At 34.3% G+C, this 60443-nt stretch overlaps 4 protein-coding genes and 1 pseudogene across 4 annotated transcripts; 3 read left to right on the forward strand and 2 right to left on the reverse strand.

The window, feature by feature from the left end:
- Positions 1-3135: 3135 nt before the first annotated feature.
- Positions 3136-8860, forward strand: LOC128546398 (uncharacterized). The gene is made up of 3 exons (XM_053516881.1): positions 3136-3696; positions 6612-6917; positions 8811-8860. Exons 1-3 carry the CDS (start codon positions 3633-3635, stop codon positions 8858-8860), a joined length of 420 nt encoding a protein of 139 aa, XP_053372856.1. The 5' UTR covers positions 3136-3632.
- A 628-nt stretch (positions 8861-9488) lies between these two features.
- LOC128559885 (uncharacterized) lies at positions 9489-19836 on the forward strand. Its single transcript, XM_053552802.1, has 9 exons — positions 9489-9766; positions 12958-13284; positions 14774-15064; positions 15823-16025; positions 16474-16588; positions 16831-16965; positions 18420-18551; positions 19176-19380; positions 19705-19836. The coding sequence occupies exons 1-9, from the start codon at positions 9514-9516 to the stop codon at positions 19742-19744; spliced, it is 1701 nt and encodes a 566-aa protein (XP_053408777.1). The 5' UTR covers positions 9489-9513; the 3' UTR covers positions 19745-19836.
- Positions 19837-30938: 11102 nt separating this feature from the next.
- LOC123561870 (uncharacterized) lies at positions 30939-43932 on the forward strand. The gene is made up of 9 exons (XM_053552801.1): positions 30939-31162; positions 31914-32095; positions 32413-32509; positions 33657-33840; positions 34658-34783; positions 35864-35991; positions 36543-37347; positions 38431-38587; positions 39504-43932. The coding sequence occupies exons 1-9, from the start codon at positions 30971-30973 to the stop codon at positions 39652-39654; spliced, it is 2022 nt and encodes a 673-aa protein (XP_053408776.1). The 5' UTR covers positions 30939-30970; the 3' UTR covers positions 39655-43932.
- Positions 43933-44259: 327 nt separating this feature from the next.
- On the reverse strand, positions 44260-49456 carry LOC123560393 (uncharacterized). The gene is made up of 4 exons (XM_045352587.2): positions 48846-49456; positions 47510-47620; positions 46865-46946; positions 44260-46380 (listed from the first exon to the last, which is right to left on the reverse strand). The coding sequence occupies exons 1-4, from the start codon at positions 48895-48897 to the stop codon at positions 44988-44990; spliced, it is 1638 nt and encodes a 545-aa protein (XP_045208522.2). The 5' UTR covers positions 48898-49456; the 3' UTR covers positions 44260-44987.
- A 2139-nt stretch (positions 49457-51595) lies between these two features.
- LOC123560804 (procathepsin L-like) lies at positions 51596-60210 on the reverse strand (annotated as a pseudogene).
- Between the last annotated feature and the right edge of the window lie 233 nt (positions 60211-60443).

Genomic DNA, 60443 nt, shown 5'->3' on the forward strand with positions numbered 1-60443 from the left:
GTAATGAAAATGAAATGAATAGATTGTACAAACTATTTTGCAATATCGTTTTGGTTCAATGTACATGTAGTCACACACATCCCTTCTCCATACAACCCGTCCTGAGACACTGATACATCTGCTTATTTGTTTTCTGCCACATCTGAACTCAGCTAAATGCCTCAGTGACATTTGTAACTCGGCTAAATGCCTCTGTGACCTATGTAACTCGGCTAAATGCCTCAGTGACATGTGAAACTCGGCCAAATGCCTCAGTGATATATATAACTCAGCTAAATGCCTCAGTGACATGTGTAACTCGGCTGAATGCCTCAGTGACATGTATAACCCAGCTAAATGCCTCAGTGACAGGTGTAACTCAGCTAAATGCCTCAGTGACATGTGTAACTTGGCTAAATGTCTCAGTGACATGTGTTACTCAGCTAAATGCCTCAGTGACATGTGTAACTCATCTAAATGCCTCCAGTGACATGTGTAACTCGGCTAATTGCCTCCAGTAACATGTGTAACTCAACACGGCTAAATGCCTCCAGTGACATATGTAACTCGGCTAAATGCCTCCAGTGACATAGGCCATTCGCCTAAATACCTCAGTGACATGTGCAACTCGGCTAAATGCCTCCAGTGACATGTGTAACTCGACTAAATGTCTCCAGTGACATATGCCATTCGGCTAAATACCTCAGTGACATGTGCAACTCGGCTTAATGCCTCAGTGACATGTGTAACTCAGCTAAATGCCTCAGTGACATGTATAACTCAGCTATATGCCTCAGTGACATGTGCAACTCAGCTAAATGCCTCAGTGACATGTGTAACTCGGCTAAATACCTCCAGTGATATGTGTTACTCAGCTAAATGCCTCAGTGACATGTGCAACTGGGCTAAATGCCTCAGTGACATGTGTAACTCAGCTAAATGCCTCGGTGACATGTATAACTCAGCTATATGCCTCAGTGACATGTGCAACTCAGCTAAATGCCTCAGTGACATGTGTAACTCGGCTAAATGCTTCCAGTGACATGTGTATCTCAGCTAAATGCCTCAGTGACATGTGCAACTCGGCTTAATGCCCCAGTGACATGTGTAGCTCAGCTAAATGTCTCCAGTGACATGTGTAACTCAGCTAAATTCCTCCAGTGACATGTGTTACTCAGCTAAATGCCTCAGTGACATGTGTAACTCGGCTAAATGCCTCAGTGACATGTGTAACTCAGCTAAATACCTCCAGTGACATGTATAACTCAGCTAAATGCCTCCAGTGACATATATAACTCAGCTAAATGCCTCAGTGACATGTGTAACTCAGCCAAAGGCCTCAGTGACATATTTACCTGAGTTAAATGTCTCCGTGACATGTATAACACAGCTATATGCCTCAGTGACATGTGTAACTTAGCTAAATTCCTCCAGTGACATGTGTAACTCAGCTAAATGCCTCAGTGACATGTGCAACACAGCTAAATGCCACCAGTGACATGTGTTACTCAACTAAATGCCTCCAGTGACATGTATAACTCAGCTAAATGCCTCTAGTAGCATGTGTAACTCAGCTAAATGCCTCCCGTGACATGTTTAACTCAGCTAAATGCCTCAGTGACATGTGTAACTCAGCTAAATGCCTCAGTGACATGTGTAACTCAGCTAAATACCTCCACTGACATGTGTAACTCAGCTAAATGCCTCCAGTGACATGTATAACTCTGCTAAATGCCTCAGTGAATTGTGTAACTCAGCTAAATTCCTGAGTGACATGTGTACCTCAGCTAAATGCCTCAGTGACATATGTACCTCAGCTAAATGCCTCAGTGACATGTGTAACGCAGCTAAATGCCTCAGTGACATGTGTACCTCAGCTAAATGCCCCAGTGACATGTGTAATTTTATGGATTTATAATCATACTTAAATTAATATCGTATTATTTATCCATGATCTAATGATAGCTAAAAATAAGATGTTTATATATATACATTATATATATAATAGCTCTCATCTAGCTTTGACCAAAGTGGCCTAAACCTTTTTCTGTTTTTTGTTGTTGTTTTTTTTTTTTGCTGCATTTAAATACTGATTTTGATATGCAGGCCGTTTAGAATGGCAAATAATTTCTATAACGTTAATATGTCAAGACCGTAGCGATAAACTGGATATGAGATCAATAACGAAAAATAAATTATTATTATTTTAAATGTTAGTAAATTATATTAAGGTTGAAATATTTTATTAGTTTTTAATCACTTTATGCTTCATTTGTTAAATATTATTTTTGTTTGAAGTCAAACTTAAGTTTTCGCGACTACAGAAACCGATTATCCGATTATATCCGATTAATCGGTTTGAAGAGCTAACCGACTTTCCCATCAGTCACTATATACGGACGAGGGAAGAATCTTAAATATAATTTATCCAAATACCAGATATTTAAATTCAAGCAGTTTAATCAATCTAACCTGATATAAAAGAATTTCATCATGTACTAGCATGATATAAAACAATTCAATCCGCTACAAAACCTTCTACAATATTTGAGCCGCGCATGAGAAAACCAACGTGCGTTTGCGAACAGCATGGATCCAGACCAGCCTGCGCATCCGTGCAGTCTGGTCAGGATCCATGCTGTTCGCTTTCAAAGCCTATTGCAATTAGAGACACTGTTACCGAACAGCATGGATCCTGACCAGACTGCGCTGATGCTCAGGCTTTTCTGGATCCATGCTGGTCGCAAAGCCACTATGTTGGTTTTCTCATGACGCGGCTCATTTATAGAAAGTATCTTATGTCGAATACTACTTATCTTAGTTTCCTGTTGAACTACTAGTCATTCTGTTCGAAACATAGGTATGAAGTTAAAATGCTTTGAAATACTGATTTTAGGTCTGGCAGTAAATTTTATACTTCTTGCTGGAGATTTCTTAAGCAGCCGGTGAACAGCGGAAAGAGCGAGCTATATCCAGATTTCTGAAACAATTAGTTTCTATTGTCGATAGGAAACTACAATTACAAACTTGTCTCAATACCACTCGACATCACACAAAGTCATACACATTCATTGTAAGTTGGTAATCTGACTAACATCGACTGTCTTCCTAGACAGAGTCAACTGTTTACATTTTCATTCGTATATATATATCAAAGTATGCGAGGGACTCTTAATACGGTCTCTTTTTCATGTTTAATTTATTTGTAACAGAAGGATGTACAAATATTAACACGGCTCCGCACGACATTTAATATTTTCTACCAAATATATTGTGTTCATATTTGTGCAAGAAACGCTAAAATGAGTGTGCAGGATGAAAGAGTGGGATGTATGCAACTAGGAATATCAATTAAAAACGATTAGCAGTGATTGAAGTTTAAGTCATGTAGTGTACTTAATTATTTGCCAAAATTTCGATGAATCAACATCCTTAACCAAATGACTTGCTTCCGCTTCGGACAGATACTTTCAACAATACGATAACGTTCCGTGATTATTGTTGTTGAAATGAACATATATACATGTTTTGTGAGTGATGTTAACACTTAGCATTTATATTTAACATCATGGTGTACGTTTATACTGGATTAACATTTACACTTTTAATAAAATTATAGCTGGGATATTAACACTTTTCATTTATTTAACATCATGGTGTACGTTTATATTGGATTAACATTTATGCTTTTACTTCAATTAGAGCTAGGATATACTGGTAAGTAGACAGTAAATATGAGACATTAAGGCTACATTCCGGTGCACTTTCTAAGCTTCCGTACAAAACTGTTTGTATAGCAGTTACATCTTACGTAAAATTTTGCAACATCTTAATATGTTGAATCATTTATACTTCACTAATTTTAAAAAGTGATCAATTTCAAGCACTGTGCAAGAAACTTTAAACGGAAAACCTAAGTGAGTTCTGCATAATATCTGCTAGTCTTTTTAAGCTGTTAGTAACTCATAGTAATTCTAATCATACCATAAATTACCCCTCCCAATACCCCATCTTATCAAAGATCTGATTGATGATATACTCAGCAATAACTTCCATATTCTGCAAGTAATTTTTCTAACTATGCAATTTAATAATTTTGAAAAAGAAATCTTGAGTGATTAACAAAGTATACGGAAAAAGTCGTTGTGGGTACTGTACATATTTAAGAATTAAATGATGTATTGGCTAGAAGCTACGGCTTCAAGCCTATATATTGTTTTCGGTTATTTTGCCTCGTCTACAAACAAGAAGCCGGGAAGCAGAATATATTCAAGCGGCAGTTTGTAAGGAGTCTACCGATTCGTCACACCTACATACTTCGGTCCAACGGGTGTTTGCGTTTTATGACAGTCTATTATTTATTCGAGGGTGTTTCACGAAAATGATATAAATCAATTACATATATTAAGGTTTTATTGAAAAGGCTGGCTTTACAAATTTCAGTTATTTTAGTTTCTAATGTAAAGAATTTATGAACATATATATCTGCCATATTAAGCACACTACGCGGCCAAATCCAGAAGTGTTTAAAGGGGGTATCTGGTTTTAGACAGCTTCTGTGCATGTTTTATCCGCTTAGTCAAGTTTGCGAAAAATTTGTTTTGATCGCTAGCTGCTATACTTGCAGTCTTTGATATAGTTCCTGGACCCAAACCGAATTGGGACCTTTGCAATCCCGATTCTTTTGATTAGTTGCAAGAAGTCCCAATGTGATTTATACCCGTATCAATGCACAAAAATAGCATTTGATACTAAAATTTACATTTTACAGTCGCTTGCCACAAAAATAACTGGTTTGCTTTCAATGAAGATCAGAAAATCAAAATAAGTGTCAGAATATCGATCTCTTCAAGATCTAAATAGAACGCCCATGTTCGATTCCTAATGTTTCACGTTTCACTTTTACCGTCAGATAAAATAGATTTAGCTATAATCCAGTGATCTTTTTGAAACTTTGGTCTCCAATTTTGAAAACAATTTTGAACGACGGAGTGTCATGCGGAAGAAACAGGGCCCTAGGTCTAAAGTCAAGGTCACACTTAGAGGTCAAATGTCAAATTCAAGAATGACTTTTCCGGAGCATATCTTCTTCATACATGGAGGGATTTTGATGTAACTTGGCCAAATTATTCACCATCATGAGACGGAGTGTCATGTGCGAGAACCAGGTCTCTAGGTCTAAGGTCAAGGTCACACTTAGAGGTCAAATAATACAAGAATGAAAATTTTGTCCGGAGCATTTCTTATTCATACATGGAGGGATTTTGATATAACTTGGCACAAATGTTCACCATCATGAGACGGAGTGTCATGCGCAGGTCCCTTCTTTAGAATTACTTCCCATTGTTATTACTATAAATAGCTTATATTGTAACTTTTTCATTACTAGTGGTAGGGGAAATAGAGACCACTTTTCTGTAGTACAACATGCATGTTACATCCAATTTTGAGGTGTATTTTGACCTATCTCTACCTGGTAAGGATTTTTTTTAGATTAACTTCATTTAGTTGTTACTATAAACTTATATTGTAACTTTTTATAATTGACCGTAGGGAAAAAACAAGACCGTTTTTCTGTTGTACAACATAGGTGTTACTTTCAAATTTTAGGTGTATTTTAAGGTATCTCTACCTGGTAAGGAGTTTTCTTTTGCGGATTAGAAAAACAAAAGAATTAAAATAATTACTACACAACCACAGAATTAAAATTCCATTTGCAAATACATGTGCTAGTGTAAAGAAATTTGCTATGACGGGAGTATATTGTGACATTTCATGTGAATGACGTCGCTTGCGGAAAGGGCCGCCCTTGTTATTATTACACCAATGTTGTTTTTTTCACCTACAGATACAATTTGACAACAATTTGATAAACGCAGGTACCAATAGAAACTATACATTGAGGTATGAAATTGTACCTGTAGGTTTGAAATTAGCAATGCAGGCACAGTTTCATACCTGCAGGTATAAACTGATACCACTACGTATATATAAGTTAATGCCTGCAGAATATTTATGCAGTTATAAATTATACCTGCATGTATACAAATTATACCTGCACGTTCATTTCAGATCTGTACCAGCAGGTATAGTTTTATTCATCTAATTACAAACGTATATCTGTAGTTACAATTTTATACCTGCAGGTACCTGTACCTTTCTGATTTATGCCTGCAGCTATATCCATGTACCTGTAGGGCTATTGCATAAAATATTATTAACTTTTGACCCAAACTGTAGGACATACAATTTTGCCAAGCCCGTCAGTTTACCTGTCATTCATTTGGTCAGTCACTTTACCGCAATATCGCCAAATATACGTTAATACGTTAGATTTGCCTTTCATTTTTACTAGATATTCATTCTTATGCCGCGCAAAGAGAAGAACTGCGCATCCTTATAAAATTAATGGTCAAAAGCGTTTTTTTTTCTTAACAATTCAACTACAAGATCTTCATATCAACTTTATCTTTAAGATTTATTTAATCTTGCTTCAGTGTAAAAATGTTAGAAACATTGATATGAAGTGTTTTAAGTAAAAGTAGATGTATATAAGGTGAACTTGTACTTGTAGATACACTTAAAGTACTCGTTTAAAATTGTTATAGTCAAATTCATTATTCATCTTTCAGCTACATGTGGTTCGCTTGAATTTGAGCAAGATACAGTGACAGAGGGAGGAGCTGCAAAGCTCATTTACAAAACGCTTAATATAAATGCACCCCGGAAGTGGTATAGGTGGAATACAGATTGGACTCTCCTTTATGAAGATGGCAAATCTAACAGCAATACAAAATATGCTGAAGAAGCACAAGGAGAAACTTTCATTTTATCAATGAAGGGAGTAGTTCAAGCAGATTCTGGGACATATACTGTTTACTGTGGTAAACATCATAGCGATGAAACAATGCTTACTGTTACGCCATCACCTACAGGAGGTATGATCAAATTAATATATTCTGCAATGCATCAATATTTTTCTCGCACGTGATTCATCTTAGGGTTTTCTTACTGTAAAATAAAAGTGAAGGGAAATATAGCTATAACGCTACCGTATAAAAATGCATGGAATTTGTGACCTCATATTGGCGTCTTTATTTTTGTAATATTACCACGTTGGACAAAATTATATGGATTTTGACACCGGGATTAGACAATTCGCTCGTAATTTGTCGATATATTTTAAATCTGAGAACACTTGTGGCGTTCTGTTCACAAAAGGAGACCAGTTCCATATGAATGATTCATTACCCTACCCGTGGCAGCTGTATTTGACGACCATTAATGAAGTATGAACCCTACATCGCCTTCTTTCTGAGAGCGGGGCATGTTAGTATGGGTAAGACTACGGCGGTCTTAAAAATATTTGGATACGGTTATCAGCAAGGCTAGATAAGGTTATCAGCATCTAATTTCTGTACATTAAGCCTATTTTTAAACTCCTTTTCGAAGCAGTATAAATTGTCTGTTGAAGTTCAAGTAAACAAATATACTTAACTTTAATATAAATCAGTGAAGTCCACAAAACACTGATGTTATTCTACGGAAACAGTTTATCAAATGATAAATAAAATACATATTAGATCTACACGCATTAGTTAAGAATTCCTTGATCTTTATTTCGTACTAAGGTATTTTAGGTTTCCCGTTGTACGCTAAAAATTTGCCCTGACCCTTAATTTTTATTTATTAATTTTTTTTTAGCAATATTTTATTATTCTTAGCCACATACAGACTAAAACATCCAAACAATATGTAATCCTATTTTTCGGGGCCACACATGCTTACATATTTCTCACCTGTAATAACTAGTAAAATGCATTACAAAATAAAAAGGAAATGAGACAATGTCTTGCAGTCAGACCATTGACTGATTCCGAGTTATGATTTCCAAGCTTTCCAGATTGGAGAACCCATCTGTGTCAATGTGTAAAAAGTGCTAAAATATGAAACCTTGAGCCCTTAAGCTGCAATATCTACATGTACACTTGTACTGTTTTACAGAAGGGGAGAATTGGTAGGGTTTCTTCGTCAACTGCAAAAAAAGTTTGCAGTATATTAAAGTCACAAAATGAAGCTCGAACAATTCCACTGTAAATTTCGTAATTCTGTTATACATTCTTTTATCAAAAATTTGAGCCATGTCATGGGAAAACCAACATAATTCCTTTGCCACCAGTATTGATCCAGTATAAATTGAGCCTACGTCAATTTAATCATTTAGACCCTATATGAGTGTTACATAAGCTTTAGGTTCTTCTCATAATATGCGTTAATTTACTGGTCACGGCAAACATTCCTACTAAAAATGATATGATCGATAGGTAGTTTCCTCAAGGTAAAACAGGGTATATTAGTAGTTCAATGGCCCATACCCTATGCATTCTAATCTGATCTTGAACATAATATTACTTCACCAAGATATTACGGTAACCAATATCTATCTGTGCAAGAAATAATACTATTACGTGTCCTGCCGTGTAAGTTCATTGTAATTGCAAAAGTTTATCAGTTTCAACGTAAACCTGACAAGATCGTAGGTCACAAATGCATTACTTATTGAATAATGTATTTCAATTCATTTTTATCAGTTTGGCATTTCACAGCGTCAAGTTTGAGACGGGCATTCATAAATGCCCTGCTAGGTTTTATAATTGCATGCATTTTGGAGAATTAAATTTCTTTTTTGCTTTCCTAGTAAGTATTTCAAAATACCAACTTTACAGACAAACAAAGTGAGAAATTACTGGTACAATATACCACTATGTTGAACCTTGCCTTAAAAGTAAGTAATTCAATAAGAAAATGAGGTAGTTGTTTTTATTTTTCAGCACGTTTGATCATGGACTGGTTTACTGGGGCCTTTTTATTTGATAGCTGACCTGGAGGGCGTGTTAATATAGCTATATAGAGTCCTGCAACCATTAATCTGATCAAAAATGCACTTGAACATTATATGAGCCGTGCCATGGGGAAACCAACATAGTGGCTTTGCGACCAGCATGGATCCAGACCAGCCTGCGCATCCGCGCAGTCTGGTCAGGATCCATGCTGTTCGCTTTCAAAGCCTATTGCTATTAGAGAAACTGTTAGCGAACAGCATGGACCCTGACCAGACTGCGCGGATGCGCAGGCTGGTCTGGATCTATGCTGGTCGCAAAGCCACTATGTTGGTTTTCCCATGGCGCGGCTCATATAAAGTGAATCGCTGACGTAGTCTTTTTAACATTTGCTTTCGTACTTCTATCGGTTCAAAAGCACCTGGAGTGCTTATGTTGTATTGTTACTTGTCTTGCCGACTCAAAATAAAATTAAAAAAAAAAATAATTAGTAAATTTTAAGTTATTAACAAACATAAGACATATACATTATAATTAAAGGCATTATGACCCTTTAAGTATTCAAAGAATTATGATAATTTTTGGATTGTAAGCTTTTTCATTTATATTTTCTAGTATAAACTGTCTAGAAAAAAGATTCAAATATTTCGATTAACTTTTAGAAAGTCAGACAAACTGTGGCAGTCTTACAGTGATGAAAAATAATTTGACAGAGGGACGAATGGCTACATTACAGTTTAGTATACGCCCAGGCAGACCGATAAAATGGGAAAAGAAAATCAACTCGACATTCCAGCAGTTGTTCAAAGGCAAAGATTATGAATTTACGAAGGATGATGAGAAAACAATACACAACCTGGTAATTCATCTAAGTGAATACAGTGACAGCGGAGAATATAGAGTGGATTGTGATAGCGCAGTGTCAAATTCGGTACATCTATATATTGGTAAATAAATACATTTTTTAATTACAGTTCGTTTTTGTAAACATCATTTTTGTAAACATTTAAGACTGAGTTTTGTAACCTTAACTCAGGGTTCCATATTTTAGTGTGTCTTGTATAAGAAAAACGTGAACTCAAGCTAAAACGAAACATAATCAAAAAGTAGAAAGGTCATTTTGAAAGAAGAGAAATTTTGGGTTGAAAACGTGTAAACACGTATGACCTAGTAATCGAACTGTAATTGTAAATTTAAGGGCGACCCTATGTTGTTTTTGGCATGGTTGAATATATGTTTTTTTTAATAATATAAGTATCGACACTGTCGCTGGCTACTGGGGACCTCTCCCTGGTACATGTATTATTGAAAGTTTGACAATAAGACATAGCTTCTTTGGAACCAACTTGTAACTAATTTAAAAGAATATATTAGTTCGCCAAATACACAATATAGACTGCGGTTTTGTCACAACTTACTAAATACAACTTCCTAATAAAGACCACTACTGTAACTCCTGTTTATAATGGCCACTTTTTCTCTTCCCGTTTTGTTTTGGGTTTAACTCCGTTTTTCAACAGTGTTCAGTTATGTAACGGCGGGCAGTTAACCTAACCAGTGTTCCTTGATTCAGGACCAGTACAAACCTGTTCCCCACAAGTCATTGCCAACTGTCCCAAAAAATCAGAAGTGGAGGACGAAATAGTTCACACATGTCTTTTTATCAAATCGTCACGGAGAACATACGCCCGCCCGGTCCCTTAAAATACAATAGTGTAAGTTTACCTAAATTGTCTCAGAGAGACCGTATAATATACTTTAAAATCCATGAATTAAAATCATTCTTTTCTGACAGAGACAAAGATGTATAAGATTGTAAGTACCCTTCCAAGGTAACTGTTACATATTTCTTAGTCGCCTTTTTGTTTATCCATTTAAGAAATTCAGTTATTCCTGACCATTTCGTTTGATACTGTTGGACAGGTTGATTTATAAGATTTTAGAAAGGTCTTTTTTTAATTAAAAAATTAGAAAAAGTGGAAACTCCACATACATAAGTAGCTAATTTTCATGTCTATAAACATATGTTACTTAATAGTAAACTTTATTATTTAATGATTTAGAGTTATTCCTCGTTGTATTTAACTGTAACATAGTCCTAAAATCAACTGCCTGGCGTGTAATGTTGCAGTTTCTGTTTTAATAAATGGATATGAGTTATTATATTTGAACAACTTAACGTCTCATTATGTATCACTGGGACATTTTGAAATGTAAATTTGCAAATCACCTCTTATGAAAATGAAATAAGTTTGATATTTCAGTTGCATACCTGTAGAAATGTTTTCTGTCAACATTAAATCTGTACTGAAAGTACTCTACTAGATAGTTATGTAAAGATTTGTTTAGTTGTTTCAGATCATCTGAGCAGAAAGTTATAGTGATCCCTCACCGTCCCTCGTCCGTCACACCTACGTCCACTTTTCTCTTCCAACAACATCTCCGCTTAGGCCTTGATGGAAGTTGATTAAAGTTGGCAGAAATATTCCTTGCACAGTTGTATAAAAGACTTGGTAAAAAATATTTCCATGTAGAAATTTGGCTGTCGTGGAAAGTGAAAGCAAACTCTTCAAAAATAGTCTTATCTGAAACTATCGACCAGATATTCCTTGGGCCTCTACCAAAATTATTATTATTGCAAATTATTTCAATTTGTCAAAAAAAAAATAACAAAGACAAAACATGGCAGCTTGGGGCTTGCTCATTTTGTCTTTGAAGTAGGAACTTGCAATGATATTGTCAGAAACTGATGGCCTGATATCGATTTAAATTCATATATTGTTTCTTGACCTCTGCCAGGGTTGTACAAAGTATTCTGATCCGTCAGAATACAGGACCACCAGAAGGCATGTTCACATTTCCCTATATGTATTTTGTGGAAACATAAAAGAAGAATCTTGTGATCGATCGATTTTAAAATAAGTGATAATACATGATTTTTACAAAGGATGTTCAAATTATTTCAATTTGCCAAAACACATGGCCACCAGAGAGTGTAGTTATTTTCCTTGTATGCATAAAGTATGCATAATGTGGAAACTTTGAAACATGTTCTTGTCAGAAACTGCTGATCCGAATTTTTAAAAAAAGTCACACAAATGTGTAAGTGGTGACCCTTACAAAGATTGCATAGATAATACCAATTAGTCAAAATCATGGCCACTAGAGGGCAGAGTTACTTTTCCCTGCTTAGTAGAAATTTAATAATTTGTCAGAAACTACTAGATTATAGCTTGATTTTAAAACAATTTCACTAAAATATTTCCTGGGAGACTAATTATTAAGAACACATTCCAAACTAAATACCAAGAAAATCAAAATAATTCCAATTTGTAATTGGCATGGCTGCCAAAGCTAAAGATATAAACCGCTTGTTGCATATCGAACTAATTTGAAAGAAATGTTCCATGAGTGGACGTCTGCTAAAATTGTTGAACAGTCGTAATTGATTAAAGAAACATGCATGTTACGGCATAGAATATGTGTGTTAGGGTTGGGGCGGTGGGGATGTAGTAATCTGTCGGCCAGTTTTTAAAGAGATTTGGCATATATGTTTCAGGGATGTCTCTCTGTCAAAATTGTTAAATTTTGAGATATCTTAGACCAGCATAGCCCTAGCGTAAGTTTAAATCGTTATAGCTTTTGAAATTTGAATGATGCATTAACAAAACTATTGAGAAAGGTATTTGAAGCAACAGAAATAACGGAAGTATTTTGGAATTTTAACTATAAACAACTCTATGAAGGAAAGTCTAGTTTCATTCAATTTGCAGGTATACATCAGCATGTTGCGTGTGAGTACCAAAAACATATTATCAGCTTTTCTTAATTGTAAAAATAGTTTGCGTTCTTTTTTATTATTTTGAAGGTGGTCTATTTGGAATGTCTATTTTTTCTTGTATATCCATGCCTACATTTCAGGACATGCTATCACTATTTGTATGATACAAAGTTCACTGAGCTTTCTTTGACATTTTGAAAATCTTTTGAAATATATTGTTTAAATGTGAGGTGACAGCTAGAAGAAGTTATCCTTAAATGTTACGCTTTGCGAATTTTACCCAAACTGCAGGTTGTAGGAACATCAATTGTTTTTTGATAATACAAAGAAAGCGGACAATTTTCCATTTTATTTCAGTTCCGACAGCCCCAACTGTTCCAGAATTTTCAGGGAAAGGGAGCATACCCGAGTGTAAAGAGTGTATACTAGCAGAGCTGAATGTACCGGTAAACGTAGAATGTTTTGTGAGGGGTGGAACAGAGCCAGTAGTACTAAGCATGTTTAAGGATGGGAATGTTATCTCAAATGTGAATAAATCCATTACTAAAAGTAGCGTAAATATCTACCATGCAAGGCACAATTTTTTACCTAGAAGACAGGACTTTGGTGTCGTTTTTACCTGCACTGTAAAGAATCCAGCGCTTAGGGTAGAGTTAGACAAGTCTGCACCATTATACATAAGAGGTATGCAAAGATCTATAAAATAAAATGGACATGCAATTCTCCAAAGAATATTTATGAAATGTTGCTTAATCTCATGATAACAGGCCTCATGTTCACGAAACATTTTTTTGTTTAGTTCTCAGTCGTTTTTTAGTTTGAAATCTTCATAATAATTTTACTAAAATTTCAATAATAAATTCCAAAAGAGACTGACCATCAATATTGAATAGTCACTTGAAAACAGATATGAACTAAAAAGTTAGCTTTAAACACGTACTTCAGAAATAATTAACAAATCAAGTTTCATTATCAAACTCAGCTGAGACTGAACATGTTTTGTTAACACGGGGCCAGGTATGTGCCAAATATAAAGTCACGATCTTTTCCGTTGACTTTAGTGGTGCAGATATTTTTTTTAAGTTTAAAAAATCAAGTGAGAAGTTAAAATTTTCTTTATTACTTTCTTCCTTCTTTTTTTCGTGAATAAAATGGCCGTTCTTTACATACATAGAAATTGACAATAATTGAAAAGCACCTGAATTCGTTTATATATTAAACTATGTGTTAATGCTGATGAAATATAAAATAAAGTAGTGTCTACTCGGTTGGCGTTTATGACACACCAGAACAATTTTGGGACATTTGACTAACTTTAGATTGTGGGGGAAAGCGCCAGGAAAAAAGCACGGGCGCGTAAAATTATCTACCGATATTCCGTTATCCAGTTAGATGTGTTAGAGTCCCAGTGTTTATAAAGTATGAAAATACATGTAAATATGCTGTATCGTACAAATGATTTATGTGAACTTACACTTTGCTCATAACTGTACAAATAGGAATTATTTTGCTAACAGTATTTTCGTAAAGTGATTTACGACGAAATTCGGCACATGCACAGAGCGCCTGACTTTGGATTTTTTTGGAAGAATACGCTTTTTCCATGTGCCTTATAAGCGTCCACATATTTTGTCCGAACCGCAACGTCTTGCACATCAGTACAAATATGGGCACTGTTGTTTTAAATTGACAGGGAATCGATCCTTTGCGAAGCGACGAAAATCGGGATCGATCCCCCTGCGATATACCGAATGAGATATGTACTATCGAATTAAAAAATGTGTCCTTCCGTATTGTCATTAGACAGTTCTTTTCAAATGTTATGGGATGAGTTAAAGTCGGATCGATTCCCGATTGAGGCAGTGTCTTATTTCATATTAGTTATATAATATATACTAGTGGTTTAACTAGGCAGCCCATTCTGTGCAAGGTTGTGTAATCTTTAGAATATGTTATGAAGGTCTCTAAGTTGTACTTTGGTAAAAATAGAAGGAAGTTAGAGATACTTTAGATAAGACTCGTAAAAATCATCTTCGATTACTAGTATTCTGAATTATAACGTACCATATTTAAAATACGGTGCAATCAGTTCAAGATAAATTGGTGTTTCTCTTGCTACACGGCCCTTTATAATACGTTTGCCATAAAGCACCAATGTTTTACATCATTTCAGCTGATCCAGAAACTGTCAAAATAAAGGTCAAAGAAACGACAGAAAATGAATTAAGTGAAATACAGTGTATAACAGAGAAAGGAAGACCGCCCAGCAAGTCAATGATACTCATCGATAAGTATGAAGAAGACAAAACTGAGAAGACAAATGAAATTAAGACAGACCATACATACAGCGTTACAACAACGGTGATCAAAAACTTTACTCGGTCTGATAACCAAAAGAAAGTAATGTGTTGCAGCAATATCCTGAGCCGTATTTGCAGCAAAAAGTTAAATTTAAATGTCCTATGTAAGTTTCAATGACTTTTTATCACCCATCAACTGCAAGAAATTTGTCAATGTCATCTATAGTCATTATTAAAATACCAGAGAACCAGCAGAATGTTATATGCTGCAGCATTATTATCTTGAACCGTATTTGCAGCAGCACTTCAAATGTAGATAACTGATACTAGTATAAGTTTCAATGACTTTTTCATCGCCAATATATTATACACGGTTGCAAGAAATTAACAATGCCATCTGTTTTCATTATTAAGACATCAGATAATCAAATAAATGGTAGTATGTTGTAGCAACGTTTTACTGATATTTCCAGTAACACTTAAAATATGTATTTTCCAAGTATAAACAAATTTCTTTTATCAGCATTTATGTGCACTTTAACATCAAAAGCACTCAGTGTCTTTAATAATGATTTAGAACATAATATATAACATATAGAATTCTTTTTCAATCTACATAGATTATTCCGTAGCGGGTTATGCCCGACACACGACTCCCAATGCTAATATATACATAACTTTTACTGCTGATATCAATAAAGTGCTCATGCAACTACTGTAAATGTTAAAACAAAAACATGAAATTATTAATTATTAGAAGTTCTTATGTATATTAAAATACAGGCATAGTGTTTGACCGAAGGTACTGTGCAAATAAAACTAAGACTACCTTTTTATTGTTTTTACAAGCGTCACTTTCTCAATGATCATTTTGTTGTGTAAATACACTGCATTGTTGGAATGTTTCTTATCATGGTTTTAGTCCCACCGAAAACAGTTAGTGTGAAAGAAATAATGAAGAGTAACAAAGACAATGGTGAAACAGAGCTAATGTTAAGATGTTCTGTAGAAGCGTCGAATCCACGTAGTTCTATTGAATGGAAAGGAGTAAAAAAGGTTCCAAGAACTCCGAAAGAGACAAATTATACCAACCACAGTGATACTAATGGATGGACATATTTCGCGGTATTTAACAGTATTTTTTTATGAAAATATCAAAAAACAAGAGATTTATAGATTTGTAGATGGACTCAGATGTGTACATACATTTTAATGGTTTAAATTCTATACTTGATACAAGGCACTCGTTAACAGCTGGGGTGATAAGTTTTATACATTCATTTACATAGAGTGTATGTGACATATAGAAATGATAAAAGAAATGAAAATCGGTAAAAAAATCAATGTAAATTTTTTATTGCATTTATCATTTCAAAAATATTCAGAGGCTTTATGCCCTTCAAGATGTTGTTTTTCTTCTTTACAGAATTACTTTGCAAATGTTCACATCTCTATGAATATACTTTTAACAGCAGTTACAAATAACAAAATTTAAAACATTCTGTGTGTACTTCATTTTTACCAACAAATGGGGGAATACGCCGTTTAAACTTGCAGTTTTAATTCCTTGCAGGATTGGGTTTTCAATCTCACCAAAGATGATAACGGTCGTAGAATCAGATGTGAAGTTAAAAATCCACAATTCCCAAATTTAGAGTTAGTGCAGTTATACAGGCCAAATATTACTTGTATGTACTCTTTTGCAGCATTCAACTTTTAAATGCCGTTTCTGTTCTAAATAGTTGTTGTTTTCATGTGAAGGTAAACAGTCTTTACTTTCACCGGTAACTCTAAAACCGTCTTCCATACTTATGATCGTAAACTTTTAATTTTACTTTAAATTGCCTCGCATTTGATTTCTTTCCTATAACTTGAAATTGCCATATGGAAGAGAAGATTCAACATGCTGACAGATTTGTTCTTCTTCCAGATGCTCCAATTATCACAGTATCAGGACAAGAAAACGGAGTTGCCTACGTTGGTGATGACGTCTTTATTACTTGCCACGTGGATAGTAATCCTCCATCAACGCTTTCGTGGTACAACCAAACTGACTTAATCAAAGGTAAGCAGACGCCTATGGCTTCGATTTTTTAAATATTGCAGGTCAATTCAATTTTACTTACTAATAGCGTTCGCTTAAAGACATCAGTAAGACCTACTTCTTAATTGGTTACCATTAAAAACATGCCAAATGCCCACAAAAATAGCTAAGCAGGCTTTCCCAAAGTGCGGTAGATATGGAAATGAGTCCTAGGTACACATGAACTTGTCTTTATACTACTGATTTCAGACTTGTTAAAAAACTCACCGTGTCCCATGCAAACAATGATCTTTACATCTGGACACAAGGTTAAAAGTTTCAAAAAACAGTACTAATGTCTTTAAGCTGGTACTTGGGATGTCAATTTATTACCCCTTATAAACAGACTCGATCAGACTGAGGCTGCTTGATTAATTAACTTCCACAATGACGTGTTCCGGCCAAAAAAAATTGGACTCAATGACGTTATCATACCGGTCATTATGGATAGTAAATTTCGTTAAATTTTACACGCTTACGTCGGATATATGAGACATATGCGGTGTCGCACATTAGTTAATACTAATTCATTTTAGATCGATTGTGATGAAAGCTTAAACCTTATTTGAACCACTCTCGAGTTTGCTTCCTGGAAAAACCAGTACTGGTGTCGTATGATAATAGATGGTCGTGACCCCAGTGGGGCTCGAACCCCCCCCCCCCCCGGGTTGAGCGACTGACACCTTAACCACTAGACCACCGCTCCCCTTAATGTAGCACATTACATAATCTTTCAAACAGACTCAATGAAACCAAGTCTGCTATTAGTTTGCTTGATTGCGTCATATATGCGATCATTGGTGTCCATTCAATATCCAACATATACATTAGTTCCGCTCACTTACTCAGGCTGCAGCGGAACTACATTAAATATTGAATGGACGCCAATAATCGGGAATATACAGAAACAACCTGAGTCAAAGTGTGGGGCAACTCAATTCATTTCATTCCGTGAACAGAGACGATCAAACCAAGCTTGCTTGACGCTAAATGCTTTTCAAAGAATTTGCCTAATTTAATTAATGAAGTTAACGTCCGTCACAACTGTATACATATATCAAGTTAAGAATTGATGTTCTGTCCTTAATCATTGAAGATTTTTAATGGCCATCATTTACTAAATTATATGTATACAGCGTGTAATATTTTAAACCTAATGCATAGTGCTGTTAATACACATAAACTTGTTAATTTTATATTTATATAAACGTACAAAATTTGCGTCTAATATAACTTTAAACGACATTGTGTAAATAGAACATTTTTTGCGGAGTATAAAGAGAAGCCTGAAGAAGAACTACAGTGCCTGAACATTCTTCAGGAGAATATATGCAAAACTATTTAGATAAACAAGGAATGGGTCGTCGTCTAAGTAGATATCATAAAATTTGAACTAACATGTATAAGTTTTAAAACCGTTTCTTTTTTTTTCGAAGAATTGTATGGAGCAAAGAACTTTGATCTTCACCTCGTGAATATATCGTTTGATCATTCTCAGACATACACCTGCACAGCTCACAATAGCATTGGTAGCATCAAATCCAAAAACGTCACCCTGATCGTAAAAGGTAAAGAATAATTTTATAGGGTTTTCATGGTGGAGGTAAGGTAGCCTTAGAGCGATTCACGCAAGACATTTATTATCAACTTAAAGAAAATCGTTGTCTTGACACACCAAACTCTTTGCCTTTCATTTTCGTTCGCATAATTATTATAGTCAAAACCTGATTTGAAGTGATATGAAAGTGACTGTAATATCAAAACGTCTCAAAGCGGAGACCTAACTGAGTCTTAGAACAAAAGTGTGATTGTTGTTTATAGGAAATCAAATCATTTATTTAAACTACCTTAATGGAATAATTTCCACATGTATAAAGTTCTGCAGTATTTGTCTTCATTATGTAGACTGAAAACTATTTTATTGGCACGAGTTTAATAACAATCAATAAAGAAATTTCAGAAGACATATTGCCAATGATGATAACACTTTAAACACAAAATCTAGGCTCTGTTATCAGAAATTCACATTAATTTTTATAAATTGTTTGAAACAGTTTATTTATGCTTCTCCGTTATAAAACTATTTAATTTTCTGTCCTTAGTATAGGAATACAACCAATTGACTGTATGTATAAGCTGAAAACATGTAACGTTATATAGCAATTAGTTTTTGTTTCGTTATTTCTGTTTAGATGAATCTGAGAAACCAGTAACTAAACCAACGACAGGCCAAGAATCAGCTACCTCCTCCGTGGCCGTAGCAGTAATTGGTTGCGTTATTGCGCTAGTTTTTGCAGTGATAGCGGTTATTGCGTTTCTCTACTGGCGAAAGAAACGACAGAACACTTCACTGGAAAGAAAGGGAACATATCAAATTAAAATAGAAGATAGAAAACCGTATGTTTAAACACTTTTTTACTTTTCGTTTATTTTCTATATGAAATTTAACATAAATTAACGATATTTGTTATTATAATATGGTTTTTGTTGTTAACAAGTGGTTATTTTGTACTGAATATTTTTGTGAAAATTTTTAGCTTTTATGTTACTTGTGTTGTTTTATGTGTATAATAAGTCTCTTAAACCTACATTGAATCATTCTTTCAAAATGTTTTGGAGAAATGAAATTTAGAAATATCAATTTATTACTTTTGCTTATTGAAATACAATATAATTATATGGTCAGTTAAAATCGTACTTACTGCAGTCTTTCATTTACAGAAGTGTTCATCCAGTAGGCAATGGTAAGAAAATTGTATGAAGCATTTCTGCATATCTGTGTACTTTTACTTCCGTTTGCAAGCTGTATCTAACGGCAAAATGTTTACTTTTATTCAGATATTAGCGAATGAAAATTTAAGATTGTTTGAGAATCTAAGATTGTTTGAGCTGTATCTGCCGTTATTTGTAGCCCGTCCGTCCGCTTATTTCAGTAGGGAGAGCGCAGATCTGTTGATCACGGAGCCGTGTGTTCGATCCCCGGGAGAGGCGTATGTTCTCTGTGACGATTTGATAAAAGATATTTTGTCTGAAGTCATTTCGTCCTCTACTTCCGATTCATACGGAGAAGTTGGCAGTAACTTGCAAGGAACAATTACTTAACTGAACTACTGTTAAAAAACGGCGATAAACCCTAAACTAAGAAAGCTACTATTTGTTCTTGAAATTATGTAACTTTTATTCGTTTCTTCTATTTTCAGTTTCGAAATCGATCTAGTTACTTAAATTCTTCTAGTCTAGATTCTATATCTTAAAGCGGTCGCTTGATAATTTAGTTTTCATAAAACTCTGTGCAAAACTATTGTTTACCCAAAACAGTATATTTCTATATTGCATGTTTATAATGAAATACGTACTAGTAATTTATGGCAGCATGTAGGATAATACTCATTGGATTACTGTACGCTAAAATTACATGTCAAAATGCTGTTTATGACCTTTCTAATGGCTCATTGTCACAGGGGCAAAACATTTTCAAAATGACTTTTTGGCATTGTTTTTTTCTCAGAAAACATTATTATTGTAATATATTTAAGTGTATATGGCTCATGGACCCATACTGTATCCTAGGTACGTTGCTGCCACCTGTGGTTGAAACTAGATACCTCGAACTCGCTTATCTAAAAATTTCGGCTATCTCGAAGATATTTTCAAGTCCCTCCCCGAAAACCCGTGCACAAAATATCATTTTTAGTCGAATTTGAGATACTGAGTTTCAACTGTATTTGTATATCTGCTTACCAAATCAGATTAAGAAATATTTCAAACCTCTTCCCCATTTCTTTGGAGGGGGACTAGAGTCGGATATTGATTTCAAAATTGAGATGGCCAAAAATGATTCAGCACGAAACTATCTTGACTTATTAGTAATTGTTTTAACTGTCTTATTCTTATTTAGCTCTTCGAGATAACATTCTCCTTTAACGACGGTCTCTAATTCAGTTAATCACGACAACAGATCTCCCCCGCTTCGTATACCAACCTTACAGCTGATGAATAATTAATTCTTCAACGAATCATTCATTTGGAGAAATCATTACTGATTTAACCATTTATACCCTATAGGGTCATTATAATACCGATTAATCGGCATAAAGCCGAAAAATATGAGTCTGATGCAATAGTAGGAATGACAACAAAAGAACATCCGGCTGTTATTTTCCGTATTATTATGTGCTGTTATACTTTTGAAATAAAAGGGAACGTTTTAAATGAGGGGAAAAGGGGGAAAAAATGGGTGTAAGTATGTTTTACGAACCTGCACGAACTGCAGCACATTTCATATCGATTTGTGAAGTTCGTGGAATAAGTATTTGATATACAATTAATATCTGGACAATAACTACGCGTGATTTTAGTTAAGTGAAAGAAATTGTACTTTGAATATTACGTTCTACGACATTGCAACTAAGTAACCAAACTTTTGAAAACTTGTAACAGTACTTTAATTTTTAAAGGAAGTGACGCCTTTTAACATCTTGCTAAAACTTCACATGCTGTTTTTGTGCGCCCGTATAACCAAATAGATTTTCTACCCTTGCCTCATATTAATAGATGTTTATCTGTGATGGTAACAACGTAGCGACTGATGCATGTATAGAGCTCATCCAATTGTCATTCTCATTCCTAATTGTCACATGTTCTATTCATCAGAATGATTAGTGCGAAAAGTCTCAGTTAATGCACAGAGATATCGCTATATAGGTTTGTCTCGAACTGGCTAAAATACTGGTTTCTACAATTTATCTGTTTAAAACACATATTATATAGTTAGTAAAACAGCAAGTTGGTTAAAGGAAATTATTTATTGCGTTCCTACTTATTTTTATTGTATTCAGTGCTTTGCAAAACAAACGTGCACAGTCGTAATTTGAATTTCGGTAGAATGATCTAACCATTTTGTTCATTTTTAACCGTTTATGAATATTTTAAGCTCACCTTGGTCTGCACTGTTCGCTATCCAGTCAGTAAATTTTCAGCGAACATCCCTTCGAATAATAAGTGGTACTGCCCAAACTGAATGATGGACCAGTCCATTGTAGAACATTAGCAGAGTAAGGGTTAAAATCAATCTCTTATCCAGCAGATCATGTCTGTCCATCTTGCTTTATGGTTTTCTAAGCTTCCATCTTATGAATAATGCACTATTTCTCTTTATTGCAAGCGAATTGTTTCAAGGCAAGGTGCTGCTATTTACTGGAAACTACCATCGATTTTTTTTCTTTATTTGCAAGGGTAATAAGATTCTATTTCCATCAATAAAAACGGCGAATAATGACACTGATTTAATATCAAGAATGACAACTCGAAAAGGTTAGCGATCGTCGAAGGACATTCTCAAAGAAACCTCACCTGCTATTTTTCCGTGTTATTAATTACATGATACTCATAAAATAAAAAAGAAAACTTTAATTACGGATAAGGGTTCATTATGTGTTCGAGGGATTAATGAATCTGTACGAACTGCAGTACAAATGATTCTGGGTTGTTTTTTCTGTTGAGAAGATGTTAGTCTATTTATCTGTAAAGCGTATGAGATAACTCTAGATGTTGTTCGTAAGCTTTGTAACAATGATTCCATCTTTTTTGTTAAGGATATGAACATCTGTTTATCCGTAAAGCGTATGAGATAATTTTTAAACCAGATCGGGTTTGATATGAAGAGCAGAGGCTTACCAGCTTTTTATAAGGAAAAAAGTGCCAAAAACTTTTCTAAATTATCCTACCTTTTCAATCAATCACATGCCAGACGTTTCAAGAATTATTTTAATGTTTATACAATATATTTGATCAAGAGTGAACAACATATATATAATATATGCTGCGCTCCCTCCCTTTCGGTTTCGCTTCGTAGGCTGCACCATATACAGTGAATGTTTCCCCCATTTATCGAAAAAACCTAGTTTGTTATTTACAAAAATATTATAAACGTTAAGGTTTGTGTCCGAAAGTCCTATTCGATCGTTTACAATAACAGATTTCTTCGTTTTTCTAACTCCGCCCCTTATAGGAGACCGGGATTTGGATTTTCCGCGTCATCTGTACTGAATATTAGTTTATACTTATTTGTTTTAGCTCGATTGTGATGAAAGCTTAAAGCTTATTTGAACCACTCCCGAGTCCTCTTCCTGGAGAATCCAGTACTGGGGTCATATGAGAGGTCATGGTCGTGGCCCACGTGGGACTCGAACACACGACCCCGGGTTTAGCGGCCGACACCTTAACCACTGTGTCCTATGCTCTATCTCCTTTTTACAAATTCGAACAAGCAGTATATTGATCCATACTTCCTAAATAAGAACATATTTTCGTTTTGTGTCATAAGCTGGATGAAAACAAAGCTTCAACTAGTGCACTTACTATAGAGATCAAGCATGTATCATTATTTTTGAACGTCATATACTGTTTTGTTATAATTGGAGCCACTCTTACATAAGCAGACAACAGATTGTTTGCCACAGACAACATATACATCGGTCCGTCTGTAATGGCCACATACCACAGAATTAATCAATATACGTTCTTGATTAATTCCAGCCATCTATGCATGTATAGATCGTCCAATTTACTAATTGTCACATGTTCTAAGCAATAATAATTCGTGAAAAAAAATCTCGTGTTTGTTAAACAGTTTTATGTCGAACTTATTTTATTTCAAATGTGTGACCTTTACGTTTTATCTTTTCAAGGAACAATTAATATAATTACTAAAGCATTCTGATGTACAATTTAATGTTAATTGCTTCAGCAAATTACGTAGTATTTCTTTGTATGCAACGGTTTGCAAGACGAAATTGTTTGACTTGGTATCTGTTTTGTTGAAATTTGATAGGAATCCGTTGGTTTAAACAGAAAGGTTCAGTCACTGTAATGGTTTTGCATCATTAGCGCGGTTATTATCGATGGAATTAGAACAGTTATTAGTTAAATAAATCCTGAAATGTCTGGCCACTTTGTTCATTTTAACTTTCATGAATATGCGGGACGTAAAGATGCTATGATTTCAAATATAGTTTAATTGTAACACATTTATTTGTTTTATGATATTAAGGATGTACGAGCGTTTTTTCAGGATATCCGCCATTTTGAAAAAATGTTTCTTCAAATATTGCTTTCCAACAAAAGTTTTGCCGAAAATTAATGCTAAATCATTAAAATATGGCTAATACAGTACCATTTAAGCAAATAGATTCTGGTTTTTGCGAAAAAACAAAATAAGCATTTTTGTGTGCCATTAAAGCTGCAAAATATTTTTAAAATCTTACCGTCAGAATTTTTTTTGTAGATCTAAATATATTTTTTCCATTGAAAATAAAGTGGGTGGGGTAATTATGTCAACATATAAAAATGAAAGAGATTTGTTAGTGAAATTTATGCTTATATAATACCGACATCACCTTGTATTCATATTAACCTGTAAGACATGAAATCCCTATAACATTAGATGGGATATTATATGTTTTATAAAGTACCACCATTTTTTCAATTTTACAAAATTTCAGAATTGCTTAAACAGTGGGTGTAGAAAATGCCCTATAAAATTAAAACGAGTTCGGTGACCTATGTTTTTTCTTCTCTTGTTTGTCTTGAAAACTAATGTTCTTCAAGCTCACAGAGTATGAAAAAATTCTTAACGTTAGAAAAAATTCGATCGTACATCCTTAAGTATATGTTAACGTTCCTGTTTTTTTTTTATCACATGCGTTGCAAGAGCAATACTCTCCCCTATGTTACTATGTACCCAGACAAGAGCATAGTGCTATTTGGGCAGTTGCGTTTTTTGCCTTTGGGTTTTCCTGTTGGATATTTTTGTCCTATTTGTTTCAATTCTCTCTTAAATATCCGTCTGTAGATTTCTGTTATACTGACCCTTCTTTAAACACAATATCAAGATATTTCCTCTTATTCAGCCGATGCTGGTTGCCAATGTGTGTGTATGGCAAAAACTTCGCAAAATCAGCCTACCAGACGACAAATGTTTTACTTGCGAAATGCTATACATCGTATTTTCTTGTATTCCTCCGAGTCATAAAAATTCAATTTATTCGATAGAACACTGATTATTTAGGAAGTGATGTTGTATCAATATTGACAACCTTTATTATGTCTGATGTAAAGAAACTTTGCAACAAACAGAGTTGTCATTTGCTCAGGGTCTTATGTAAATGGTATACATGTACATGTAAATGGTATACATGTACAAGTGTATATGATGAAAGTGAAAATGTCAGTTGCAGGAAAAGAGTGATGAATGTTCTGTTATAGACTTTGTAAATATGTAGGAATCGTAAGATGATTGATTATTATGCAGTGGTGTGTAGATGCAAGAAAAAGTGAATGCATTGAATCTGAACGTTATCTGTTTTGATACGAAAACAAACTACAAGTAATGTAGTTTTCATAATCTATCGTTAAAACACATGCTTGTGGACTTTCAAACAATACGGTCACAGTTAATAAAATCAAACATGTGACAATGAAAGGAAAGGTTTTATTCAACCAGCGTTTGTACTCAAATTTCATATTGTGGTGGTACCTAAAATTACACATACCAAATTTTCCACAGAGATTACCTCCCTTGGCGAAAACATCAAGATTTAAAATTTATATATATATATGTGTGTGTGTGTATATATATATATCAGTATCCATAAGTATTCTAACGTTGTAACATTGACATCTGTGATTATATGTTTACATGTAGAAGTATTTTTGGGAAAAATGATATATAAAGTAAATATGAAATAAATTAATAAGTTGTCAAATACAGAGAAAAACAGGATGATAATTATGCAAGGTTAAAATTCTACGCCATTAAAGGACTAACCCACAAATTTCAGGCGGAAAATAATTTCCCTCAAAAATACATAAAAAGTGAGTAATCTGAAAGTGACTAGTAGTACAAACTTATTGACATAAGATTTTTTCAACAAATGCTTATGAATAACCAAACATATTGTGCAGAAGGTAGTAAACCGTTGCAACGCTTTTGGAATAATTAAAAAAAAAACAACAACAGTTTTCTTGCATTTTTAATAATATCCGGCTAACTTTTATTTTCACTCACTTTATCATTTTTCAGTGTCATATACATTTTTAGTTCTGGCTACCATAACTTAACTGACGCTGTTTTAATTTTCTGATGGTCACGTAACAGCATACAACATATCTGAGCTGAATTCTTTTAGCTAATGCATTCTATGCCTAACTTGGTGGAAATGAACCTGTTGAAAAATTTCACCAAAACTGTGGGCGAGTAAATGACACAAATGTGATTGATGTTTACAAATACCACGTGACCACAAAAATCGCATAACCGTTCCAAATAATCTTTTATAATTGTATTACTTTCAAAATATTTGTTCGTTTCATCATCCATACTAGTCTTACTATTAATTTTGAAATTAATCAAAACTATGACAGCTACTATAATCTTAAATCAAATGAAGAAAAGAAATCCATATATCAAAATTCTTATAAAGATGTTTGTGGGTGGCAGGTCTGTCTAATGTAAAAGGAGATCACTAGTAGGAGGTTTGAGTAATATACGGCTATATTAGCCCTGTTAATTGCAGAAAAAATTCTTTATTGCCACGTGGAAAGTCCATATTGAGCCGAACAATACTGAGGCTCAGCATAATGGTACACAGCCCTTTGTCGACACATAACGATTACTCATTTTACTCAGCATCTGAATTGTGCCTATATATCTTAAGCCTGCCTCTCATTTTTTTAGGCGACGGGGTCTCATATTCATTTCACATTTGAAATTCAGCACAGAACAATCTTGACTTCGTTGTCATTTCTCTCTAATCTAGTTCTTCTAGACAACATTCATCTTAAATTGCAATCTCTAATTCAGTTTACTATCCATTTCACTACATGGCATTACAACTCTGTATCTGATGAATCATTTACAAAAATTTTGCCGTGGCAAACAAATTATTCCAAGGTGCTGTGATACTTGTGGAAACTGTTACTGATTGTTTTTATGCTCCCAAGGGTCATTACAATTTCGTTTCATCTAACAGGAAAGTGCTGCAATATTCAGAATAACAACTCAAAAAGAAGTTCTCGAAGAACATCCAGCTGTTACTTTTCCGTGATACCCTTAAATTAAAGACACTTGTTGCAATTTCATGCATGAGAGAAAACATTCCCAATAATAGAATTTGTTCAAACTTTGTATATGAACACAGTTTCATGGTAGAAACAGAAAAATGCAAAAACATTCATAGGTCAATGTGCTTGTTTAGGAGTTATCTGCCCTTAAAACTGGGTTTTCCTCAATATTGCATTTTCAAGGGCAGATAACTCCTGAACAAGTATGATGACCTTCGATTTTTTTCCCATTTTTTTCATAATTCTGTCTCTAACATGTCACATGCGTCCTAAAAATGGAAAACATTGCCGATAAATGGTCATAAGTGTTAGTAAGCTCGGAGTCTGCACGATTTCCTTTTTTGTTTGTCTTGATTTTTCTGGAAAGAATATAAAAACGTACTTTTTTAATGTGTATAGAATAAGTGGCAATGAGATTATGGGGTTTGATTTGAAGAATAGAGGATCATCACCCTTTAAATACTGTAAAACTACATAGAATATAATTTGTTATAACGCTGCATGGGTTTAGTGAAATTATATAACTTGATTTTTTTCCGAATGAAACGTTTGTTTGTTCAAGTTGCAGGATGTTGAAATGCTGCTTTCATCTAGAAGTTAATATGATTACTGCCTTTAATACTGTTTCCCATATTCCTGTTCATTTTTGAATTCGGTTACAATGTGTAAACAAAGATTAAAGAGAAATAGTTATCCAAGCAAGTTTTTAGCATTTTTTGGCCAATTCTTGAAAAAAAAATTCATACTAGTATGTTTTCTTTTTGTTTTCACTAGTGTTGTGGCAATACAGCCAATATGCATTGACTTTTAATAATCTGTTCACTCCATCCACACTGTTTGTGAAGTGTAATGTTTTAAATGACCGACATTCATCCGTCCGTCACATTTATTCCTTTTTCCTAATTTCCTGACAGGCACCTTTCAGGCAACATGTCCTTTGTATTACTGTCTTTAGCTAGCGTCTTCAAAACATAGAAACTTGGCCGTGAGATTTTCTATGTATTGGACTGTACAGTAATAGATCAATTGAGAGAGCCGATGTTCTTCGTGATTTTCCATGAAGACTTGCAGATCTATTTATCATCATGATTTTATAAGAGCGGATGCTATTTTTGAAGATACATTTCGCACTTTTAGCATTTCTCTCTGAAACATTGATTTGAAATTGACAAGTTGCAAGCATTATGGTGATATTTTTATGAAACCTGTATACATGGTATTATTAGTATTATTAATCATCTACTGGTTGACACTAGTAACTTTTCCATGTGTATTGATTTTCAAATTAATTTCAAATCCCACGTTTAAATGAGTTAGCACGTAGCCTACATTCATCATAACAAGACAATATGAACCGCACCATGAGAAAACCAACATAGTGTGTTTGCGACCAGCATGGATCAAGACCAGCCTGCGCATTCGCGCAGTCTGGTCAGGATCCATGCTGTTCGCTTTCAAAGCTTATGGCAATCAGAGAAACCGTTAGCGAACAGCATGGATCCTGACCAGACTGCGCGGATGCCCAGGCTGGTCTTGATCCATGCTGGTCGCAAACACACTATGTTGGTTTTCTCATGGTGCGGCTAAATTATGTCACACGCAAGAGATTTAATGCTGTTTTCCCTTGCCCGGTCTTAAACTGTATTCATTGATGAAAATATACTATCACAGTTCGACGCGCCCTTAAGATTGCTAGCTCTAAGGTCAAGGTCACATTAAATGGTAAACATTTTACATCTTTTAACTTGCCTTCTCTATATTTTTATATGATATTATGTATAACTATTCATTTAGCTTGTCAAAAACAAAATAACATTTTAACGATGAAACATTTGTTATTAAGAACAAACTTGGTAAAGCTTCGCATCTGTGAAAGACGGAGCTTCCATTGTCCAAGTTAAATCCAGCTCCACATCATAGAAAGCGTCTGTTACCTGGTCAGACATTAATATATCCTCAAGGGTCTTCTCAATTTCATTTTGTCGGGACATGCTGAGTTATCTGAGACTGATGTAATATTAGGAATGACAAACATGAAAAAGCTAACTGTATGGAGGCTTTAAAGAGAACCTACTTTTCTATGCATCGTCGCTTGGCTATTATAGAGAGCTATTTTCATATAAATCTTTTTAACAGTTTGATAATTTAGACTCGTTTAGAATCGTTGAAAATAGATATATCTCCTGGAATTCTTGGAAAACTTTACACAAAATTAAAGCTATATTCCAACAATCTAGAAATTATTGAAAAGAAACTTTTATAATTCTAACGTGATGAAGCATTTGTCACAACGCGGCGTGTGTTGACAAAAATAAGTGGAGCCTGTAGCAAATTTGATTTTTTCTCAAAAAAAAAATGTTAAAAGGAAGTAGATCAATATCATAATCAAGAAACGATTTGTTAAAAATGAAAATAATATACATGCATTAAATTGTTCAAAAGGCGGCATTGTAAATTAAATCTGCCAATAATGTATTTTATACGGTGGACAAGTGCATGTTATGAGAGCTATGTTTTGATGTAGTGGGATTTGATATAAGACAGTATTTAACGGTAAAAAAACAGACTCTGAACTTTTAATTCATTTAAAATTAAAAGAGAGCACAAACACGGCAGCATACTTCAATTTTCTATTAAGCACAGTGCTTTACAGTAAGAAGATATGCACAAGCCTAGTTAATTAGATTTTTTTAAAGATAATTTATTTCTATTTTTTTTTATAAATTAGCAAACTCCATAGTCCAAACAAGCTGAGACCATTTACAGCCACCACAAGGCTTAAAGACTGATATTTCGACCATTTGTTCTCACAGATAAATATTTTATTTTGAACAATTGTTTAAACTGATTAGCCAAGAGTGATTATTTCTTAAGGTATGACACACATATCGTTACAATAAAAAAATTCAAACTTTTTTTTTGGATGGCATATACTTCCATGCACGATAGTAAAATGCTGATAATACAGTTTTACATGACCCACTAGCTCAGTGCATCTTGCTTATCAAATTACATCTTATACATATAGACATAACCCTAATTATGTATTAGATTAAACATTGCGACATTCAAGTTATCAGTCTAATTTCAATCATTTTGTCTGATTTTTGTTCCTTCCCCTGACTCATCAGACTTCCATTTGGTCGGCGAAAAAGCTTATAACAGTTTGGAATTGATGATATATTAACAATGTTCTGTAGATTTTGAGGAAAAGATTTGTGTTAAATTTTCATAATCTGACTGCAGCCTGACGAGTAGAAATCTAGGAAGCAGTCATTGGACGTAATCTGACTGCAGCCTCTATGTTCGCGATTGCCAAGTAGAAATATAGGAAGCAGTCAAAGGGTGTAATCTGACTGCAGCCTCTATGTTCGCGATTGCCGAATAGAAATATAGAAAGCAGTCATTGGCAGCCCTTTTGTTCGCGATTGCCCAGCTTGAATCTAGGAAGCAGTCATTGGAAGTAATTGAAACTTTCTTTGTGGTCGATGTAAGATAAATGTACTTTAAATCCTAAATTGAAAAATCGCGTGTTTATTATCAATTCATCATAAACGTGTTTATTTTCTTTCCAGTAAGTCTTCTCCTGAGACAGCGTTAGCTTATTAAATCATCATGAACGCATGTCTTACGACATGTACAAACAATTATGGTTGTAACTGTTGCTTAGTACTGTTCGACCTTCTATAAATTCACGTCATAATTGCTATTTCACATTTACAGAATTTCATATTACCAACAGTCTTCCATATTGTATAGAGTACGGTGACTTTTATGCAAAGTGTATTTGTGTCCCTTTACAAAACATGAAGATACTGTACTTCTTTCAGGAAGCAAGTATCGTTTATCAGGCCGCGTTCTTTTGATGAGCGGTAAGACAGGTAAAGTGATCAGCTGGAAGGGCGTTCCCGACGGCCGGGAGTCGTACTACTCACCGCAAGTTTACACGTGGTTAGATGGCACTCAGCTGGTGCTGTTTGGCACGGGTGGGGAGACACATGGCGGATCTTTATGGGTTATAAAACTTGACGATCTTATAAAAGGAGACATAGATAAGGTATTACTGGCCAAAGTGTTAGCAGTGGGTCAATTGACCTTACGCCGATTCTTAAATTTCGTATTTAAACTTTAATCCAGTTAAAAATTTCAATGTCAGACAGGCGATACATGGCTTAATTAATTTAGTTTATACTAATTTGTTTTAGCTCGATTGTAATGAAAGCTTAAAGCTTATTTGAACCACTCTCGTAATTAATTTAAAACGATGTATGCACAGAATTATACAATAAAGGTGTGCTTACCATTTGTTTTTCGGGAAGGGAGACATGGTTGTGATATACTGCTTAATATATAGGATAACCTATCATTTGGGCACATTATTAACACGTTAAAACGTTACGGTATAACCGATTAACTGACATGACAATATCTCTATTTAATTTATTATGTCAAATACAAAACACCTTTTTGCTTTTGACATGCATATTTGTTAACCGCCCCCACCCCCCTGTATATATTTTTCACATTTCACATTAGTTTCCTCTTAAGCAATCAGTTTCCGCTATACTTGTTAAAATGATTGTATGACTCGTAGATGAAAATGTAACATTCTTCGCTTGAGAGAAATGATTAAAATATTCATCCTGGTCAAGTCTGATTTTGTTCAACATAATGTTTCTTTATCATAGTTTGCTCATTGTTCTCCATACGAGGAACACACTGTCCGGCTGTATGTCTGTTTGTTTTAAGATGTCCTCCCAGAATGCACAGAGATATACTCACCGTTTCACATTTATTATTTTCTATAGGCGATAGCCTTATTCACAGACAAATTCAAAGGAGTGATGACCCCACCAGCGTTGGCTGACGTCACTGGCGACGGTGTTGAAGACATTATTGTCCCAGTTTTCAACGCCTCTGTACTTGCAATCAATGGACAAACTTTTAAAGTGATTTGGAACTACACCCAGCCTATGTCTGAGTCCTACAGGTGAGTTCTATAAATGACAAGTTCTGTTCTTTCAATTGCAAACAGGCAAAAAGCCAAAATTGAGTCGTTAATTAACTTAAGATAGGGTATCGTCTTCAGATATCACTTCTAACCAGCTTTCGTTAACAATATCCGATTCGCAAATATTCTAAATTGCGGAACGGTTTGGTTTGAGTTTGGCGCCATCTTAAGGCATTAAGCTGATTATACATGCACAATCCAAAGAAGCTTTGCTCATTGTCTACAATTCTCTTAAAATGTTTCGAATACACGAAGAGATTTTAGAGCTTTTAGACATTTCCATGTTTGATTTGCAGTACACCGTCTCCAGGGTTTTATAACGATGACGACGTTCCAGACTTTCTGATAAAATTTGCACATGGTCCAGGATTCCCGGTGTATTACCATTCCACAGTATGTACTTTATGTATTATAATGCAAGAAGCATCAAAGGATATCACATGTTTAGCATTTTTATCGTTATGAAAGCAGAGGAACATGCTTTTTCGTATGTTACTCATGAAACCGTTAAAATGACTAATAAAACATCTAACGCTGGTGGGTTAGGTCCATATTTTGAAAAAAGGTCAAACAACACCAAATCATAGAAAGAAAGAAAAATTTACATGAAAATTCAACAACATATATAACATGCATGTTACTATACAAAACAATTGTTAGTTCCTTAAGTAGGGTTGTGGAGGTGGGGGGGGGGGGGCGGGGCAGGGGGGAGGGGGAGTCAACGTTTTGAAAATATTTTGAAAATATTTAGGTATCCAGTCCTACAGTACGGTAAAACGTATTGGCCAGGTAGATTGTTGGTATAGATCTTGTTCGTTTACCAATTATTTCTGTGTTTTTTGTGTTATTGTGCTTAACATTAACAAGGCCAGCATATTTTCTGGAGATTCCGTTTGAACTATTTTCTATGTTGTTATTTCCTATCTATTTTATATCTAGCTATATTCGGGTGGCCAACCTACGTGAAATTCTAGTATCGTACACACTGGGAAATCGATCGATTCAGGCAACAATTTTGTTTACAGTAACTGAGTTTCAATATAACTTGACTGCTTTTAGAAATATAAAAAGCATCGAAGGCAGGAAGACAAGTCCTTCCCTTGACACTCAACATCTGCCATAGGTATCATGCACACTGGGATTTGGGCGAAGTGTTTTAAGAAAGAATTGAGAATGTGGAACAGAGGTTTAGTGTTTAGCGAAGCACTCGCTTTCCTGTTTTCAACCACTTTTATCTATCAAAATCCGTCGATATAAGTAAAAATGTTACCTGAATCAAGTTGTTTTTCCCATGTGTACGTGGATTGGCTACCCTGCTTGTTATAAGAAAATGAAACCGTTAAATAGAATCAACTGAAACAAAGGCAGAGAAAGGCAACTTCAGCATCGTAGCAGGCTGTCCTTTAAGAAATGACTATATCATTTTTTAAAACACGTTCTGAAATGTCCTCCATTTCTTATCCAACTGCTTTTTTATTCAGCATTCAAAGATGATGGAATATTCCATAGCCAAATAACAATGACTCTTTTCTGCTTTCAGACGACCATATTAGACGGTAAAACGGGAAAGCCTTTAATAGCTCCACCAATCAGGGACACGGTTGGGGCTCAAGCGTCCCCCATCACTGTCAGCATGGAAGGTAGGGGGAATGACGTGTTTCTGTACTGGGTAGCCGACTGTTTAGACCACGAGGGACAAGGAGGGGAGTTCAAGTTTGTAGAGGGTTTGTACTACATCTTATAAAGATTATATAAGTATATTCATATTGAAGATGATTCATCAATTGCCATTTCAACTTTGGTATTTTCATTTTATTTCAAATGCTTGCTTATCGAAGTCTGTTAATAGTCCAGACAATTTGAATTTGAGCCGCACCATGAGAAAACCAAAATAGTGCGTTTGCGTTTGCGGCCAGCATGCATCCGCGCAGTCTGGTCAGGATCCATGCTGTTCGCTAATGGTTTCTCTGATTGCAATAGGCTTTGAAAGCGAACAGCATGGATCCTGACCAGACTGCGCGGATGCGCAGGCTGGTCTGGATCCATTCTGGTCGCAAATGCACTATGTTGGTTTTCTCATGGCGCGGCTCGTTTGTTTATTAGAAAGCCTTGCACAACAATCCATGTATTGTATATAATTATGTATTGTTTATTCCCCTTGCTACTCTCCTGAAATCGCGAGTGCATTTGAATATTGACTCATATCTTTTACATAACATGTATTGTATAAGTAAATACCTGTAATGTTCATTTAGATGTATGTACTTTTCATAAGGGCAGAGCTGAGAGGTGGGTTAGCGACGGGGAGCGCCACCATACACATAAAGTGTGTATTTGGGGAGGGGGCGTGCAACTTATGATCCGTCCACAAGTTTAGGGCCCAAAATCTGTATTTTAACAGAATGGAATAGAAAATAAAGGGGAAAAGAACATATTAAAAAAAATTCGGGGAAAATACAGGTAGATCTGGTATCTCCGCCCCCCCCCCACCCTCAGCTCTGAAACTGCTCATGCACAGATGCTCTTCTTTCATAATTTCAGGTACAAACGTACATGAACAGAGTCGTTCAGATTTCTGTCGGCTGAGATTCAAAACCAATGGATATAGTAAAATATATGCAATAAGTCAACACATACCACCGCCTGGATCAACCGTTTACTACTCAGGTAAAAGGTACTTCTTAATCGTAAGCGTCATAAGCTAAATAGGGAGAGCGCAGAAACAAAACAGTAATTATAAGGATAGCTCCACTGGTTTGCTGCTCTTAATGTCACCAAGTAGCTACTGAATAATTCTAATTCTTTTATGTAATTAATATTCCAGCTGAAAAAAGTAGTGTTTCATTAAATGACTTAATATTTCTTCTGATAAATTGTAAAGTTTTAATTAAGGTAGTTCTGCACGTTTGATAAACCGGAAGTCATGGCGTAACGTCATTTATCCGGAAAACGTAGAATAATAACTGGATTCGGCGTACGGAAACGAAAATCATTTTATGAATTAATGGCAACCTGTAAGTAAATTTATTAAAATGGCACTGTTACTATCTTTATAAAGTTAAAATATAATATTAAAACATCTGACACTTTAAATAATTCAAAATAATGTCTTAAAATTAGCTTAAAATAGGCGGTTCATTTTAATCAAAAATGCCAAAAATAAGCAAACGGACCTATACATTTTATTTCACCATGTTATAGGCCATATATTTATTTACGACTGTGAGAAGTTTCATTAAAATCTACGTTGTAGAAAAAATTCAATTCGCAAAAATGTTATGAAAATTGCGATTTTCCCATAGACTCCCATTATGAAAACTTGCATGAGGTCGAAATTTTTTAAATCAGTCTAGCAAAAAATCAAGCACACGATCCTATCTTTTTTATCTGCTGAATTTTCTTAGTATATTCCGGAGTTTTGAAAAATCAGAGTTTAATCAAATTCTATATTGTAGAAAAAATTTCGGTCGTAACGTGCAGAACTACCTTAAAGGCCGTGTCAATTTGATGGACAGCACTTTGTCTTAAATCGTTTGTCATCCACCCATAATTCATGTGAAGAAGTTGGCAGTTACTTGCGGAGAGCAGGCTAGTACTGGTACAGAATCCAGGAGCACTGGTTAGGTTAACTGCCCGCCATTAAATAACAAAAATACTGTTAAAAAAACGAATATAAATTGGCAATATTACTACTGAATAAAAATATTTCTTAAAGTAACCAAAATTGGTTATGAATAAATATTTCAGAGGAACGAGTGGAGGTGGAGCACTCAAGCTGGATAAATACTACGAAGGAAGGGCTGGAATACGTTCTTTCTCATCCGGAATACCTCGATGAGTATCGGAGATTTTCTCATCCGGAATACACTGAAAAGGTAAGTAATATTAATGTCATCTTTTGTGATGACGTATGTCACGTACCAAACTGTTCAGAGTGATGAGCTTGTAAATATGCAGGTATGGAAATTTAGAGGTGGACTAAGTATTCCAGAATGGTTTTAGCAATGGCAACTTCTTGAAATAAAAACAATGTATGAAATGTCAGCAAGAAGAATTTTGTAAAGTTTTGTAAATTTGTTTATATTAAGCCTACTTTAAATGTACAGCTTTTGTGCCAGATATTGTGTCTGCGGGGTCACAGTGTTGCAAGGATAGATCATCCTTATCTGAAAATCTTTGGAGCGCAGAACTGTACACAACCGAACGTAGTTAACGCAACCTATGAGAGTTTTCTTTACAATCGTGTAAAATAAGTATAGCTTTATAATCCTAGCAATAGATATTGGCTCATTACTACAAAGGTCCTGGAAATGATTTAAGAAAGTGGCCAGTGATGTTTTAAGAGAATAAGGCATTTATATATTAGTTATATGTGAATTAAAAGGAGTCGTTCAATATTTTTTTATACTTTCTTTATTGATTTCAGCTGGATATCAACAATATTATACCTAAAGAAGAAGGCAGTGAATCGCTATTCGAGACCCCAATTTTTGATAATACCGAAAGAACTACATACAAAAAGGGACCGTCTTCAGGGGTTTTTAGACCACAGTCATCTATTCTTAACTCGATGAAACACAATGATTATCCGGATTATACCTACCCAGATACATATTACGACCAAGATCAGGTTAGGGGACGGCAAGGGACGGCTTTTAATAGGGGGAGGACGGGATATAGCGACTATGATTATGATAATTATTACCAAAATGCGCCAAAATATCAATATGGAAGAGATAAATACAGGGAAAGATATCCATCTAACAACAGAAAAGATAAAGTGAGACAAAGAAACGCTTTAAATGTAAAGAAAATATCGAAAAGTGCTGATAACAACAAAGTAAAACCTATAGCCATGAGAGATACGCGGACTAAGACAAGAACAGGTGCTAAGGTAGAAAATAGTGCAAAATCTAATATATTTAAAAAGATTCATAAACGTTCCAGTAAACAGTTACATAAATTTGGGCGTAATAATAGTGAACATAAAAGGCGGCGAAAACGTCGCCATGTTGGCCCTCATGACGAAAAAGGGCTGCAGAGACTTCTGTCAACCGGAAGTTTGGCACCATCCTTATTGCCAAAAGACCATCCACTTTATAATCATTCCGTTGATGTGGTGTTTGCCACATACTGGTTCTTTCCGGCCAAAACAAGAGCTATCTTGCCGGAGGACCAACACTGTATCGAGAAGAAGATGTCTGAAGAAACTATCAGATTCGATCCTAAAAGTAAGTCACTGTGCATTATGTAGTCATCGGGCCAAAACAAATATCAAAACCATACAGTATGAATCACAAGTATTACAATTTAGTAAGAATAACGAAACATACAATAACAATCACAAACATACAATAACAATCACAAATATACAATAACAGTCACAAACATACAAACAATAACAAACGCAAACATACAATAACAATCATAAACATACAACAACAATCGCAAACACACAATAACAATCACAAACATCAAATAAAAATAACACGAAACATTGACTATGAACATCAAACAAACATCAGAAATAGTGATATATTTAGCCTGTACTTATATAGGTGGACAATTTTTACAAATTAGAATGTTGCATCATGTGACTAACGTGTGACGTCATACGTTCAAATTATTGGTTTACAGTATCCTATTTGCTGACTGCTTACCGTGTTGATCCTTTTATAGCAGTACAATATACACATACATCTTGTAGTGTGCTTTCTCTTGACATGAAAGTAAATAGTATTATCCATTCAGCAATAGTTTTGCAAAATGTACGCTATAGGATATATTTGCTCAACGAAGATTTAGATCTGTTTTTGTTCTTTGTCTGCTCTGAATCAAACGATTGAGTTTTAAACGTATCGTGGACTGGTAAATTATTATGTAAAATTGTAAAGTGCGTGATTATTATTATAATTTTGTTGGTGTGGCGAGTCACAGCAACTTGAAATTCTGCTTCTCAGCGCAGTCTGGTCAGGATCCATGCTGTTCGCTTTCAAAGCCCATCGCAATAAGAGAAACTGTTAGCGAACAGCATGGATCCTGACCAGACTGCGCGGATGCGCAGGCTAGTCTGGATCCATGCTTGTCGCAAACGCACTATGTTGGTTTTCTCATGGTGCGGCTCAATTAGTTTTTATACTCTATATATACAACTGAAATTTTGCTAACTGTTCGTAGTAGTCATTTTCTAGGTTAGTTTTAATACATTTTTGTTAATTCCATAGTGACAGATCTGAAAGGAAATTAAGCAGTTTCTAGTCTAAATCGAAATTTGAGACTTTAAATGTTGATGCATATTATGAACTATTTTTCAGGTAAATATTACAAGATGGACCATGATGCATATGAACACGCAATAACTGATGAATGTTTACAGAAAAGTAGCCACGATCTTCCTGATGAAGGCACATATGAAAGCCAGGACAAATACGACCCATTTAATGTCCATATGGGTCAGATGACCGTCTACAGGTAATTAACCTTCAGCCTGCTGCCGGCAAGTGATTCTGCCTTTGCGACCAGTGCAGACTAAGATGAGCCTGCACATCCTCGTCTTGGTCTACACTGTTCGCTATTCAGTCAGTACATTTTCAGTGAACACCCCTTCAAATAATGAATAGTACTGCTCAACTTGAATGATAGACTAGTTCATTTTTGAAATTTAGCTGGGTAAAGGTTAATGAGGATATAAGTTACTCTGGGTGGAAGAGGACAGATTAACTGACCGAAACAGAAAATATATTTTTCGTTCTCATATAGGCTTAATTTCATGGAAAATGGTATTATATATTTTTTTTTAATTATAAATTACAAATAAATGATAAAAAATGTGCAAAATAAAGTGACTTACTTTTGGCGCAAATGATACAAATTTAAAAGAGCTATTTGAATGAAAAAAAAATCAAGATTGAATTAAAAAAATATTTGCCATATTGTCTTCGAAAGTGTCTTGAATGTAGATATAATGTTGAACTGCTTTCTCAGTTATATTGCCACAATGATATTAAAGAACATGTCTCACTTGAAATCGTATTTTAGCAAATTATCTTTAGAAAAATGATTCTGTCGTTTCTACCTCTACATCAAAATGAAATTCCTTTCCATGCCGGAGATCATAAATTATTTAGAACCAGGCACGCTTTTATGCATTTGCAATGAAGTTAGAATTCCAACTTATTTAATTATTGGTGCAGTGACAGATATACGGACCGATTGGGGAAAAACGCATTAAGACTTCAAACAATTCCAAACGTATTTCTGCTCTAATAGACATAATTCACTAATTCATCAATAATTGTAAATAACACTTTCGTAAATGTAATTTGTGGTTCAAATGAAGTTTGTTGACAATGACAAGGGAAATTAAACAATATATTTCCCTTATCAGGTTGCGTCTGACTTGCACGTGCAGTAATCAAACAGAAATAGAAATGGCGGGAAAGCGATGTGGACAGATCCTTCCATTTAATCAACAACAATGGTACGCCTACATGGGAAACAATGCTGATAGTCACTGGATGCCACGCGGTGACATTTAATTTACGTTGAAATTATGACGTAATAGATGACGTAATAGAAGTACCAACATGTCCGCCGGACGGAAGTGCGTAGACATGAATTATTGTGCGTGATTGAATGTTGAAAAGCGTAAGGTATTGAATGTTGAAACACGATATCATTTGATACATTTAAACCTGTTTATATAGGTAAACCACTTGATTTGAAAAAGCGGTCATTGCATATATATTTTATGTGCTACCATCACAAGAAAGGTACTAAACTTGAAGAAATAACTGATGACCTTACAAATCAAGCTTGGTGTTCATTTAGAGGTGGCCTTTTTGTCGCAAAGCAGCTGACGGTTTGGCACAATAACGTGCTTCGTGTGTATAGTTACATCTTCAAACTGACTTTGTGTAAAAATTATTTTCACCAACATCTAATATTGTAGTTGTTGATATGGCCTTCGATACTATACCGTACAATGTTTGACACACTGCCGTACAGTCATGTTCGAACGGCAGGCACTAAAAGCTTTTCATCATTTTGTCATTATGAAGAAAAATTAAACAAAAATTAACTATTTTTCACAATAGATTTCATTTTACAATATATGTTGCCTTCTTCAATAGAAATAATCGTGGATATCAGTTCCAACAATTATAAATGGCAACACAGTTATATTTGAACATGTTATATAAACAGTTTATCTAAATTTAATTTTTATCCTGAAGAAGGTTTAAAGCCAAAATATTGTGTTGTTTTTGACGTTTATAAAGATTTATTTTTGAATCACCAGTACCAGTAAACAAAATATATATTTGCATTTGCATTTTACATTTATTAAATGGCAGTAGCGGGTCTGAAGTGGTTAGTTGTGCGATTCTATCCATATTTGCACGATGGCATAGCCTGAGCTTAGGAATTCTGCTTACCACGTAAGGCGCGTCATTGTCTTTTATTTGCTGTCTATCATATACCTAAATGCAATAACGTGTACTCGATCATTTTAAACATTTAATCTTAAAAACAAAATACACATTAACAAAGTTTTAACGCAATGAATGACGTCATACATGTATGGCGTTAAATAACCGGTAATTTTGTAAGCTGTCAGTATTTTGCATGGGTTTAAAGGGATAGTTACATATATTTTCAAACTGTTTTTATATCATCTTGTTATTATTCTATGATCCATACATTTTATGTGAAACAGTACGCGAATGAGTATATGTATCTCCATTTCTGAAAGATTACGTTTCAGAGGAAATTCTCAGATAGATCTAGACGATGTTGTGTTTTCTCATCAGTTGTGGGCTGAAATTTATCATTATATAATCCCTCGGGCTATAGCCGCAGTGATATGTTTTGCGACTAGGCATATTTATTGCAGACAGGGAGAACGCAGATGTTATTTTTCAGTGTAAAATACAGCGTTCTAAAAATAGAACTGAAAACTCTTCTAGGGTATAGAATTGACATGATTATTTAATGTCTGTGTGTGCTTAGTTGTTTGAATTTCTATAAAGTAAATTATTATGCGAATAGCTCTGTATCATTCGTCTTACTATAAGACTGAGCATGGAAACCAGCCTCAGATTGCAACCTTGTTTGTCATTGGTCAATTTTAAAATTGTACTCAGAAGCAACCAATCAAATGCTTAAATTCTCAGACTGGTCTCCAGTAACAGTTTTATATCTTTGGACCCGAAAATAGTCGCAAGCTCTTTAAAGAAACATTATTCGCAATCGAAAGGGTGTTTTCGGGGAAGAAACAAAATTTTATCAGTAAGCAATATTTTTCCTTGTCAGTGTTAAAATTAAAAAAGTGTTAAAAAATGGAATAGAGATATTGCAACACGATGCCTCATTTTTTGCCTATAGATTTTAAGTTGGAAATACAATTTTCATTTTTTCATATTCGTACCTGTTTAAAGGTCACATGCTACTTTAATTTGGACTGTTTGATATTGTCTCTTGTATGAATTGCTTTTCTTTCTCACCATCAGTTGGAAATAATTGTCAACGTCAGCCTCAAATTTCCTTGTAGAGAAGGAATATTAACCCTTAGCCTGCTGGTGGCAAGTGATTCTGCCTTTGCGACCAGTGCAGACCAAGATCAGCCTGCACATCCGTGCAGTCGAATAATAAATGGTATTTCCCAAATTGAATGATGGACCAGTCCATTTTAAAAATTTAGCAGGCTAAGCGTTAAGACACTCCTTAGGCATAAGACTTGACATTTATTTCCTCTTACTATTGTTATTTTCTGAGATATACAATTTGTTTTGAATTTCTGCAATGTTTTATTAGATATTACATTCTTTGAAGGAAACTAGATGATCATTAGTGGTGGCGAATAGTATGTCAAGGGAGAGAATCAACGTTATAATACGCATCATAGCCTCAGTGCGAAACTAATACAATTGTATGAAAAAGTCTTGGACTACAACACTCGCACGCTGAGGCAACATTTTATTTTTGTAAATATTTGCCATATTTACTGTAAAATAGCACATACGATAAGATAGTGTTGGGTGAGATATGCATTAACCATCTTTTTTATCTCTTAAGATATCTGAGGATAAATTATTTTACTGTGTACAACTCCATTTCAAAATTATACTACATAGGTACTACATAGGTAAATATCTCATTTTTTCACATATCCCTAGGTCGGCTAAATTATGGTCACGTCCAAGAATATATATTATTTTTTTCAACACGAAACATGTGTATTTTTAAGTAATCTTTTATATGAGTCAACGTGATAAATCAAGACTATTTCAAATGCTTAAAATCAGTCTTTAATTCTTATATCAGTGTCTTGATGAATTAGAATGTTATACGTTTTACGTATGACTGATACAGCCCTGATCAAAACCGAATGCAGTAGTTAATGAAAAATATAATATTTAGTAGGTACGTCGAAAAATATAGTCTGCGTTTTTGGAAACTATTTCGATGTCTGGTCAGGATCCATGCTGTTCGCTTTCAAAGCCTATTGCAATTAGAGAAACTGTTAGCGAACAGCATGGATCTTGACGCTGGTCTGGATCCATGCTGGTCGCAAACGCACTATGTAGGTTTTCTCATGGCACGGCTTATTTCTTTTTGCGAAAACATTATATGCCCTTGAATGTAATCATAATTTAGGCCTCAAAAGGGTATGTGAAAAATTATGAGACATTCTCTATGCAAATATTAAAATGGTCCTGTTTATTTTTGATGGTAATCTTTAACCTTATTTGATACACTCTGTAAAAGATGGTCAAAACGTTTGCAAACCAAGTACAAAATTTAAAACGTCTTTTTATTAAAAAAAAACCAAAACAGTTTTTAACGAAATATGAAACGTATAATAGGGTGTTTACAGTCCAAATGCGTTTCTTTAGATGAAACTATAAGCAAATGATGCGTACTGATTCTATTGAATCTTGCGGCAACAAGGAGGAGATTTCCAGATGCCACAACACCCGATTGGCTGAAGTTGTTTATATACGTCACGTCGTCATATGCATTCCCCGAAGTAGTCCGCGGAAAGCGTGCGTTGTCACGTGACATGTGACGTTATATCGTTAGCTATCCCAACAGAAGCCATAATTTCAGATATTTATTACGTTTAATACAACTATGTGACATTGGATCAAATAAATGAGCGTGTAAATTGTCAAATCAAATACTAAATATATATCCAATGATAAAGGATTTTTAGTATCTCTCTCTTTAAGTCGATGTATAAAATTCATTGTATTTGCTACTCTGACGTCATATCTTTTGCGGCCAGGTTTTATTAAAATAAATGTTAAGTAAGAATTCAAATTATTTTCCCGAAAAATTATTGTTCGTATTAAATATAGACGTTTTGTTGTTTATTTTTCGAACTTTTCCTTTTTGCTGATTTAAGATCTAGATGTAATACAGACGTAATGATTTCTTCCCAGCTATCGACTGAACATTATCACTGCGATACTCTCTCATGTCGAATATCATCTGTAGGTTGCTCTTATCTATGTCAAACGCTCTTTTCAATCAATATTTTGTATTTATTTTTTATGTTAACTGATCTTCTGCGAATGATTTCAGTTCTTGACTTTAGAATGGTTTTGTTTTCTTAAATTCTATAACAGAGGTAGATGTGTTGTCTTTTTACTTATTTCATTAGAATACACAACCGGTTGAAATGAATCACAATGTATTTTCTAAAATGTAATTATATAAATGTTATATGTGATCATCCGTGATGTATGAGAAAACTTGTCTATAATTCTATTTGTTGTTCCAATCAGAGTAATTAAAATCTATATTATATTATACCACAGGTTTCTTATTTTTTTTCAGACATGACAGTAAGATATAATTATTAGACCAAAGGGACAATACCATGTAGAACACAGATTCCTGAATATGACAATGATTGTCTGCTAGTTTAGCTAGACATGAAAATGAATACATTCTATAAGATCCTTTGGAAGCAATGAACGTACCCGAGTAAAATTAAGGAATGTTGTTTTAATCGCTTCAGTCTTTTTATAAAGGAAATGATCCCGAGTTAATCACCCCTCACGGCCCTTAGCGCTAGAACAGTATTATACATTTAAACTTTAAATCCCAAAGGACAAGAAGTTACGATCGCCATTAGATGTTACAAGTAGAAACTCTAATCTTTGATATAGATCCTTTTAATTGATAAGGAAATACCGGCTTTATCCCTGCAGACATTCATTTGCAGGTAACTTGGTAGAACCGCTGACCTATCACAACCCAGCTGGATACACAAATGGTGTTTTGAACAGTCATATGATTCAAAGCCAACGAACTTTGGCCACCCAGCCACGGAGGCCCTTTTAACATAAGGGGTGCAATGATATCAATATGTTGAGATTCTGTGAATTCTGCCATGAACGATATGAGACAACAGAGAATTGTAGATGAAAGGAATAACCATTTAATATAAATACAACTTTTACATCTGTATGTATGAAGGACCATTAACCAATCAAATGTTAAAGCTTCAAGTCCTATCGATTCATTACACTCGTAAAATATCCATTACGAAAATGCTGCTTGTCGCGTTTGGGTAAGATTATTTCACAGATATACATTAATGAGTTGTTAAAATACTTTATTTGCACTTTATTTGCGAATAATACATACGCTTTTAGGCACAAACATTACGTATATTAAACATTGCAATGCATTATGTATGACAATTATAATAGTAAGTTTTTATCTTTTCCGTAAGTTGATATATACATGTACAATAGAAAAAGAATAAATCACTTATATAAATACAAAAAAGAAATAGAAACGGAAAAAAACAACAACATAGCTCTAGATCTATTTATACGCATAGACAGTATATTGAATATTAGATATTTGTTGTACCAGTCGATACGCCAGGCACATTCATTGATGGTACCGGCATTGCAAACACAGATGCTGGTTTAAAAGCTTCGAGTCTTGCATATTGGCTTTCTCTTTCTGCGGAAACTGCATCATCTTCGTCGTCCTCTAATGATACGACATCAGTAGTGGTATTAATGACGTAATCTTTCCTTTCTGCCCTTGACGCAGCTTTAAAATAACTCTTATTAACAGTGGCATAAATAGCATTTGCAGTATTCGGTTTAGGAAGTAGCTTAGGTTTCGGAAGAATGACTGGTTTGTTAACTTTGAGCTTATCAACAATTTCATAAATACTTTCAGGTTTTGATATTGTTACAACTGGACTCTCTGGCCTTTCAGATTTTACACTGAGTCTTTGTGCGGGCTCAGGAGATTTTGATCTAACAATCAAAGAGGTAGGATCATGGTACTGAGTATCACGTGGAATGTCATATGTAGAATTAGTTTTATGAAGCTTCTCTGGATTCATCTCCAAGTTACGAGTATATTTAGAATTTTGTTGCACTTTTATTCCATGAGAACCGCTTTCTTCACTTACAATTTCATTTTTGTTCACTGTGCGTGCAGGTGAGTCTTTCACACTTGGAGTCCGTGAATGAACAATCGCTCTTGTTATTTTCCTACAACTACTTCTACTACTTCCGGGTAGGCTCCTTATGCTGTTCCTGTATGCGCGTTCTGAAGCACTTCCGGCAAAGCCGACAGTGCTATATTTACGAGAAGCATTCTCCGGAGGTGAATATATTCTACTGTCATAAGTTCTTTGACTGCTTCCAACACCGAAACTGACAGTATTGTATTTGGAAGGCCTTCTGTATTGCTGTTGCAATTTCTTTTCTAAAGGTATATCGAAAACCTGATATTTGCTACACACTTCCCGGACACTTTCCAAGCTACTTTGACTACCGCGTACCAAAGAGTTCTTGCTTTGCCTTCGTAACGATCCTCTTTGGTGTTTAGAGTTCATATTGGCTTCACAATACATTTTACCAAGGACACTTATATCTGGTGTACTTATTCCTTTCTTAAGAATTCCATTTTGCATGCGTCTCATGCTACCGTGAAAACTCGGCCTCGTTTTCATTAAATATCCGGTTGTGCGCGCGGACAATGACGTCATCCCGGAATGAGAACTCTGACTAGAACACACAGAGCCGTCTTTATCGTATTCATATCTATTACCATAACTGTAATTAATTGCATCACCATAATTAATAGATTCTAGAGAAAGCGACCTATTTGCCAATGGCATTACCATGGTAACACCGTTTTCCTCCATATTTTCGCGATGTTCTTTCAGTTCTATTCTGATCTGCCGTTTCTCAGCAAGTTGTCTGGATTTGTCGTTCTGTTGGCTGTAAGAAAATATTGATAATTATATGTTTGATGGCGAAAGATAATTTAAAAAAAAAAAAAAAGCTATCGTTTAAGTTTTCTAACTGAGGTCGATTTTTATTTAGGTATCGTGAAGACTAAGTTATTTTTCTTTCGTTTAGACCATGCAAGAAAGAATAATTACTTTATATAACTTAAATAACTTTCGGATTTTCAGAATAAATCAAATATGCTTAGGTTGTATTAATATCTATAGAATGCGACGAAAACATAATATATCAGTTAAGGCATTTTCAACATCCATTTTCTGTAGAAATTATTAAATAGTGCGTATGTGTATAAATATAATTATCTATTGTATTTCTTCAATTCTAGCCCGATTATAATTTGTGGGCGGCATTTAAAGAACGACAATTCTAGGCAAGCTGAATTGTTTCATGTTCATTTTTTACAGACAGATGTTGAACTTTATAATATGAAAGCTCGGTGATACCTATAACATACCGTCTTTTGACAACACAGCCGACGATGAGACCAAAGCCGACAAGTAGAATAACGCAGGAAGCAACTATAATATAGATCCAAACTGTAATAGAAAACGGAAATCATGTATTCGGATATTGCCATTAGGATTGGTTTTGCTCATTTTAAAACTACTTGTCTTAGCCTGATATAGCATTATTTTGTATATCATCCTGTGACTATTTTTGTAATAAACTCATAAATAATATGACTGTTTTTATATATGTCTTGCACGGATTAAAGCCAAAAGAACACAGACTCGCATATAGTATATTCTAATTTCAATCTTTTAATTTGTGGGCGTTAACAAAATGTATTGATATATCACTAGCCATATCTAAATCAAACGTTGAACACTTTATATTCAATTTTTTGTTTAAATAAGCTTTTTGACTCTGTTTCTCTAATATTCATATATTTCATGATACAGTGTGATACGTGTACATATAAAACATGCTACATGACAATCTACTGTTTAAATCAGTTATAGTGCTTTATTTTTGTATTTATTAATATCCAGGTAAATGTGATTTCAATAATTTTCTTTCTCCTTTATTTTTCTATTTTGTATATCTGAACTCCTTAACTTTACTGCAAATAACCTACTGTTATCTGCAAATAACTTACCATTATTTTTCTCAAGGGATGATGAACTGACTACTGCAACAGCAATTGGTTCTGTTGGTTTAACCGGGCGTGACGTCACAGTTGTCTCTGGTTTCCTAGTTGGCTCTGAGTCTAAAGTCACAAAATAGAAATATATAGTTTACACAGGTAAAGTATTCAAATACATAAACTTTCTGTTAATAAAAACCTGGAAGTTTATTTCACAGATTTATCATCGTGTATAATGGCTTTTCGTATTATAAAGAAAGTACATTTTATATCTCGGCCATAGCATATATAAACATTTTGCATAGAAAGGTTGGGGACAATTGGTTATGTATTTGTATATAAAAGCGAAGAACGTTGTTTTGTATCTACGTCTGGTATATGCATATAAAGTAAGAATATGCATTTTATAGCTCAGTCGTAGCATACATGTACATAAACGTTTTTGCATATATAGTGAATGAAATATCTGGTATAGCTCAGTCTAAGCGTCTTTGTACGTAGAAGCAAAGAACTTTATTTCAAATCTCCGTCGTAGTGCCTGAAAAAAGCTATTTGTATACAAAGTAAAAAAAAACAACGTTTTATGGCTCGGTCGTATAATATATATTAAGCTATCTGTATATAAAGTAAGAAAGTACATTTTACTGCTCGGTAGTATCATATGTATATAACGTAAGAAACAACATTTTGATGGCTCGGTCGTAGCATATATATTAAGCTCTTTGTATATTACAGTAAAAAAGTACATTTTGATGGCTCGGTCGTAGCATATATATTAAGCTCTTTGTATATTACAGTAAAAAAGTACATTTTGATGGCTCGGTCGTAGCATATATATTAAAATCTTTGTATATTACAGTAAGAAAGTACATTTTGATGGCTCGGTCGTAGCATATATATTAAGCTCTTTGTATATTTCAGTAAGAAAGTACATTTTATTGCTCGGTCGTAGCATATATGTTAAGATATTTGTATATTACAGTAAGAATGTACATTTTGATAGCTCGGTCTTAGCATATACATTAAGATATTTGTATATTACAGTAAGAAAGTCAATTTATGGCTCGGTCGTAGAATATATATTAATTCCTTGTATATTACAGTAAGAAAGTACATTGTATGGCACAGTCGTAGAATATATATTAAGTTACATGTATATAAATTGAGAAAGTACATTTAATTTTTATGGCTAGGTCGTAGCGTATATAAACTATTAGTAAGTATGTATATACATTGTATCTTATATTCCCGTCGCGTCATATCGATTTTAAGTTATAAGTATATGTTTTAAGATTTTAGAAATCCTCTACAATACTAAATATAAAAGCTAAGAATGTCTAATACACACCTTTTTCGTAGCATAAAAAGAATTCTCCGCTGCAGCCACTTGTCACCCACATTGCATTGCCACGATAACCAAAGGTCTTCTGGAACTCGCAATTTGCACGTGTAAAGTTCCTGTTAAGTTTTATGGCGTGAACGTGTACAGCACCAGGTACAGTACACTCCCTATAGAAACTGACACTTGTGCATGTGACCACACCAAACGCATCATCCTTACAGGCTGCCGAAGACAAAAGAAAAAGAGATCTTGCATTGTCTATATCAGAATTCTGAAAGTTGCAATACTGAAGTGTAAAATATTTGTTTTTATTTTTATATTATACCATTTTACCTGATAAGGAACATTTTCCGAGCAGAGTTAGTGCCAACATTATATTTTTTTCAGTTTGTTATAACAATGGTCGCCCTAGCATCCGTTCAAACAACACGAACAGATAAACATTTTGCTAAGGTTTTACAAGAACGGCCGCTATGTTATTTGAAGGCCATCATACAAATTAACGTAAAACGTTACTGAAAGTCCTGCTCACTCATTTTTTAATCTTCCCAGAAATTGCCTTTTAATCTATAGAATAAATCACTTCAAAAGTCGTACTTTTTATATATTTTACTGTACTGATCATTTTAAAGTACTCTTAGCGAGTATACGCATTTGATATTTTTAAAAAAGTATTTTAATCATTCCTACTTTCTTACCTTTGATATCTTCTTCTGTGTAACATTGGGATGCGCCAAGAAAAGTGAAAAGTAGTCCACAAAATAAAATACGTTCCATTTTCGTTATTGTTAATTCCGCAATACTATTACTTTCGAAATTCCCGAGGAAGAAACATCTTCGAAACAAACTTGAGATTGGCGTGAATTTCTTACTAGGCTTAGGCTGTTTCTTCTTGCCTCTGAATCAAACTTACAAAAATCAATGTGGGCGCAAACAGGCTTGGCAAAAGTTTAAGCGCATGCGTATTTACATGCCAAAGGCATTTTATGTTTTCTATTGTTTTATTGTCGGGGTCATTGAAGTAATGATGATAAAATCAACAAATGACCCCTGGTCAACAACAAATTATGCACGCGAATTACCTGCTGATATTTATCTTTTTTTTATATATTTACCGATACATGGCATGAATATACAACCGGATTCGTTAATTTTAAACTTTTTTTCATAAACGGAAGCAGGAAGAAAACGAATGTAACCGTTTCAGATTACTAACCAAAATATTGACATATATAAGATAACACTAAATAACTGGCATTGAATAGAAATAGAAAAACTATATACAGTTCCCATGCATATCTTTTCTCGAAAAAAAAAACTCTACTGAATGAAAATCTAAAGAAAAGTACGAATCATGTTTTATGCAAGAAATATAATTTTAATGAGACACACTGTCAAATCATATGAAAATGAGAATTAAAATATTATTATTTATGATTAATTTTCCCATGCAGTTAGTACATGAAGAAATTTGTACCAAAATGTCAACTTTGGTGACACAGACCTTCAGACAGAAAATCTAAAAATGCTCTGCGTACTAAACTATATTTCTAAGAACTATTCGAATACGCCAAAATGCGGTTCCCATTTTTTTTTCTCTCACTAATTATTATGATGGTTATATTAAATCCCATTTATGGTTCTTTGAAAAATCGTTAATATAAGAATTGGAACAGAAGTAAAATACAGTAATACAGCGCAGTACATGTACGACATCGTGCATTTTTTTTCTCATTTTGATCAAAATTAATGATAAATATATTTATAATTTTTGATTTTCGTTTTAAATATTTAACGTATAACTTTTGTATCATTGAATAGTTCTTAAAGTTAAACACAGGGAAAACAAAATCATAACAACATGACCATTTTTTAATATTATGCTTTTGATATAATATTACTGCATTCTTTCAGATTCCTGCTAATGATAAAAGGTGATCCGATTAATGTTTACAAGTTGTTCTCAATGACTTATGACATATTACTGTTTTACGTATGAATAACATTGTTTTAGCCCGGAGGAAATTGTTTGAAAGTATCCGCATGGTCAGGAGTTTATCTCTTTTGAACCATTAAGCATAAAAGATCATATCTAAAATAACGTGGGCTATAAATGACTCAAATATATAGAATTTGGCCGATAAAGATTGCATCTATAGAATTATGATAAATTTGATAGCTCCCATCCAAATTATTCATGATTTTGTGTGAAAGAAAATACTAGTAAAGACAAAAAGAAAACACAGAAGTCGTAATATGGTGTATCAGTCCTCATCGGGTTTTCAGCGGCTATTTAATCTTTAGCATGCTAGATAAATTGTCGTCTGCTGGAAATGTCGTCTGCTAAAATTGTAAAGTTCATTCAATTTGCTCCAAAATTGGAAGAAATATTGTCAGAGTAGCAAACAGCTTGGAACCTGATCAGACGCCGATTTAATCGGCGTCTGATCTGGTTCCAAGCTGTTTGCAAAGGCTTTTAAATTCGCCTGCAGCAGGCTAAGGGTTAATCAGACAATTTCTTGTTATTTTTCAAACTGAATTTGTGCAGTCATTATGCATGTTCTGATTCAGGTAAAAAATGAAATGATTGGCTTAAATGGTTACAGTGTAAATAGAAGTAACTTGCAATAACTCTTATTGCAAATACCGTTGAAACTCGATATTCCGTGGGATCGAACGTTTAACTTCGTGATAACCGTAATTCGACCTTAAATGATATTTTCTTATCGTATTTTCGGGACAGGACTTAAAAATGTCTGCGAGACACCCGGAACTTTGAGATATGCGAGTTCAAGTTGTCGAGTTTCAACTGCATAATTTATCCAAAAAAATGTAGAAAAGAATACTGTTTTTAAGTTCGACAGTATTTTTCTCTCTCTATTTTTCTATGCCCGATGTAGCTTAATGCGCTCATGTCTTTTTTTTCGTAATAACTGTATAATGCCGAAATCCAGAATGCAGAAGTCGCGTACAGTCAGTGCGTAATGTACAGAGTTTCATTACAGAAGTATATCTACATTGATCATCGACACAAGCAGCGCCAGCAACATAATTATCGCTGTTGTATTGTCATATGCAAGTCTGTATCACTTTTTTAAATACATCGTCAAAATGTACAACAGTTGCTAATAAATCAATAGAATTATAACATAAATAAGGCACATTTAAAGAAGGCCGGGTTGAATAGACCTATATGAATATTTACTGTCAAAACAGAAATTCCTTTCGAATTGAAGCAGTACCGTATTTACTATAAAATGTCACATTTTAGTGAGAATATTTTTTTATTTTAAGTATGTTTAAGGTAGTGGACCGGTAATGATCATCGGCAATTTCCGTTTATTTACGTGTTCGCTGTATGCACTTTCGACATTCTCCGGTAGCTATGAAAAATGCGTTTCTGCTATGGCCGAATACAGAGGGTACGAATATTGCCTATTATCAATACGGGTCCATTACCTTAATATTCTGAAGTAATCGCGTATGTGGACATTAAACTTGCTTCAAATTATACCGTTTCTAAGCCGTAGATAAAATAAAGTCAACCCAAAAATATTGACCCGAAACTTTTAATCACAAATGTTGTGTTGAAACGGTATCAATTACTACACCTTTAAATGGAATTCTTCTTTACTCAAACCTCTTCTTCGTTCAAACCATCGGAAAGCTTGCTGTATTGGCGATTCCACACTGGTTTTTGTTGTTCCTTGACATCTTTATATATCCTTTATCGCCCCATTTTGTGCCCCAACTATAACGAAATAAACATGTCTTTGTATGTAAATAAGATATGTACATAGCAATATTATGTCTCCTATTTTTGTTCAATATATGAAATAATTTATCAAACCATAAAAACTTGTTAAACTGTACTAGTTGACATGATAAACTTGACATCTCGTTTTTGACTGTATTCAGTTACTCATCTATGTAAATATGTGAGTTTTTGCACGTATGAACAAACTTAAGCCAACTGTATCTATAATACAAGACTATATGCCGATATTTTCTCGCCAGTCAGTATAGATCTATTTGTCAATGAATATTATGAAAATGTATTGTTTATTGTTAAATTACGCATTATGTATTTAGATAAACAATCGTACCTATTTTTGACCAGCCAGTAGTCTTTGCCGCCTTCAGTCCCATACCCCACAATCAGCACAGCATGGTCAAGTGTGCGTGTACATTTCGGGTCGTCATAAATGCCTGACCTATAGAAAACTGTCGCAAATATTTTCATTCGGATGTCGTTTTCTACAAATGGCCTGTTAGTCAAGTCACACTTAAAGTCTTTAATGGCGTCAGATGAAAATATTTTCTTGTGATACTTTGGTTGCGAAATATCTCCCAATTAAAACAGCTTGAAATTATAGTGAGTGAGTTGGGTTTTACGGCGAATCGACACAAAATGGTCATATATCGCCGAGTGAAATTATAAGTTGAATATTTACTAAAAATATACCTCTGACTTTATACACATGTGCAAAATCACAAAAATAGTGCAAATTGAAAATAGCTGACATTGGGACTGATTTTGCTAAAATATAAATAGCGAAAACGGTCACATTTTTACTATTTTTTATGTAAATAAAATCAGCAGAACTATAGAGATAAACTTGGTAAAAGACAGAATGAAAAACATAATTTATATGTCACCTTTCAATAGGAAGGGAGACATTGAAACTTTCTGCAAAATTATTAGTTATACATTTCAGTTGTACATACTTGTAACTTTGGAAACCTCTCTGACTTGCATCGACGGCCACAGACACTGGTCCTTCAAGAGCTACAGCAATTTGAAGGTCCCTCTCTGAACCTTGCAGAATGTTTTTGCAGGCTGTCATGTTTGCTCCGTTATGTTTCACTTTGATGTTGCATTTGCCTACCTGTTAACAAATATCTACTAATCATTTGGGATAACGTGTCAGTTGGACAGATCAATAAAAATACGTTTGCTCTTTTTTATAGGGTGAACATTGCTTGTTAAATAATGTAAATATTTTTATTAATCTACCGGTAATTATCGCGTGTTTCAAGTCGTGGGGTTGAAAATAAGCCATTATATACATGTAATTTTAATAAAATGCTTCGACGTTGACGTCGTTCTACGTATAGTTTAGATTGGTAGATTTGACCTAGTCTGTAATAGGTAAAGAAAGAAGAAATTTCAATTAGAAAAGCTAAGAATACTACTACATTTGTGTCTTTCCATTTTTTACACTAATTTATTTTATGTCGATTGTGAAGCAAATTCTACAACTTCTCTTTATCACTTTCGACCTCATTCTTCATGGGATCCACTGCAACGAGGGTACGGAAGGGTATAGAGACTATTACATAAGTATATCTCCATGTTGAATTTATTAACCTCGTTCAATAAAAGGCAGAGTCTCACATTTTATGATTTTATTTAGCTCGTTTACTCATATAATATTATCTTAAATGATTAGTACCAATCGTGTTTTGTACTTGTTATGGCTGTGTTATTGCTTCAGAAATTCTTGCTTATAAATACCCTATAGTACTGCCTCAAAATATATATCTCTTTTGCACAGGACATTGTAAAATAATATTTTTATTCTATTTTTGCTTCGTCTTTGTAATTACTGACGTTGAATTTTTTATGGATTCTTTTATTAGTTTTTATATACGTGTGTATATATATAATATATATATAACATAATAACCGAAGTTGTCGCATCTTCCGATGCGGAATGCAGTGAATCCATTATGGAAACGTATTGGTCGGACATGCATACAGTGTAGTACATATTAGGCATCGCTTATTAAAAGAGGAAAACTGGTATAAAATACAGTGTACATACACACAATTTCATTTAAACCTTATAACAATTCATACCTATGATAGGTATATTTTCAAATATCAAACGAACGCTGAACTGCAATGAAAAAAATATTATCTAAGACTTGTTAGAGATAAACGCAAAGAAAAAGTCATAAAAAAGAAGCATGAATAGCGTTATATTCACTTACACTTTGTGTATATGGGTAAGACTTTTCACTGTCTATACCTCCGTTTTCTTTTAAGTATTGAAACGCTTTGTTCATGTTACCTCCGTTACATCCCATGTTACCTACAGAAAAATATTTTCCAATTATAACATACATTTTGTTTGTATATACTATTGGTAGAAAAATTACTTTACATTTACAGGAAACGGAAAACATGTAACGGTTTAATATCTCTCCCGTAACTTAAAGAATATTACATGATTGTTACATGTCAGTACACATACAACACCATTTTAATGTGCGATTATACAGTTAAATTTTTCCTTTTGCACATAAATCAGAAATATTCCTTGCAGGCTATTGTTTTTTTTTTGTAGACTACACGTGATAATATATTTTCACGACGTCTTCCGAATATTTGCCTACTTTGTTATAGGTTAAAACGAGTGATGAGTGATTACCGGTTCACATACGTTTAATGCATACATATGAATCAGGCTATGATGCGAAATGACAAAAATAGGGGACATTTTGTTGTAATTATTAAGTTCTGGGTGAAAAGGCTTAACTTGTTGAACACAGCCATATTGACGTTTTTAACATGGTATTCTAAGTTGAAAGCGATTCAAATCGAAGAATAAGATTCAAATGACGTCCAGAATTTATTCCATCCAAGCCTCTGATATCAAAAGTAGGAGAGTTTCAAATAAGCTTATAGCTTCCTACTCAATCCTGTATGCTTTTGATATAATATTATGTACATGTTGTTAATGAATTGTGATTGATAAAATATTGTTTAAAGCAAAAGAAATAATATGCGCTGTCATACCTTGTGTAAAGGAGCAGTCAACTATGTTTTGCTCTGAAAGTGAGACAAGATTTCCTGTTGCCCTGAAATGTTGGCCTTCCTATGATCCAGTAGTGGAAAATGCATAACCGGAACCGCATAATCCCTATGCATTTGTGTACATAAAGGTTATGTTTATTAGCATCTAAATTTAGCAAATATGTACATTATTTGACGTTGTGAAAAAAAAAGTATCAGATTTTGGTTTTCAAAAAATATCAGATTTTGATTTTCAAAAAATGTCAGATTTGGGATTTCAAAAAATGTCAGATTTTGGTTTTCATAACAAAGAGAATACAGAAAGAAATTTCGTATATTATATGGATCTCAAAATAATCTAATATTTATGAAAATCACGATACTTAACAAAATCTTTGAAAAGATCCATGGGACCAAGCAACATAATAGCAGACTCTTGATTGAATGTTGTCATGACAGGTAATGAATTGTGCAACATCCCCCTCAAGCTCCCTTCCGGCTTAAGCGGAATTATATTACAGTAAAATTGAATGTTTTCCATAATCCCAATGGACCAGAAAATATAACAACACTGAGTGCAAGTGTGGTGAGATACGTTTTACAGCAGCCACACGACACTTAAAAGACAGCTGTTGTAATAGTATCTGCGGATAGATCTTTTGAAGGCAAAGCACACAATCAAAACAACATAATAGCAGAGTCTGTTCTTGAGTGGCAATGAAATGTGCAAGACCTTGGTACCATATAAAGTGGATTTCTATTACAGTAAAACAAGAAACATTCCTTTGCTAAAGCGAAAATTACTATACAGTAAACTGAAGAATATAGGCACAATAAAAAGTGGAAACCCCACACATCGCTCAACACGACACAATGAAAATGTTGAAGACTCGGACTGACCGTGCCTGTTCACGGACGGTAGGGGAAATACAAGCTACCCCAACAACCTCTAGCCCAATGTTGAACAGAACTCAATATTTGCACATGTTACGAGTACAAAAACACAATTTCGAGACATCCGCAGATGTGTTCACACGGCAGTGTACATTGCACCTTCAATAATACAGAATGCAATTCCATGAAAAGCAGCGTATGGTCCCCACTTAAAGCTACTCGACCACTGTTTGGGTGAAAACTTTTATCATGTTAATTTTCAGCAAGTTTGGCATAAAATGTATATGTGGCACTAAAAATGATGAATTGGATGAAAATAAAGTTAGATATTGGTAAAAACGCAAGAAGAATGTAATTTATTTTGCATTATTTCAAAAGCGTTGCAACGGATTACTACCTTTGGCACAATGTTTTGGGTAATTTGTAAGAATATCTTGCAAAAATCTTATGTCAATAAGTTTGTACCACCAGTCACTTTAAGAATACTCACTTTTTATGAATTTTTGAGAGAAATTATTTTTCGCCTAAAATGTATAGGTTAGTCCCAGTCCCTTTAAAGTTTCATTTAAATATTTCAATTTACGTTTGTCTAGACGAAGGCTTGCATAATTAAAACAACTGTGAAATATATATAACCAGAATAACGTCCGAGACTATATGTGATACATGTATAGCATGCGGATACTAAAACTATTGTTTTGAAAATAGAACGACGTGGAAAATATAGAGCCTCCTCTTATTAACATTAACAATCTCTCTAAAATATTCAAAAAGCTGTAGACAAATACAATTCGTGCAGATTTTGTTGTGCATTTTATTTATTTTTTCAAAGAAAAGTGAAAACTTACTCAGACCTTAGTTTGTATATACAAGTGTCGCTTGTATTAGGTATCACATAGTCCGTTCAATGATATTCGGTTAAGCCTGTGCCAGGCAGTGTGCGGTACGAGGTGCATTTTATTACTCTCACGAGCAGACTCAATTAAAACATCCTTTGGAAGCATAGAACGCAAGCAATCAAAAAATCGGTTTGATTGAGTCTGTTAATGAGAGGAAATTCAATTTGCAACACCCCTCACGCCCCAAACACAGGCTTTAACTGAATTCTATCAGAGTAAGAATGAATGTTTTCCATGATCACAAAGGGCCAGAAAATATAACAAGAGTGAGTTCAATTTTTACAACCTCTGTTGTGATACTTAACAAAATTTGTGAAAAGATCCTTTTGAAGCACAGAACGCAATTAAACAACCAAATATGTCATGGTTTTGCTTGTTTGTATTTTATGCTTCTAATCGATCTTCTCGTAGATTTATTTACCTGATCCTTTATGTCTGTAACATACCCATTAAGTCTCCAATCCACTGTTGTGTTGTAGTTTTCTATTCTGATGTCCTTTGGTGGCGAGTACATCTGACGGACATTTTTATTTAGGTCCAAAGTCTCGTTAAAACCATTCATTGTAGAGATAAATTCCTCCGTTGTCTGAAATGCAGAAAGTACAGATGTATTTGTAGACAGCACAAGAGCAAATGTAACGACTGTATCATAAATTAACATGTGGTGAGTGTCGATTTGTTTCTGTCGGTACAAATCCTTAATTCACAGTTGTCAAAACAGCCAATAAACATACAATCAACAGCCTGTGATGTGACTGTTCTTTTTGCAATAAGGCCAGAGCATCTGTTACCTTTCCTAGAAGAAAGATACAGAAAACCTAGAAAATAAAAGAAATTAAATGAAATAATACCAAAACCAGTTTTGGTCTGAATGACAACAGGTCTAATGTTTGAGATTGGAACCAGCACTCTACGATTATCGCAATTACGAAAAGGTATTTCTGGTCTAAAATATACCATGGTATGCGGTACCAGCAACAGAAATCGCCATAATTACAAACAATGACGTCTTAAATCTCTGATGTCGTGAATATGCGGTGACACTGACTGTAACGTTATTTATACAGTTAGCTAAGGTAATTGGCTATTTAGTTGGTTTTACAACGACAGATCAGACTGAGTTATCTTTTCTTACCATGTCGCTAAATTGATTAGGACCGACAGTGTACGAATGAAGCCCTGCCGCAGCTTCTCGATTGTGAGTCTCTATAAAATGCATCATTCTTTCCCAGATAACACGCCTACATATAAGTAAAACAAAAACTATCATTAGTTGGCCCGTGTGGATTGCATGATGATTGTTTTTTTTTTCTTTCTTATAAAATAAATGACTGTACTATTTTAGTCGGTATTAAAAATCAAAACAACACAATAAAACTTTATACATCCAGATACAACGTGATAAAAAAGTTTTTCTATATGACGTCACCGAGATTGTACATGTAACAGACAAAGAAAACTTCTTATCGCTCAAGTAGTAAAACCACATTGTACATTTTTGTTAATTAAGAGGCTGCCTACGGAACATGTCTGATTGTTAAGCTGCAGATGATTAAATGCTTGTAAATGCATGTACACACGTACAAGAACAATATTTGTCTTGTAAATTAAGGTCCGGAGCATAGCTTATGTAAATATTAATTAATACCAATACAAAAACTTGAGAACGCATGTCAGATACGAGCGTTATAATAAAATCTCTTGCTAGCGAATTATTAAGATAGGTATCCTATCATTATGTACTTTCAGTGTAAATTAGCAACAGTTACCTTTGAATATTTTCAACAGGGTCGTCAAATTGTCTTCCATATTCAAGTTTAAATGCTCTCCATCCTTCGTCAAGCTCGGCATCAAAAAATAATGCCAAGATAGGGCTTAGTAAGCAGCCAAACCTGAGTACAAGTATCATCTGTAGTAAATTAGGAAAGTTTTACAGCGCATAAGTTAAGAAGCATAGCTGTACGATCCTGCACTGCCTATCGACTTACCGTGAGTTTTCTACGTTTTACATTTCTTTTAAAGTATTAGTACATGTTTAAGGAAGCTCCTAACCATGTATGTTATTCTCGTTTTCAGAGGTAAAATACAGCGCTAGATTAGAGTACCATCAATGAAAATACTGACGCACGTAAAGCACTATCTATCTACAGTGACTGTCGCAGATTGTATATTACTCGCCAAGATACATCCATGGTCTCAATCATTTCCCTGGATGTGGATTGAGGTATTCACTTTACATGCTTCTCACTGGAATTATTCGTTAGACAAAATGTTGGTCGAACTAATGTTTTCTAACCAACTGGAATGTCCAGCTACTGAAGCTACTGAAGGCTTATTTATATATAAACAAACTTGTTTGTCAAAATATTGACCTAGATTTATCTCTAGGCTGTCTTAAGTGCTATTTTCAAAACTATTCAAAAATGATGAACAAATCTGGTATATTTTTTCACATTAAACAAAAGAGCGGAGACTCACCTTTTTAGTCAAATGTATCTCAGTCAATTCAACAATTCCTCAAGTTAGCAGAAAAGTTCACGAAACAAGGCAAAGGTAAGATAGAAATACTTTGGTGACGTTTATCATTCAGTTTAGCTTATCAAAATTGACACAGTTTTAAATGATTTAAATTAGAGACATTAGACTTCCTTACAATGGAGAACATTTTATTAAACCGACAAGTTTTAGAAGGGTCTGATAATGTACCGCAAGGGTATCTTTGTGTTCTCTACACTTTTAATACAATTTTAACACACTGGATTTTCTTCATTTTTTCTTGAGACAGAGCTATTTTGAAATTACTTAATTGGCACATATGTAAAACATTTCGCGAATCTTTCTCTTTTCTCTTTTATTTGATTCATGCACGCGTCAAATATATCATTTTTTGTATGTTTTATTTTTACAGAACGTCGTAAGTATATGTTGTTTCAAATGTTCCTGTAAGGTTATATGTATTTGTAGTTGCGTTTGACTTTTCTTTCAGGTTATATGTGTGTATGTATTTTT

Source organism: Mercenaria mercenaria, chromosome 10 (assembly GCF_021730395.1).
Source record: "Mercenaria mercenaria strain notata chromosome 10, MADL_Memer_1, whole genome shotgun sequence".
NCBI lineage: Eukaryota > Metazoa > Mollusca > Bivalvia > Venerida > Veneridae > Mercenaria > Mercenaria mercenaria.

Coding starts and splice junctions, on each gene's coding strand:
- LOC123560393 (XM_045352587.2), bottom strand. CDS start 48,897: ATGTGGGTGACAAGTGGCTGCAGCGGAGAATTCTTTTTATGCTACGAA. Junction 46,947..47,509: donor ATCCCTTGAGAAAAATAATG/GTAAGTTATTTG, acceptor TTTCTATTACAG/TTTGGATCTATATTATAGTT. Junction 46,381..46,864: donor GGCTGTGTTGTCAAAAGACG/GTATGTTATAGG, acceptor ATTTTCTTACAG/CCAACAGAACGACAAATCCA.
- LOC123561870 (XM_053552801.1), top strand. CDS start 30,971: ATGAGCGGTAAGACAGGTAAAGTGATCAGCTGGAAGGGCGTTCCCGAC. Junction 31,163..31,913: donor TAAAAGGAGACATAGATAAG/GTATTACTGGCC, acceptor TATTTTCTATAG/GCGATAGCCTTATTCACAGA. Junction 32,510..33,656: donor CGGTGTATTACCATTCCACA/GTATGTACTTTA, acceptor TTCTGCTTTCAG/ACGACCATATTAGACGGTAA.
- LOC128546398 (XM_053516881.1), top strand. CDS start 3,633: ATGGTGTACGTTTATATTGGATTAACATTTATGCTTTTACTTCAATTA. Junction 3,697..6,611: donor ATTAGAGCTAGGATATACTG/GTAAGTAGACAG, acceptor TTCATCTTTCAG/CTACATGTGGTTCGCTTGAA. Junction 6,918..8,810: donor TACGCCATCACCTACAGGAG/GTATGATCAAAT, acceptor TTTATTTTTCAG/CACGTTTGATCATGGACTGG.
- LOC128559885 (XM_053552802.1), top strand. CDS start 9,514: ATGAAAAATAATTTGACAGAGGGACGAATGGCTACATTACAGTTTAGT. Junction 9,767..12,957: donor TTCGGTACATCTATATATTG/GTAAATAAATAC, acceptor ATTTTATTTCAG/TTCCGACAGCCCCAACTGTT. Junction 16,589..16,830: donor ATACAGGCCAAATATTACTT/GTATGTACTCTT, acceptor TTCTTCTTCCAG/ATGCTCCAATTATCACAGTA.